The sequence below is a fragment of the Magallana gigas genome, chromosome 1, assembly GCF_963853765.1.
Source record: "Magallana gigas chromosome 1, xbMagGiga1.1, whole genome shotgun sequence".
Classification (NCBI taxonomy): domain Eukaryota; kingdom Metazoa; phylum Mollusca; class Bivalvia; order Ostreida; family Ostreidae; genus Magallana; species Magallana gigas.
The window spans coordinates 24,135,564-24,207,652 of NC_088853.1; the positions used below are offsets into that span (position 1 = coordinate 24,135,564).

The following is a 72,089-nucleotide window of genomic DNA, read 5'->3' on the forward strand; positions in this document are numbered from 1 at the left end:
TCATTTTTCTTTGACTTTTATGAAATATAAGTTAAATTTGCCAATATATGTCGACAAAAATATTGAAAATTGTAGAAATACGTTTTTCGTAACAAAAAGAAGATATCCTACTGCCTAAACTATCTTGAAAATTTTGTTTGCACTGAAAAAAGGAAACTTAAGTGACGGTACTCTAAAACAACTTATGAAAAATGTTCATTTTCCTCTTAAAAACCGTCCACCACAAAATATAGTCCCATACTAAAATCTGTAAATATATAATTTTTCCATTACTATTTTATTTAAGATAGTTTAATTGGCATTGTAAAATTTGAATTTATGGGTAGAATCAATATATGATGCATAATTTTTAGAATAGAGGTGACCCAAAATGGCTACCCCAAAACAGAGGAACGAACCTCTTTAAGCTATTGTTGCATGATTTTTGCAAATCACGATAATCTTAAATTTAGATTTCCTGGTGCCAAAAAATCTGTTCTCCTCAGGAAAACAAGAAAAAAAATACATCTGATTCATTTATTTGTAATACAAAGAAGATTGCACAAATCTGAATCTAATTGATTGTAGATTATCGGTAGCCGACAGAAAACTATTTAATATCTGTTTTTATTTGATTGGTCTGGCAATCGGGAAAAAATATTGAGCAGCTTCAAAATGTGAAAATTGAAGAATGCCAACTGAAACATTACTAAAATAGTATAAACATATAAATATATCGTTATAATGTTACAAGAACTTATTTGTAGATATGCACATGTATTATGACGTGCTATCATTCAAACTTTATAATGTATAACACAAGCTTAGAATATCTATAGCTTATCTTATTTCCAAATTTCTTCTTCTTCTTTTTTTCAACTAAAAGATGATCTGGGTAAGAAAAAAGAGATAATTTGTAAAAAGTGTTAATACTACCCATCTCCCTCGTACAGGTAAAATGAACTATAGTGTCCCCTGCTAGCAAGTTGTTCTGCAATGTATATGAACAATTTAGAAAAGTTCTAGTTGAATTACTTTATTCATATTAAAAACTTATGAATCCAGTGTAGATACACATCTATGTAAAAAATAAGCATCATTACTCTATAATTCAACAATTAAAATTAGATAGTTTAAATTTGCTTCGTTTCATTCATCTAGTGATATAAGACTATTTCATACGTATATATATATTTCATCTTTTTTAAAATTTCTTTAAAACCGAATGGTTTACAATGATTTGTGATCATGGTAAATGTATTGAGAAGTTCATTGATTTCATATAATTACTATGTATTTGCTTTGTTTTAATACCAAAAGAAAATGAATATATAGATTCATGTCTATAGTGAGATACATGTAGATAAAATAAATAGAAAGATATACAGATAGATAGATAGATAGATAGATAGATAGATAGATAGATAGATGTATATATATTTATACTTTGATCAAAGAGGAACCCTCTAGTCCATTCACAGATATAGATGTATGTAGATAAATAAATAGAAAGAAATACCGATAGATAGATAGATAGATAGATAGATAGATAGATAGATAGATAGATAGATAGATAGATAGATAGATAGATAGTTAGATGTAGATATATTTATACTTTGATCAAAGAGGAACCCTCTTGTATATTCACAGATGTAGATGTAAACGATTCTTGTTTGTATACACAGAAGATGAAAGTTTAAATTGATTATTTTAGCTTTCTTTTTATTAATCTATTGTGAATGCTTCTTTAATGAATACTAATTTCTTATCATTGTATGCACCGGATATGTAACAGCCGAAAATCATGCTGATAAACCCATTGCATTGTTAAATAAAAAAGAATAAATCAGTTTGAGGGTAAATTCATTATTTGTAGAAAATAAGCTTATTCTAATGGCTTTGTCTGCAGATTTTAGGTATCCACATATGCTTAATCTGAAAAAATGACATTTAAGATAAACACTTTTCCTTTAAACATTAGCCAAACAACGTTTCAATTAAAGTATTTTAAACGAACGTATCTGTTGACTATAACGTATCGCCCAGTTTGTGATAAATTGAGATTTAAGCAAAGTAAGTTGTGATTTCGAAAATACAGCTTGTAGTTCTAACATATACGAGTGTAAGAATCTGAATCGTACATGTAAAATGCTCTATTGATTAACAAGAAAACTTCCATCAAATTGATATGTTTGAATTTGCGTTTTCTCTATATCCGTCATTCATAACTAAAGCAAACATTATCATTATTCCGATCTGCATACGCTGATAGTAAAGAAATCTTTTATTTTATTTTCACAATACTAGTACTATGTCTTAAATCTTAATCAGCGTCGCTAAAAAGAACAGAAACAATTATCAGGTTTTCAAAATATTTATTAGGGATTTGATACAATGTCCAATGTCTTATGTGGAGTGTGTACTAAACTTTTTGAAAATATCCGTGTTTTGAAGAATAGTGTTAAAATTATGTTTAAGTGGATTTTTTTTTTCTTGTTTTGATATAACATTTAAAAATTTTACACAATATTGTCTTCTTGCTTTTTTTTAAAAAAAAAATTCTCGGTTGTGAAAAGTCATTACGCATCGTCAATCCAATTTATTTTTCCATTCAGGACAGCTCCAACTTTTGTAAAACACCGAACAGGTATTTCACGTGATGGTGCAAGTAATACTTCATCATAATCAAGAGAATATCTTTTGGCAGAGTCAGATCTAAGATACCTGGTACTGACCAAATACTCTGTAAGATCATATATTTCACAATCGTCATCCAGCTTGGTTTTGTCAATTCTGACAATGTGTCGTAACTGAGAGCGTAAAGCCGGTTTTATATAAGACGCGAGTCTTCTAATTGCATCGCGTGTTTTTGAGCAGGATATGTATTTTGATTTCACGCCATCAGACGATCCACAGGCAACGTGCTCATTTATAGATGTGTTCGAATAGACGTCTTTTGGTTCAATTCCTTTATTATAAGACTCGCTTGGTCTAAGTAACCTATATAGAAATCTCTCTTCATCTTTTTCATTAGCTGATGCCTCACTTGTAGTATTTCGATTATCTGATTCCGTGGTGGAAACTAAATCTTTACATTCATTTTCCACCAAATTTGCATCTGATACATCCCTTTGTTCAATTTGAACATTTAATTCTTCAAGTGAAATAAGCCCTTCATTAGTGTTTCCTGTTTCGAGCCGATTAATTTCGATCTGTTTTTCAACGCAGATATCAAGCCTGGCTTCTTCCTCTTGAAAAGTATAGATGGTATCAAACTTGATGTCACCACCTTTTACCGTATCTAATGCCATTTTTAGATCGTCTTTCTCTGCTTTCGTATCCCCGCCTTTCGATTCATCATCGTTCTTAGATTCAGATACGATTGTAGATGATATACTTGCATCATAATTAGGAATTTCCTTGTCATTCAGATACTCTTTAGAATATAAAGATCGTGCGCTAGCAGTCATCTCAATCGCACCGTCTTCCTTTTCAATATCGATAACAGGCAAGCAACATGTATCAGACTTTGCCGGCATTTTAATGAAAACCGCATTTTCTTTCCCATTCTTGCTTTCAGATACAGATATACAACGATCTGATTCATCTTCTTCAGTTTTATTGGATTCTGTATCATTTATATTGTCTAATATAGGTGTTGGAGCCTTAGATACAGCTGTTGTATTATTGTTTCTCAAAATTTCCTCATGTTTTTCAAAGGTGTCGTCCAGCCGAGGTCTCTTTTCTTGCTTTGATTCGTCAGATTCTTCATCTAATCCTTTTTATCAAAAAATATTAAAACTGTACATTACTAATAGAGCATAACATTTCTTGTATTCATATTCTTATAAAGAAGACGGGTGGATAAGGCGTGTATAATGCCAATACATGTCGGACAAGCTACTGAAAAATTAAAGTATCAATAAATCTGTAATTTTTTAAAAAATCATTTAAAACAACATATATTTAACAAATCATTTATTTTCAACTTATGGATATGTTCAATGCTTGGAATTTGTAAACTCAAACAAGCTTATACGTATCAAAACCTGCAAATACTCTCATGTTTTAGAAATTCGAGGCATTTTCTTTTATAGGGTGGGTCAGTACTCCATATTTTTCTCATAGTCTAAATAAGGGCTATTGGAAAATAAACCGATTTCAATCAATAAAAACGTGGAGAGATGACCCACTGTACATTACAAATATCATTTTGTATCCCAACAATTGAACGTCTTGAAAAAATAATACAAGTCCGTTAATTCGTGGCCAAAGTCACACCTGATATTTAAACAACACACTTTGTTATATTTGAAATGGCTCAGTGGTTAGAGTACCTGACATAAGCTAACCTTATATATCTAGGGTTTTAATGTTATGGGTTTAATACCTCCAAAATTACATTTTATGATATTTTTTTTCTTATCTTTTGTTAGATGTATTAAAAACTGAAAATTGTGCTTTTTCAAACTTGTATTATGATATATTTGAATGGATTTAATTGGGAAAAAATAATCCAAAATTGTACTTCACGACTAAACCGAATGGGCATTTGCGTCATCTTATTCACCCATCTTCTTAACTTATTTATTCATTTTAAATCTAGTTTTCTTTTCCGAACAAGAACTTAATGATGTACTTACTTTTGCGTTTGTTGGACTTGGTCTCAGATTCCATTTCCTCGTTGAGTTTGATTTTGCAATCACCTTTTAAGAAAAGGCACAGTACTTTAAATATATTTTTTTGAAAACACTTTATAATTTATATATCATCATTTTCACATCTGCCATACAAATAATGCTAAAAATTTTCATTTCTCTCTCTCTCTCTCTCTCTCTCTCTCTCCAAAGATGAATAAAATAATTTTGTAATAGTCTACGTCTTAACCCGTTACTATGATACTTAGTACATGTAGTAATATTCAGATGCTGCGTGTTAGTTTGGCTATTACAGGTATTTGAACATTTCAATCCGAGCATAACAAGAAAAAAACAAATTGCCAAGAACGGATAACATTTTCGAATGGTGCCCTTGTAATCATAATTGTTTTTTGTAATACTAAATATTTTAAACAGAAAACATTAGATTTCTGAACGCTGTTAAGAAACCCGAGTACTTCCTGCCATGCAGTCGTTTTCTTGTTTTTTTAGAAGAGAGGGAGAGGGGTACGTAGGTAAACAAAACAAGATGCTAGTAATCTTACCAATATTTGTCAGGGATGGAATATTTGCTTTTTCGCGGTTTAGGAAAATTCATCAAAATTAAAAAAAGCAAATAATTTAAGTACCTGCTTTGCGTGAATAAACCAAAAAAATAATCTGTGTTGAAATATGCATGGTCAATCGATAAAGTTTTCCCTCTTTTTCAATTGATGTTACAGTTTTTAGTTTGTTTGATGACCAGATATCATAGAATTTATAGACTCGACTAGATACTAGTATGCATCCCGTTTTTGTAATCAGAAATGAAATTATATGCCCCCCCCCTTCCAAAAAAATAAATAAATTAATAAAAACATAACAAATAAAGTACACTTTCTCCTAAAAGATGGTGCAAGTCACATTGAAAAAAAGCAAATAAAGCATAATTAAAGTTAATCAATTGCAAATATTTTTTTAATGCAATCACAAGCATTTATATGTAAACAGAAAGTACATCTCCTCTTAATTTTTACATAAGTAAATAAAATTTTGCGTTATAATATAAGTGCATATATGTATCATGTACCGTTAGCCTCTAAATAAACTTGTAACCAGTGGATAGTGCATTACTATGATACAAATTTGGTCAGGATTTTTTTTTTAACCTGAATGCCGTCATTTTATTGAACATTTAAATAAATAAGAGCCGAATAAAATTTTATTTCTGATTCCTTTTCTTTCTATACATATATCTATTGGGAATTTTAAAAAAAAGAATTGATTTTCTACGCTAGATTTCAGAAAATACCAGATCGATCGGTATTATGAAATCTTCATTAAGTTTTCAGAAAGTGGTGGGCGTCTTAAATAAACCTGGGAAAACGGCAGTGTTCCAAGTTTAAATATAAACATGAAAACCCGTATCTATTTATATTTTGCTTTTTAAAATCCTATAATCAGCATTGACGGCACAAACCGGCCAAGACAAAGGAACAATACAACTGTTCAGCACCTACTTAGGTTACCCGCAGTGTCAATAGCACATGAACACTGAGATTTAAACCCCCAATTTTAAGTTTCATCGTCGCACGATCTGTTCTGGGGAAATTGCCACGAATTATGATAGGTTATTTTAATGAACAATACACTTTAACATTTTTTGAACTTTGAATTAAATGTAAACTTAAAAGAATAAAGGGTGCGTTCAATTCTTTGTTTTATAAACAAGGTTAATGTCTTTGTTTACGTTTGAAAATAGGTTTCTTGATAAAATATTTCGCATTTAAAACAAAAAAAGGATGCAAAAGACATTAAAACTATATAGTTATATGTAAAGTTAACAAGCAGATATAAAAAGGCGACTTCAGTGAAGGTTAAATTACTATACAATGCCTGTTAACAAACTATAGAGCGAGCTTTTTTTGAAAAATTACAGGCCATGTATCTTGATTGTTTTCACACGACAACCGAGATTAAAATCGATAATACATTAAAAATACTGTTCTAAAGCATTGTAAAAACAACAAAAATTGGGAAAAATAAATTCTAGCTCCAATTTTAACCTTTTTAAGCCACAAAGTCTGATTTAAAATTTATTTTTTTTAACTGTGGAAAGGTTTTACATTTATTTAACATTTTCAGAACTAAGTTATTTATCAATATCTTTTTCAATGAAATTGGATTAAAAAGTCAATAAATTCGTCATGTCGGGTTTTTTCTTACTTTATTTAAAAATAATATTCATGTTTTCAGTGTTCATGAATTAACATCCATAAGCTTCATATTGGCATACTCCTGTTTTAAACTTATAATATTTTTTAACCATCTCAATAGGTTGTACAATACAGTTTGAAATATTATAATTTGAGATGATCAGCGATATAATTTATGATCAACTTTGATAGTTTATAAATAAGAGAAAATATATCTAGAGGTTAAACAGTGATCCTACCTTCTTGCTCTTTATTCCCTAATATGAATGATAATTTCTTACATATTATCAATGACACTGTTCCAACTGTGTACTTGGAATTTAAAATGAAACTGTTTAAATGTATTTTCAAAGTGCTGTATAACACGTTTTCGAAAACTTAGGTGTGCGTTTAAATATAAATATGATTCAACTCTTAATATACATGCATTGGTAATTTTCATAACAGATACATTTTGACCTCGAAACATGTGTAAATGTAAAAATAAAGATATAAGGACTGTGACAATTTAAGGCAGATAATATGGGATGAATTGTAGTCTATACGATTCAAATGTTTCTTTATCAATAATTGATATTCTTAATAGAATTACATAAGTAATATCTTATGATTTTTTAATGATTGAATTATGGTTCAACAGAGGTTCTACATAGCTTTTAGACGTTTCTTGGACAAAAATGTTTAGTGAAATGATACTTATCAATTAAAAATCTACCTATTCTGAACTTCGAACTCTACACGGCTAGGGAACATTTTCATATCATGACATCGATCGTCCCTGCACAAAAAATACCCAGAGCTGTGTTCCGTCTTCCCCAGCTACATGTAAAACTGTTTCAAACAAAACAATCATTTCTCCCTCTTATTTAAAATGAGACAAAGTGTCTGCAAAATGGCCACAAATATATACTTGATACATAAATCAGAGTAATCTGAAGCTTTTCAAATACTGACTGGTTTATTCAGTTCTGAAACACATTTTAAAAAAAAAATTGATCAATGAGCTTCCGACTGCGAAACGTATTGATCATTGTTAGTTGTTTTATTTTTACCCGTCGGACAACCAAAATCGTCAAAAATTAACATCTGGTATAACTTAATTTAACTTTTGAAATGTTAAAAATGTATGCATGCATAAAGTTGTATAAGAATGGATTAAAATATGTGCCACTTATAAAGCGTGGTGGACAGGTCCATCACCTTACATTGGATTAGATAAATGATTTTTGTTTCGTTGTTAAAGATACTGATGCAGTGCTCATATAATAAAAGTTGTTTTTTTTTTAAATTTGCTCCAATTTCAAAGCAGCATGTTTCTTAAAGAACATGTTTGATAATCCGAAATTAAAACAAATGTATATGAATTGATTTAAGTATATTTAAAAGACCTATGCAGGTAAATGCTTAACCATCTATGCTTTTGTGAAAATGTACATGGACGAGTTTGTCATATTTTTTTCCTATTTTACACTTATAAATTTAAAAATATTTAAAATGAACCAAAATACAGTACAGGTCACGAGTATCCCGACACTCACCGTGTAAAAAACACGGTGGAAAACGGTCTGTGTCTCACCGTGTACACAGTATGACACCGTGTATGTGTATTGGAAAATTCAAGAAAAAGCACCGTGTCGCACCGTGGCCGCCCGTGTAACTCCGTGGCCACTGTGTTACTCCGTGGATATTGTTACCTGAGACGTTGATAGAAATAGCGTATGTTTAGAAATAAATAAATTATGGCTAAACAAAGGTATAAATATATATCATTTTCATATTAAAAAAAAAAGAATGTCGACTTAGTTGCACGGACCAAGAAAATTGTCGGGGCTGTCAACGTGAAGTTGATTTTTTTGTGATCTGAAAACTCGACGTAATGGGTACCTTTTAATTCATTTGTTCTTAAATAGATTGAAATAAATTCACCAAATATATTTAATAATCAATTGATATATAATCAAAATTCAAATCAATTTAATTCATCGTGGTTTTTTTTTCTAAACACACGTGATGTTGTAACTGACGATCCGATTAAAATCTCGGGAGCTTAAACGTCTTATTTTCTGTTATCTGAAAACACTTTCTGATTTATTAATTAATTCACAGTCTTACTTTAAACCAATTAAAAATGAGAAATGAAAACATTTCAGATCATGTTTTTTTTTTAAACAGGTTGATGTACTGTAGTAAATAACAAACCCATATTACCGGTGACTCGAATAATTTGGACTTCAGCTATTTATGTAGCAATAAAAAAACAAAAAATCACTTTTATATTATAGATTATAGATAAATATATGTACAAACTCTTGTTGAATTCTATTCAAGCATTATACATGTACTAAAAATATACCGGTACCCGCATTTCATAAAATAACTTTCAACTTTATTTCCGTATAGCTGGTAATGGCCTTGTAACAACCGTTAATGATACAACGCCGCTTAATGATATAAATAGCATTAAGCGTTGCAATTGCAACGCTTAATGCCATAAATTCTTGCATTAACAGTTGACATCTTCAACTGTTAATGATAAATCGCCGCTTAATGATATAATTGTATCATTAAGCGTCACAAATGCACAGCAGCCCTAACGCTTAATGAAACAAGCAAATATCGACATCCTCAACCGCTAATGATACAAACTTTATATCATTAAGCGTTGCAGTCGCACCCTTTAATGATACAAAATTGTAAAAATGATTGAAATATTATTGTGTTCATAAAGCAATGGGATCAATATTTGCTTAAACAAGGCGGATCTAATATTTCAAGGTGAATTATTAATTTTTTTATCACCCCCCCCCACACTTTTAAAAACGGTGCTACATGCCTGTAACATCAGTTTTAGCTGAAATACACTTTGCTCACAATTCATAGCGTGAAATTAATCTTTTAACAGCTTTTTTTTTTTACAATATTTTTACAAATTGTTAGATCATATTCATACGATGTACATTGAAAAAAATCAGATGCTTTATTGTGTCAAATATAAAAAGCGAGAATATATTTACAATTTCACATGATTGCCTATATACACAGGTAAATTAGCGAATACAAAAAACATTGATAATGAACTTATTTAAAACAACTGCGTGATTTTTGCGTGATTGCCCATGGGAGGCCCGCTGCTTAAAGGGAGCCGAATGGAAAGCTTTTCTTGTAATATAACTTATGGACTTATCTATTATCTCTAATCTTACGAACTAATTTATAGATCATGTGTTATAAAGAAGGGGTATTGAATGGTATCTCTTAGTCTTATTTATTTATCTATTTATTTTTGTGAGAGGGGAGGGGGGGGGGGCTACATCAACGCAGGCTAACTATTTTTTTTCATTATAAAAATGTGATTTATCCTTCAAACTTTAAAAACGAAATAAAATAAAAAGAATTTTTTTTATGATATCCATGCATTTTATGAAGTTATTAAAATTTTTGCTACAATGGATATAATGGAACAAATATACAAGTTGAGACAAATAAGAAAAAAACCCGGTTTTACAGGTGCATCGGTTGCTCGGACCCCTTTACCATTATGTACTAGGTTTCCGTGGAGTCACCAAGCCAAGCAGATCGTTCAATAGATGTGGTTAATATTAAATCTGCAAGTCTAATTAAATTTGTACATATAAATGGCAGATTTATGGTACGAATAAAAAAGAAATCTGGACAATTTAGAGTTATAGAAAATTGCTGAGGATCGGAGTTCGTTAAGGTGGTTTTGATGGAGGGAGGGTGGGCGTCTATCTCTTTTGCTACATGGAATCATTATGAATTTCTTCACTATTAAAATAACCTTATATTTTTGTTTCAGTTTGTTTATTTCGAAATTACTATTGGTGAGTTAAACTTCAAAACTTACAATATGACAACTGGATACAAATTGAATTCAATCAATGAGTAAGATATGTGTGTGCTTGGGAGGGGGGGGGGTAGGAACGCGGCTTCAGTGAGGATTCAAACGGATAGTGACTTTCTTTGAAGTATGGAATGTCCGTTTCACTATTTGTTTTTAGTAAAACACAAATAGAAACAAAAAGAAATGATGCTGGAAACAGGAAAAAACATAGAATATTTCGAGTTAATTTATCTACAAGTGAAACAAGCAATTTTTATGGAGCGTTCGATTGTACCTTCTGGTCAGACTGTGAATGCGGTAAATCACTCTCGGGTAAACCCAGGACTACGACTTTTTAAGGACGTCGTTATAACTCAACATGCAGACTGTATAGGCAATGTATATAAAATGATAACTCCAATACAAAAATGTACATTGCTCTGATTTTCATACATATACATTAATATACTCTTTATCATAATAGTATAATGCTTTCCTGATAATAGTGCCGTTATTTTGAATAAAATTACATCTGTCCTCGATTTTGTTTGGACAATGCTCGTATATGTAAATGTAAGCAGTGTAGATTATGTTTTGAAATTTTCGTAAGAATTGTTCTTCACACATGCCGTCAAAAGATTAAAAACAAAATTCACCCCCTCCCCGTAATATTTAATTCGGATTTCTGTCATGCATATTAGACATTATACGTTACAACGATAAAAAAAGCAACTTTAATTTAATTAGGTAATTTTAGTTTAGTACAATGTTTATACTATACAAAGCAAAACATATCAAATCTTCTTTTTTAATTTTAGAAATATTGAAACAATCAAATCATTGAGCATGTGTCACCCCCCTCCCTCCCGCACGCACACACGCACACACACCGCAATGATGAATCGATCGTATTACGCTGTTCAAAATCGCAAAACAAAATCGAACTAATTTTTCTTTTTACAACTAAAAATGTATTACTTATATATAGAACTGTGTTCTAAACAATGACCCCCTTTTTTTGACATCGAATAATGACCGGAACAAATTGACTATGCAGTGCGCAACACCAACACTTCCAAACGCCAGAGAACGCCATTTACACTTTCAAAGATACCTTCTAGTACAAGATTTGGACATCGTATAAAACCTGCAGGTAACAATATATTTATTTATTTATTGTTCTTTAAAGACAAGTATAAATAAACAAATGTATAGAAACAGATAAACCGCATATATATTCATGAAAGCGGGATGGTATTCGCAAGGCATATTCCATCGTAAAACTTGTTTTCTTCACTATTAGTAATTTCATTAGATTATGTAGAGAACCGTAAACGTGTTAACAGTAATGAGCTTTTATTATATTGATTGATGAATCAATTTGATTCTCTCTCTCTCTCTCTCTCTCTCTCTCTCTCTCTCTCTCTCTCTCTCTCTCTCTCTCCACACACACAAACACACAGAACTCGCTTAAAAAACCCACTGGAATCAAGATTGATATTTTATGAAGAAATAAATGCTCTTACGATTGTATTTTTAAGCATTGAATGCTTATTTTTGGATGTCGTCGGTCCTATGACACACCAATGCAGTGCAGACAAATTGAATACCGCGCGCTAGCGCGGTATGATAATTTGTCTGCACCGCATTGGTGTGTCATAGGACCGACGACATCCAAAAATAAGCATCCAATGCTTATATTTATATTCATACTGGTTTTTTTTTGTATGAAATATATGTTTATCGTCGCTGTAAAGCCATTATATACGCTCTCAGTCAGGGATACGAAACATACATGAAATAGCCATATTAGCATGTTATTAAGTACGCTTCCGCGGCTATAATATAGTGCCAGAAATTTTGTAGAGAAAACTCTTTTTAATTTAGGAGTAGATATAATTCGATGTTGATAATTTTTCAAAAGTACATATCCAATTGGTTATATAAGGTTGAACTTTTCATTAAATGTTATTCCTATGTGAACTTTCTATCAAAACCGCAGGTAGATAGGAAGCTGGATAATAACATTGATATATATGTTTCGTATTTTATACTTGCTTTAGAATAATTGATCATTGCAACAAGTATTCCAATAAATAATCCACTAATGCGGGTCGTTACCATCCATTTATTTAAGGTAGTCCTATCCTTGGCACTTAATGGGATCAATCATTCAAAGATTAGTTTTAAATGATAGACATACATTCTAGCAATACATATACATAGGACAATATGTATGTTTACATGCTAGTTTGTTTTCTATCACCTCTCCCCTTGCAACAATTATTGACAATAATGAAATTTGCCAGACGTCCGTTTTTAAATAATTACAAATTTTAGGAAAATTAGAACTGGACATACAAAATAGAGTATAAACATTTATGTAATCCATATCTCATCAATAATTTTGCGCAAATTGTTGTAAGTAAATTTAAGTATGCCTTATGGACCTGATGTATCCAAAAAAAAAAATTAAAAAATGAGATGCATGCATCGTGTTTGGTCATTTTTTTTACTATTTTATGGACTTAAACTTAAATTTTTGTCTATAGATTGACATCTTAGAAACAAGATTTGCTAGAATAAATCATATGTTGACAGATTACTTTTCACGCTATACATGTAAGCTCTAAACCAAGTAGACCCTGACGAAAAAAAAATCCGTAAAAATCACATTTTTATACAGTTTTCTGCTTAGATCTGTCAACAATGTTAGATTTCATTTAAACATTAATTAATTGACGATGGATTAAATTCGAAATAGCTTCTGTCTCTAAATTTAAACCGGTTTTAGTAAAAGAAAAAAAAATTCGGGGGGGGGGGGCATCATAACAAAGTTCTAAGATATAAGCATAACTGAGACCCTGGTTAATCAGAAACTTCGTTTTTCATTTTACTTTAACAGAATCGAGTTTCTCAACATGAATCATTTCTATCTCTCATAGAATATATATATTACCGTTCTAATTGCTTATTATTGCCTTTGTTTACAAGAGCGATGTAAAGCAAAATCAATACCGGGAATCTAAAACGCTATGTAAATGTCGAAACAATATTATGACGTAGTGCGATACTCGGGCTACTTTAAGGTTTCTAACATAGATGATACATTCCATGCCTTAGTAACCACAAATGTTAGTTGGAACAAAGCGTCTAGCGTATTCGCTAACGGCTTAAAAAGCGAAAGATTTATATTTCCGGTTTTGCATATGCTGTTAACCAACATTTATTTGCGTGCGAGAAATTTTCGCGAAGTAATAAGAGCCTCGTCGTCGCGAATATTTCTCGCTAAAAACCAGTTGTTGTTGTATGGTTGTTACATGTATAACAACGGGTTCTTGATAAGGCTTGGTAGCGAACATTAGTCGTCGCAAACCAGTTTATCTAAAGTTAATCGCGAAATAAAGCAGACACGAATAAAATTTGGTTTACAGTATATATGATCATAACTTGATCTAATGGTTCGGATCATGTGGAATAGCAAGGGGTGAATCAGCAGATCAAACAAGAAGCGAAGCGAAGTTACATGTATTACATTATACCACCGCTCTGAAGCTAATGACGTGGTACCCAATAAATCAATTTTGCTTGTTAGACCGTTTTCAATATATACTTTGAATTAAATTGTTTTCAATAAGTATGATGGTTTGTTTTGTTTTGTATTTTACCTTGCGGAAAGGTATCTAATGAATTTATTATCATAGGGGATCATGTTCCAAAGAATCAGATCACGTCTCGTTGCAAGGCGCGAATCATTAAATCAAACTCAACGCTACGGGTTACTTCTTATCTGATGATCCGCGTCTGGCAACTCCATGTAATCTGACCCTTTGATCAAGTTACTGTAGTAAAAATATAGCTAACACTCACATTCATGTACGTTATTTCATTTGATATGTCAATCACAAAGTAATTTATTTCTTCATGTTAAAAAAAAAATTGCATATAGACAATAAGTCCTTTTGTTAGACATAAAATACACATAACTGTTACTAGAAATAAAAAAAAATTGGTCATTAAAATGTGTTTGGCAGGAAAAAACAAGGAATTGCCTTTGTCATAATATTAGTTCTTTAATGTTTTTGTCTATAACATTACTATCAAGCATTAGTGGTTGTGTAATAATCTTTGAATTTTTTTTATTTGACAGAACTCTTACAGAGTATGCCATGGACAAGAAAACTCGATCTATACGTCCGTTTTCAAGAGAAAGATATAATACCATTCTATCACTTATAAACAAATCATTTAATGTGGCAGTCAAAGAACGATCCTTAGAACAGAAAAGAGCTGTCCTTCAGTTCTATCGTGCTAAATCTGACTTTTCTGTTAGGAGGGACGTTTTACATTTCCGAGGCAAGAGAGTCTTATTAAAAGATGATTTGCAAAATATTGTTAAAAACAAATTCAATGATGCTCAAGGCAGTGGCGCTAGAGCGCTCAACCATCGGATTCAAAAAGAGTTCACTGGAATAAGTGAACATCGTATCCAAAGTGAATTAGCGAAAAGCAAAATATATGCACGACAGTATGCTAAGTTCACCAACAAGCCCCCACTTAAATCATAATTTCAAAAAATATCGGTGACTGATGGCAAATCGATCTCATAAATATGAGATCAGAACCAGTCCAATGCCATGGGCAGACATACCAGTACATTCTATCTGTCATTGATGTATTTTCCCGGTTTTTGATTTGTCGACCTTTGCAAAACAAATCAAGCAAACTCGTATGCAAAACAATGAATGATGTCTTTTTAGAATATGGAACTCCAAAAGTTCTTCAATGTGACAATGGGACTGAATTTAAAGGATCCTTTGACTCACTGTTATTAAAAAAGGGAGTTAAGAAAATTACTAGTCGCCCTTATCACCCAGAATCACAAGGAAAGTGCGAAAGGTCTCATAGAACGTTAAGAAGAAAACTAGGATTTCTCAAAATCTCGACAAAAGGTTCAAATTGGGTAACAGATCTGCCAACAGTCGTGCATTCTATGAACACAACAGCAATGGAAGTTCTCAATTATCAGACGCCGTTTGAAATATACTTTGGCCGACAGCACAAAAAACACAAAGCTACTCCAAACATTTCATTATTGAAACAACGGGTGAGAAACTCGACGGCAAGATGCGCAAACAGAATGCAACGATAAAGAATGAAAGCGTCACTACCATCAATGTATGAGATTGGAGAAAAGGTTCTGATTCGCTTCCCCACAGGCAAATCAAGGATTCCAAGACGCAGATATATTTCGTCCGGAAGGATAGTAGAAAGGAGGCTAAGATCTCATAAATACCTTGTTAAGTTTCAAGATCCAAGGTCGAGTTCTTCTAGAACAGAATGGGTAGGGGTTGAAAATATCACAAGTAAGACAATACAGAAAGAGAAGTTCAGAAAAATGCATACGATGAACAATGAACACAGAAAGAAATATCTTATTCCTTTCTCTCATACAGACAGATTGGAAGGCCTAGATTTAATAGAAAACGATTCAGTCACACTTTTGTTTGATCCTAAGGGAGATGGTAACTGCCAATTTGAGGCAGTAGTTCATCAACTATCAATGATTGGCATTTTTAGAACAGCTTCTAGTCTCCGCACAAGTGCTGTGGATCATTTAAAGAAGCATGGCGAGTTCTATAGATCGTTCGTCTGTGAAGATTTTGCAGAATATATTCAAAAAATGTCACAAAACGGAGAGTATGGTGATAATCTTACTTTGCAGGCATTAGCTCGAGAGCTAAATCTGCAATTTTTGATTATATCTGCAAATGGCTTAATGTATTGCAAAATTATTTCTAATGATGGAAAATTTGATGAAGGGTTAAACGTGCTTTGTCTTGGATATTTCCCAGAGGGTCAGGGTGAACACTATGTCAGCATTGACATACATCCTCAAACAAAAGAGTACATCATAGAAAATATTGAAACACACAATGAAAACGAACTACAGAATGGTCGTGTAGACGAGTTGATGAGCGAAAACAGTTTTCAGCAGAAGGAAAATGACACGTTTTCAGCCTGTAACATTTCTGTTAACGAGGATAGGTCTTCTCCTATAGAGTTAGATGAGAGCTGTGACAATGATGTTGGTCACATAGAAGAAGAAACACCTTTAACCAGTAATTGTATCCCCTCTTCCGTTGACGAATGCAGTAAAGAATTTCTACTTGACCCCAACAGTCCACCGCCTGTTTTGGATGAATACAAAAGTCCTTTTCCAAGAGAGTCAGATGAGAGTTGTGACAATGATGTTGGTGACATAGAAGAAGAAACACCTTTAACCAGTAATTGTATCCCCTCTTCCGTTGACGAATGCAGTAAAGAATTTCTACTTGACCCCAACAGTCCACCGCCTGTTTTGGATGAATACAAAAGTCCTTTTCCAAGAGAGTCAGATGAGAGCTGTGACAATGATGTTGGTGATATAGAAGAAGAAAAAAATTTAACCAGTAATTGTATCCCCTCTACTGTTGACGAATGCAGTAAAGATTTTCTACTTGACCCCAACAGTCCACCAAATGTTTCGGATGAATACAATTGTCCCCATCCTAGAGAGTCAGATGAAAGCTGTGACAATGCTGTTGACGGACTGGAAAAAGAAACACCCTCAACATGTAAAAGGCCACCCACTACTGTTGTCAAATGCAACGAGAACATGCTCCCTGGTGTAAACAATCAGCGCCATGTCTCAGACAATGAAACGTGTCCAAGTACTTCTTCCAAGAAATCAAACAAGGAAACCAATAACAGCTATATCCACGGCGCGTCTATCGAATTGCCGAAAGAAATATGGTGGAAAATACTTCACATTGTTTTGGATAGGGAACCTAGTTATAGGTTTCGTCTTAGGAATGTTAACACATTATTCCGTACCATCATTGACGACACACCATGTCCAATGGTGTACATTTCTCCAAATGTTTTGCATTCTGTCCCTTCACCTGTAAGTGTGCGTCGAATAATAAGACTTGTAGGTTCTGGAAGCGGACTTGTTTTAGAGTTAAAAAGAGTTATTGCTTCCCCATTTTGGCACCATGCGTGGCTTAACCTTCGAGAGGTTGACAATCGATGGTTTGAGGTTCAAGACATTAAATACAGAAACAGAGCATGTTGACACTACCGGTAGTAAAGTAAAAACCAAAATATGAAAAAAAGAAATAAGTTTACATGTACCCAGCTTCCAGACAGTAGCTGTAGACATTTCCAATTTTGTAACGAATATTTTAAACAAGATATTCAAAGAACAAACTTGGGGGTCATATATAAAAAAACTTTTCATCAATATCATGCTAGTTCATGAGTCTTAATAAACACTGATGCTCATTAATGCCCTGCGTGTGCTATTTTTTTAGGCCATATCAAAGCAATGATAAGATGTTTAAACATTATTTAAAAGCCAGTTTATCAAATAACTTAAACAACATTTAATCTTTTAAGTTTTTGTTTCAGAATATATTTCACATTTTGTCTGTTTTTAATTTCTCTTGATTAAAATGAGTTTGATTCAGTTTTTTTTCTGTTGTTTTATACTTATTGATGTTTTTTTATCTATCTAAATATCTATCTATCTATCTATCTATCTATCTATCTATCTATCTATCTATCTATCTATCTATCTATCTATCTATCTGTACACCCGTCCATTCATCATTTTATCTATCCGTTCATCAATCCATCTACCATTGCATCGATCCATTTATCTATCTATTTGTGTCTGATATATCGATTCTCTCTCTCCATCTCACCTCTCTCTCTATATATATACAGTATATATATATATATATATATATATATATATATATATATATATATATATATATATATATATATATATATATATATTCTATCTACCACTTAATGTACTTAATGTACAATTGTTGAGCCAATTGAGGAAAAGATAAAGATGTTTTTACATTCTTTATTACAATTTTGTATCATTAAAGGGTGCGACTGCAACGCTTAATGATATAAAGTTTGTATCATTAGCGGTTGAGGATGTCGATATTCGCTTGTTTCATTAAGCGTTAGGGCTGCTGTGCAATTGTGACGCTTAATGATACAATTATATCATTAAGCGGCGATTTATCATTAACAGTTGAAGATGTCAACTGTTAATGCAAGAATTTATGGCATTAAGCGTTGCAATTGCAACGCTTAATGCTATTTATAGCATTAAGCGGCGTTGTATCATTAACGGTTGTTACATGGCCTCGTGATTTGACATGAAAAAATCACTCGCGCGATGTACGGAAGCTGATCAGATACACAAAATTGTCTTTCATCTTGTGTTCTATACACAGCAGGTGTTATTTTCTGTCTTGTTAGGTGTCACTGTAATTTACAACTAACTGTGTGTATATTTGGACGTCTGAAGAGATGTACTCGAGATGCCGTTATTCACACCTTTCCACGGACACCTGTTCGAAGAGGAATGAAAAATACCGGTAACTTTTTGCAAGCATTTAGAACAAACACAACTTTATTTACTTTATAACCAATCTAATATGTGTGATGTGAAATAGCGTTGAAATTTTAACAAAAAATCGTGTACTTTACAAACTGTAAGTCACGGTGTTGAAATCGTTATTAAAGCCATGGATCTAAAATAATTGAATTAAATTCATACAAATAGAACTCTTATAATTCGAAAATGATTGCACAAAAGTACACAGAGAGAGAGCGAGAGAGAGAGAGAGAGAGAGAGAGAGAGAGAGAGAGAGAGAGAGAGAGAGAGAGAGAGAGAGAGAGAGATTTTACAACGCAATATTCCAACCCTCATACATGCAGTATAAGAATGAAGAAACTAAACATTTTAAACACTAAATACTTCATTGTTAAACATTTTTTCTATTTTGCGGACATAAAAAAACAATAGAACGACATTTTTTTCCTTATCATGGAAGCAGCACGTGGTCTATCTCGCGGGCTGATTTGATTTACAGGGATAGCACGTGGACTCTGGCTGCATAGATTATATCGCAATTTTAGGGAAAATGGTTCAATATAATGGAAACTATAAATCTAACTTATTACACTGAATTACAACTAAAATGTACTTAAAATTAAACCCATACTCGTCTGGTATTCTCTCTCTCTCTCTCTTTCTCTCTCTCTCTCTCTTATATGACGATCATTAAACAATCAAACACATATAATTTCTAAACTCAAGTTGCTTATAAAGATAAAATAAAATATGATCAAGTACCGATCTACGGATTCTAAGCGCAATGAATATGTACCGTGCGATACTACATGGACAAGTACATCACACATATGTATAAAAGGAAGCAAATTTGAAAATATATTAAATATAAAGCTGTATAATTACATGTATATTATTTAGAGAAAGTATATTTGTTTTCAACAACCTGTTAGATTTGTTATCGTTCAATAGAGTATAAGTGAGAAAAGATCACAGTTATGATTCTATGCACTATTGAAACTGCCAAATCACAGTAACTACGATTAATACTACGTTTATAAACGGACCGAAACAAAAACTTATGGAACCGTGCATTTGAATTTTAAAAAGGAAAAGAAAGTGTTAGTGTGTTAATAAATCAAACCTTTATGTGGGCGATATCGATTTTTTTTGGTTCTTAATATCAACAGAAATCAACCGTGAAAATCGCATACGTCTGAGAATTGTTTATCTTGTTCTTTAGTTCTCTTACCTACATCAATAAATAATTTATTCTTTATAAATTTTATTCCTAAATCTTCCTTTTCTCACAAGGAAATACTGCGTGTTACACCGTGTAACTGTCCGTGTTGCACCGTGTCACACCGTGTTTTTTCTCGTTTCGAGGCCGTAACAGAGAACAATAGATCAAAGGTACCGACACTTCCACGCTCAGTGTGGACTTTCAAACACGGTGGTCGGTGTTTTTGTTGGGATACTCGTGAGCTGTACTGTACCACCATTGCTATCATTGTGTTGTAAAAGGCTAATTTTGTTTTCTTGGTATTAAAAGTGAAACAAGAAACAGGGTCACCGAATTTTAACCAATCAAGTTGTTCCACGCATTCATACTCATGATATAAAACCGCCAATGACCATCTTTCCTTAAGATAAGAGCATTAACTAGCACGCAAGGTAAACTATATTTCATTAAAGGCAAATTAGTTTTCAAAACCAAAATCTATATTATTATTTTGCATTTTTTCTTCAGATCAAAGATTGTTGAATATTATATAGATCAAGATATGGCTATTAACAACAGCATATGTGTCATAATCATACTTGGCCTGTTACTTTTAACGAACGCAGCAGAAGGTAAGTTTTAAAAATGATTCGTTTTCTTTGTATTTTATTTTTCTAAATGATAAACACTGCTTACGTTTTTTCTCCGTCGTATGAGTAAAACCAATAAGCTGCTTGCAGGAAATAAATTTGTTATTTACAATTTTAATCATTTTTTTTTCAAATTTGTGTAGTAACGACAAAATATCAAAACACAGTTGAAATCAGTCGAATGTTAAGTTGAAAAGCTTATATCTAAAGCAAATAAAGGACATTTTGTGTATATTTAACTGTCGGTCACAGTAGTCTTTTTGAAAGTTTGGATATTCTTTTTTTGTTTATGACATTTGTAATAGTATTTCTTCCTTTAAATTTGAGATTTAATGCTAGTAATTTTTGAGGTTGTACAATAAAATTTTGAGAAATAAACATTCTTATTTCTAAATATTTAAATGATATTAATGAGAGAGTTTAAAATACCTCTTTGACTACAATCAATGCTCTTCATGAAAGAAGTGTATTAAAAAAAGCAACCCGTTATGAGTATTAGTTCTCAGATGTCCGATAATACATAAGACAAACTAAATGCTGGGAGTATTAGAGTATTAGTTATTTATACGCAAGTTTATAAGAACATATGTGGTATCACTGACGACATTGTCGATCAATATTGTTAGCTATAAGAAACTCGTATAGACCCAAAAATAATTGACAGAAGAAAAAACCAGTAACATTTTAACATCATGTTTTGCAAAAATGTAATACCCCTAAAAACGAATGAACGCACAGAATCACAACTGAAATATGATCTTGAACAACAAACATTATGATACATAAAAATAATGATCAAATAGTGATAAAAACAAGTTAATGAAAGAGACAACTGTCTCAGATGGTGCTTGAAATTGGACACACATATCTGTTTAAAATTTCTGCAGATCAATGATTTTAATGCCCGGATGAAAAAAAACCCCGTTTTGTATACTAACAATAGATACTTAATCGCCTTTAAGCAATTCATAATGTGGATATAAAATAGTTTTGAAATTAAATGTTCATGTGAATATGGGCATTTTTAAGTACGATGCCAGAGTATGATATGATTCCAGACAATATTACACAGTGTTTTACGCATTTTATTATTTAGAGCTTTATATATTTTAGTATGAGGATTGCTAAATGGTGGATGAATCCTTAACATATAAAGGTCGATTGTTGTTCGCTCACACAATCATAATTTCTTCAAACTTTCTTCAACCATTGATTACTATGCGTCCCGACAACGTACACAGAGTTAATGTCTACCATCCAGGAATACTGAAGATTCAACCCAATAACAGGGGCAGAAAGATACCACAACTCATGCATTAAATCCTATTAATTGTGAATTTTCTAGGTTTAACAACTTTTCATTATTGCTATTGCACTTCAAAAATACAATGGCGAACTTTGAAGGATTAGACTCGTAGAAACCAGCGTGATTATGCAATGGGGATTTTAAAATTTTACATTCTTTTATATTGACTTGTAATTTTTTGTTGGCTATTGAAAAAAAAATAAAGTTTGCTTTAAAATTGAAACTGGTTCACTTTAAAAAACATAGTCCGCCTGATGAAATCATGGTTTTATTTGTATACCAAATAATAATGTACTGCCTGACTATAGAAAAAAAAAGATATAAAGAACTCACTTTCCATTTATTGAGTTTTATCTGCAGCGCACTACAATTTTTTAAAAATCTATTTATATAAGTATCATGTATTTCATGGTATTCAAAGAAAAAAAACCCCACAACAACAACAACAAACAAACAAACAAACTGTACAGTAAATGTCTAATAAGTGCATTTCAAATTTAATACAATATTCCTACTGAATTATTTAAAGCATCTACCTGATCAAGGTAGTTAAGTTCTTTATGTGTGAGATATGTGCGAAAAGATACTGTTAACATACATATCGGTATAGGTGCAGAATGCTTTGCTAAATACACCATAAACGCTGTACAAAGAATTGCTACAGATATATTAATATGACCAACATACCATTTGCTTAACATCACTCTTCCATCATATAATTTATTATAAAATTATAAATACTACGTTTAAGCAATTATTTTACAACATATATCGTGATACGATTTACGAAAAAAAACCCTTTATATTAAAAAAATATATATATAGCGTAAAATTATCGCTCATATTGGGATATAAATGTGCACCTGCTTTCTAAAATGATTGATGGTTGATTATTTTTTTAACATTATCACATTGTCAAAACAAGTGTTCAACAACTATTCATAACTTACTTAAATTATTGTTTTTAATGGGGTCATTGTGAGCAAAACAAGTAATTTTTCGTGTGTTTTATGATCAGTAAATTTACTCCATTTATTACAGTTATCCAATACAAACTATATAAATCAAAACGAAGATATTTTTTTTTTACATGTTGAAATTCAAACTAGAAAAAGATATTACAGCATGATCAAATTTTAAGCTCTGTTTCCTCCTTGTATACCCAATCAGGCATATCATTGCATTTTTTTTAATAATATAATTTTAAAATCTTTTACAAAAAAAAATTGTCATGGATTAACAAGTTTTACATAAAATGAAGTTTTTTGATACAACTTTTATTTGAAAAGCAATCTAAAGTGGGGATTTTTTTTAAATTTCTACTTGATGAATAACTTGATGAATAACACAGTTGAATTATCCCCCTTTGAATATGACGTTTAATCAATATACATGTATTATAACACAATTTCTTGTGTGCGTCACAAAACAGTTAAAAAATCACCACACATTATCCACAACTCCGTCAGACATCTGTCTCAAGAATGTTACAAGAGAGTTTAAAAAACTGAAATTTGTACAATAGAGTACATATTGTCAAACGGCAAAACTTTTACAAAGATATCAATCGATGACACGTGATTTAAAAGTCATGTACATGTATATGTGACATCGAGCAGTTCATGAACAATCCTCTTGCAACTAAAAATTGTTGTTAACATCATCAAATATGAAGTGCATATATAAGGTTTTCATTTGACTTGTCCATAAATGTTATGTGTAAGTAAAACAATGAGGGTTATTAAATTTTTTTAGCGTAAACGATGAAATCAAATTAAGAATTCATCAAATTCTAGTACAAAATGCGATTAATCTGCAATATGAAAGTTGTTATAAAAGGTACACCGTTTTTAATGAATTGGAATGTCTAACCAACTTCTAGTTTCAGTCCTTCACGGTAATTTTTTTTTGAAATTATCTTCTTTATCCAAGGTGTAATGAAATGGCTCATCTGCAATAAACGTTATAAACAGATTAATATACATTTTAAATAAATACTACCGACATGATAGTACTTTAGTGATGGCCCATTTAGTAAAATGGTGATAAATTTTAAAATTATGAATATCATTTACAATTTTCAATTATAAGGGTATGTGGACTCCATGTTTATAAATGTATGTTTCATGTTAATATGCACTTAGCAGAGTAATGCGTATATGGCATTTTTTCCACACTGAGCGGCAGACAACAGTGTGTAAAATAAACAAAAGTAAGTTTATCTGCCCATGCCGATTGCTAGGTCACTTTCAGCTACATATACAACAACGTATCCTGAGTTTAAAGAAGGCTAGATTTGTACAGAAACATTTATTACCTGTCAACATGAAAGACCATGCGAATTCAGAGGCTTGAGTTGAACTAGATAAGGCATCCCTAAAAGGAGGTTGCGTGTTTTCATCTACAATATGGTATTGTCAGCTGTTAGTTAATCAATATCATACAAATTTTGTAACAAAAGACCCATACATATAAAACTTTAAACTAATTACATTGATACGTGCCGTGATATCTATCTAAGAATTGAAATTCAGTTGATTTGAACAAAAACTCAATAGTACTACAAATATATGCTATTCATAAACCAATCGTAATTACGAAGACTTACCTGTCAGATCACCCTGTCTGGTGATATACTTAAAGACACAAAGCTTGCTGTCCCATGATCCAACCCAGAGACGGTGAGTGTTGACATCATAACTCAGACTGAGGGGTTCACCCATCTTTTTCGAATTTATCAGTAGATTTGACAAAAACTGACCGTCCTTGTCTAATATCTGAAGTGTGTTGCTGAAACCATCACACACCAGAATGTGTGACAGCGTGTCAGTACAGATTCCACATGGCCATAGTCCTGATCCTGATGGATGCCCTGTGTATGAGAAGCGATGTCCTCCTCCACGCTCTGTCACAACTACAGCCCTATTATTGTCAGACACCACAACATCCAAATTTTTGTTCTCTGTTATGTAGATAGGATCACTATACAGTCCCCTTCCTGTGTTGTAGTGTTGTATGGTTTGTGTCTTTTGTCCGCTTTGGTTGTATCGGGTTACCTTGCCTGTCCGTGGTTTCTCTCTATACATTCCAACCAAAAGATCCCCAGTGAACGGGGACAAGTACACACACTGTGGTTTCCATCTAGAGTTTGTTCTTTTTATGAATTTGGTGATTGTTTTCATATCCGTTGACAGTTTATTGATGTTTCTATCTTTATCAATATAAATTAATTCACCCTCATTGTTCACGGTATGTAATCCATTAGATAAATCACTGCATAAATCTTTCACATAATGTAGAGGAAAACCTTTTGTGTTTGTCAAGATGAGGTTGTGTCCATCACTGACCCATACCTGGTCTGATGTCAAACAGGAAATGTGATAACAACCATCGACAGTTGTTAGTTTACGATAGTAAAGTAAATCAGGAGAAGACATCAGTTCCAGCACAGTATCGTTTGCTATGCATCGATTTCCTCTCTCTTTGTGTTGGATTATACTTGGTGATTCCTTCACTTTCTTCTTGTTGCGAGTCTCGATCATGGTGAGCTGGTTGTTGTGGAGATGTATCTTGGGTGGCCGGGCTGCCTTTATGGATAATAGGAATTGCAGCATTTTAATGGTCCCCAGAACAATACTCACACACAGGGACTTCACAAGGTTCACAATACTTTTTAAACACATGTCTCGGATTTCTCTCAATATATAAACAAATGAGAGTAGTGATTTTTATTCTAAATGTTTGCACTTGTACTACAGCAGGATTGAGTCCTCCCCAGAATTGGTTCTATGAAAGGGTCCATAAATCACTGATATCATGTTAATCAAAATTGATGAGGAGTATGGAAAGAAAGAATGTCAGGTTTTACTCTTTTCTGGAAAAGAGCACGCAGCTCTCTTTACATGTGGAATAGATTCAGCAGTCATCAAAATGTTTTTGGAACAAATCATAATCTACAAAATATCAAGACTGAGAAAACAGCCCTGGAGAGTATCACTACCACTTAAAAATTTGAGGCATTAAGGAGATAAATTAATCCATATGTGTATAATACTCAAAATCGCAAATATGTATTCTTAAATTAACCTACAGAATAGCGAAAACGATCAATTCTGTATAAACTTTTTAATGACGTCACAATGATCATAGCACACGCTTACAGCTTGTCCTTTGGATTATTGTTAACATAACATTTCGGTAATTTTAACAGTTCCGAACTATTTGTCTTTTTCAAACGTAAATATAGGTAAGAAAAAGCAATGTTAAAAAGTTCACCGGGATATGAAGTTGGTTGGTATGTGATCAAATCTACTAAGAAGCCCTTCGTGCTTCACAAGATTTTGATCAAGTGACCAACCAACTTCATATCCCGGTAAACCTTTTAAGTTGCTGATTATTTTTTAATTATTAATGTAGACAGAAAGAAGGATAAATACGGCTACAGTCAGGAATTTTTTTTTCCAAGACGGCAAGGGGTTGTGTGAACGTCATGGCAGTGGTTTTGATCGTGTATCACCAAACATATTTTGTAAACTGAACGACAGTCCGTCCGAACTCAAAGTAAAAAGAGGTAAAAAGCTATTGAAGGCAAATATAGCATTGTCCGTAGAAATACTTCTCCAGATGAATATGGAAACAAGCTTCCAAAACTTAGAGCAACTCAGGAAATTACCAAAGGCATAACACATGCTTCAGGAAAAGTACATTTATACGAAAACAATAATAGCTTACATGTTAGATCCAGAAGAACAATGGAGAAAAGCAGATATTGTCAGAACAGCAAGAGAAGCAACACGCAACAATAGGAATTTGTACTACAAATAAGATGACAACACTGAAAAAAAAAGTGCTGACCTACATAATGTAAGTAGCGATAGACTTCCTTGCACAAATGCTGATAACGCATGTTACAACAGACAACAGATAAACAAGAGATCAATCTTACCACAGTAAGGGGAGATGAAACAAAAAAACAAAACAAAAACACAAAAAAAACATCAATGCAGCTTAAGAAGAGGGGTAACAGACACTTTAAGATGTTATTACTTATAAGGAAGTTCCTGACACAAGCCAAAATCTTTGTGAACAAGGTAATTATTACTGAGAAGAAAGCAAGTTAAAAACAGGCTAGTCGCAAGAGGTTTCGAAAAAGAAGGCATGTTGCAACTTGATTACTTTACTGCAAACAAAGCATCAATACGCATCTACCTCATCATCGCAGCAGATTAACAATCGGTCTTCAAGTGATAAAGTATATTCTTCTACAAAGCAAAGAACTGAGCGTTGGTGTCTCTCTCACGCCTCCTATTAAAAGTGTAGTTTCCAAAGGTATTATATAAAAGCAACGACACTTTTTGAACGAATTGAATGATGGAGCTTGGAGTTTAACGGTGTGTAAATGGGAAACTTAAAAAAATTGGCTGCAAACATTCCAAGTATGTCTCTTCAGTTTTTGCTCAACAGACTCATAAACTTAAGGGCATTATTTGTTGTAATGTCGATGATTTTTGAAGGGTAGTAATGATATGCTCGAAAAAAAAACCAAAACATATACACAAAGATTCTTAGTAGAGGAAAAAAAAATCTTGGGTTTTGAATAAATCAAGAAAAACGACAATATTATCTTGGATCATCCAAACTATATCCACTATCTTAGATATATGATTATGTATACAGAAAGAGTAAACCAAAAACAGGACATACTGTCCATAGAAAAGAAAACCTTATCAAGAAAACATATTTGCCTATTGAAATGATTTGTGTAAAGTTCCATACCACACCGCTGCCTTTCTTTGAAATTGAGGGTGTAAGTACCAAGATAAAACAAGCCGATATCATAAATCTCCTTTATGCGAAAAGTTGTTATTCTGTTAAAATTTGAAACCTGTAGTGTGTTTCTCATGTTAGAGTATCCCTTCACAGATTAATTAATAGTAGTATTTGTAGAGGCTTTCTGGTAACCTTGATAAATGTGTAGGAAGCACCGAAACACATTTATTATAAATAAACTACAGAAAAATAAATTGCTCTAATTTAATTGAGAAAATAACAAATGGACATATAATAAGATAATCCACTAAAGTGGATACCTTACATTTACAAGAGGGGTTGAAATCTGCTGCATTCTACAAATCAACTTCTAGAAGAAATCATGGTCACTAATTAGTACTGGAAATTTTCATTGATAAACGGGTTATTTAGTTTGTTAAAAGACATTGCAACTATATGGGATACTATAAACAATAGGGAAACTAGAAATGTGAAATAACGCACTAGAAAGAACCAGTAAGCTAAGAAAAGTGGGAACATTCGGACTTGAATTTTTAGCAATTGTTCTCAAATGGAAAATGTGTTAATGAGATATCTTAAAAGGTAATTCTTTTGATCTAATTTATTTTGACATCACTTAACAATAACGCAGCTTTTTTAGCTTAACTTTCCCCAAAAATGAAAAGTATAATAAATCTAAATGTTTAAAAAATATCAATGAAATTAAGTTAACATATTCAAAAAAAAGATACGAAATTGAAATGCCTTCCTTTAAAAATGAAGTTTTATCAAATGTTTACGAAATGAGACCACACCTAATTATATATGTAGTCGCATGGCCTATGATTGGTTATCCCCCTTACCCTAGCAAATTCTTTGACCCAGGGGCAGATATTTTGACATGTTTTTGATTAACAATACAATTTACATGGGGATTAGGACAAACAATATTTTGATAATAAACATTTTTTTTTTAAATGACAGGGGTCATCAAACAGGTAAGTAACTTCTAACTGAGCTCTGGCGAATTTGCAAAAGTTTAACACTATTTCAATATTGTCCCTCTCCATTCAGTGGTGGTAATCCACACCCTGCATTTACATTTCACATCTTAAAACATAAGAAAAAATTAAAATCAAATTGGATAGATGTACATACCTGGATATGGAAGTTAAACATACAGTTTGTTCGTGATGTTAGGATATTTAAATGTCTGGCGTGCAATAATCTACATACCTGAAGACAAGTGTACCCAAACCTGTGCAGAACGTTTCGTTCTTATAATAGAAGTGTCACCTGATTGGTTAGACTGCTGTATAATTTTTGTCAAACCATGGAATGTTGTACTAGATTACATGGAGATTTGTGTTTGTCTTAAGCCTAGCAGTAATATGTACAACAAATAAGAGTACTGTAAAATATTTTGATAAGTTTACGTGATATTTTGTCATCCTTAGCATTTCTAAAGCTTAATTTTACAAGGAGCATACATGTACAACATTCTTGTTTTGAATATCACAATACGATTTTTTTTTAAATGTCAATACACAAGAGTGACTGTCCTACAAACATTAGATTGTAGCAGTTTAAAACGTCAATACTTCAGACAGACTGTCGTTCATGCAACAAAGTGTAATGATGTAATAGGGCACTTGTTTACCTCCGCTCATGCCAACGGCATTCAGCAAACTGTAAGCTAAACGGCGTGTGTAAGAATGAAAATATTTTCAGAATTTAAAGTTAAAGCAATTAAGCTGTCTTTAAAAAGTCTGTTAAATGTGATTGCCAGTCTTGGTTTCAATTACGAGCATTAATATGAATATTTAGAATGTCGATCGATGGATCAGATAAAAAATGCCTGATTGCATATATCTTAGATTTATCTTTTTATTTTCTTTTAATTGTTAATTGTTTTATCAAATATGTTGTTATAAAGGAATGTGTTTACTGGGTTATCAGAGCTTTTCTCACACATTAAGTTACGTTAAGTTACGTGAATTAAATTGAACATATGCATTTGGCCAGATATGTAGGAAGAATTAAAAACAGGACCGTACACACATTTGTATATTTTAGATTGTCCATCTTTAATACATATATAATATAGTACACTTGCTGCCAAACAAATAAACACTCAAACCAATTATAGTATAAGTGAAGCAGAAAAAAACACTTATTTCAAATGTTTGAAATATTGTTTGTTAAAGAGCTTAGAAGAAGAAATGCAACTGAAATCTATTCACATAGTTTCGATATATTGTGACTTATAATTTTTAGTTTTATTTTATCATTTGGCGATAGAATACGCTGTACTATAATGTTAAAATTATATCCCATTCGCCATGCAATACATAATTTTCAGCAATGCAATTATATCTATTGATACGTTATAATTTTAGTGTATGTAAATTATTTTTGTTTTTCGTCTTAAAAAAGGAGAGAGGTGCAAAAAAAAAAAAAAAAAAAAAACAACAAACAAAGCAAATATTGAAACACTTTAAGGAGGTTTCTGATTGAATATATAGATAACACAAGCACATATTGTTTAGGACAGGAACCCCCCACCCTCCCCCAACTGATCCAATATCGACCACATAATTTGTTTTGATTGAAAACTGTTCATGTCACAGAGTTTTATGAGTTAAAGTAGGTTTACTTAAAAGAGGCGCATATTCATTTAAACACCATTTTGACATACTACAGGACCAGCATTCATATGACTATGACTATGATTTCTATTTTGAGGAGGATTAAGTGGGCCAAAGGTCAAAATCGATGGTGAGTATGTCGTGTCCAACAACACATTTATATATATTTATCATTTCATTTTCATAAACTAAATTTAAAATCAACATATTGATAGCTTATCTTTTAAAAAATGTATGAAGATTTTTTTACACTTACATTCTTCACGATTGATACCTTCTAGCCGCTTCTCTTATCCTTTCTCTCTCTTTCTTTCTCTCTCTTCTCTTTCTCTCCTTTCTCTTTCTCTCTCTCTCTTTTCTTCTTCTTTTTCTTTTCATGTATTTTCTTATAATTGAATGTCATATTCAATTAAGCTATAGTTCAATAGTAAAATAATTCACCAAGGACAAGAGCCAAATTTCGTCTGAAATGACTAAATATTGAAAATGCTGTTTAAGGTAAGACTTTGCAATCTTAACATTTCCAGGTTTACATTTCAACAAAAAATCAATATTTTTGCTTCATGAACTTATACCTTGCTAAACAACAATTTTATTATGTATTTGGAAACACTTTCTTTGTAGTTTTTTTTTTTGAAAATTATGTGTCAAATCTATTTTTAATATTGTATACCAAAGTAAATTTCAATGAGATAGAGTATACCTGTTTTAAGAGTTGAAGAAGAAAAGAGGCCAGTGCAAGAAATTTAAATCAAAAACCTAAAAAAGAAGCCAGTTGACCATGAAATTGCAAAAATCGAGCTATGTAAAATTGTTATATATTCTATTCTTTTAAATTTCGTTATTTTCTATACAAAAGATATTTCTTAATGTTATCAATACAAATGAAATGTTTCTGTAGGTCTGTCTGTCTGCCAGTCTCTCTCTCTCTCTCTCTCTCTCTCTCTCTCTCTCTCTCTCTCTCTCTCTCTCTCTCTCTCTCTCTCTACTTCTGTGTGTGTTGGGTTTTTTTTTCTAACTTTTCTCTTGCGTTAAGGTTTATGTTAATGTATTACCAACAAAATTAAAGAAAACAATGAACATCACAGGTTTTTGTATCTTCAGATTTCTTGGTCGATTTTTTTTAAATCCTGGGATCACTTACAGGTATTACGAAACGTGTAGTCTAGGTGCATGTGTCCTTGTCTCACAATCTTATCTTGAAAAGGTGTTTTTTTTTACCAAGGTCTTATTTTAAGATTTTATTAAACATGTTTTATTTTGGTCGTAATTCAATATACCCTAATGCGTAATTGAAGAAAAATAGAAGGTTAACTGAGCAAAGGTTGTTTCATGTCGTCAAATACAAACGAAGTTTAACGTATTACTTACAGAATCTCGATGTTACAACAAAAAGACAATTAAAATCAACACGATCTTAAAACATAAATCCACTATCCATTTTGATTTCGTCTCTTGCAATTTGTGTCATCATCTAGACATTGAAATCAATCTATGCAAGGTATGAATATGTTTTAAAAAGTATAGAAAATAAAAATTAACATTTTGATGCATTTTAAATACAGACAAATCGAAAAGTGTCACAAAATATATTAAGGAAAAAGCCACCATGAAACTTTTTTTCATTATTTGAATTACTTATAAAAGTTTTTTTTAAACGTTTGATTCAAATACAGCTTCTGGGAGATTTCATTAAAGTCATCTCTTGTGCAACCACTTCAAATTGTGTTTCTATTAAAGACGGATTTTCATCATTAGTCAAGCAAAGAAAAGAAACCGAACTCATTGTTCAATGTATCCAAAGAACAGGGATATATTCTTTGGCTATAGTGACAGAAAACAGTTCTTAAACAATATAGATCGTTTAAAAATCAATACAGTGATAAATTGAATAAATTGGACACGTTTCTTATAAATTTGATTTCGAATAAATGAATTATGACTAGATCTAATTATTTTAAGAATATGTGGATGAATTTAATCAAATAACTGTACATGCATTGTATTGCTATTTTAGATTGTTCCAAATGATTGATACAGCTACAGTGCATTGCCTTATAAATTTTAACAAATTAATCGCAAATGTTATAAACTGATTTGTAAAGAAAGATATCTTTTACATCTAGAAAGCTCAATTTCGATTTTTTAGGTCACCTGATTAAACTCAGGTGACCTATTGCTATCCGTTTTTGTCCGTCGTCGTGCGTTAACATTTTTACATTTTTTTCTTCTTCTTAAAAACTACTAGGCTAATTGTTGGTGTGAGGCATCTCTATGGTAAGAGGAATTTAAATTATGAAATTTATGGCTCTACCACCCCTGGGGCACCACAAGTGGGGCCAAATATACAAAAAAGCGCCAAATTTTCGAAAATCTTCTCTCTACTCCCACACATGTGAGAAAAAACTGGTTGCATGATTATCATGTCCATGAAGCCCTCTACCAAAATTGTGAAATTTATGGCCCCTGGGTCAGGGGTTCAGGTTCTAAGGTCGGGCCAATATGGCCATATAGAAAAAATGTATTAAATCTTAGAAAATCTTCTTCAACTCCCATATGTATTTGTTAAAAACTAAAAGCATGATTATGGTGTCCATGAAACACTCTACCATAATTGTGAAATTCATGACCCCTGTGTCAGGGGTTCAGGCTCTAGGATGGGGCCAATATAGCCCTGTAGTAAAAATGTATTAAATCTTAAAAAATCTTCTTCTTTACTCCAAAACATGTGGGCAAAAGACTGACATGGTTATGATGTCCACTAACTCCTTTACCTAGATTGTGAAATTCATGGCCCTTGGATCAGGGGTTCAGGACAAGGGGGGGGGGATATAGCAAGATAGTGTTAATGCATATAATGTTTTTAAATCCACTTCTCTATTTTCACACATCAGTAGGAAAAACTGACTTCATAATTATGTTTACCAGGAAGTCTTCTACTAAAATGTTAATTTTCATGTCCCCTGGAGTATGGGTTTGGACTCCAGGGGACGGCCAACATGAATGTATAGGTGTATAGGTATCCCAAACACCTGAAAGAAAAACTAAATTCATGATTTTGTAGACCAGACCTTTAAGTTTTTCGCCAAAATATAGGTTTCATATTTCTTTTTGAAAGATTTCAGGCGGGGAGGTTGTCGTTATTACAAATTGATAATTTTTCTACTCCAGAATGAAACCCAGTAAAATGAATATGAAACTCCTCGACAAGTTTGTGTATGGATTATATGCTACTCTGGTGACCGTTAAGGCATATTGGCCTCCTGTTTTAATTTGTTGCAGTTGTTCACGGGATGTACGGTATTTTGGAGTAAAATTGTAAGAGAAAAAGGTTCAGGGGCGGCATCGCTGACCTGAGAAATAATACCCTTTATCAAGCCAACTTTAATTAAAGTTGGTGTGATACATGTAACAATTAGCATTGGTCAGATCAGCGATGTGACCCCTGTACATATTGCTATTATAATATTGCGTTTAATAATGCTTCATTACATACACAACTCTACGAGTTGGAAAATAACAAATTATAAGTTTTCAAATGCCATGTTTTAGCATATTTACAGGACAGGTCCACCATACAACAAGTCACAACATTTATCACTTCCTGGTTAAAAATTTAGAAATTTGAAGGTAGTTCATAGAACAATTAAGGAAGAATGGACCTTATATACGTTATTTATTACCTAGCAGGATTGTTATCAGCATATGCATTTGGTATGTAGACGTGTTAGTCTCTCTCTTTTAATTCAAGTAACGTTAGGCTTTGAAATTTTACAATTACAGTCCGCTAATGTTGCACAAAAGGTTTTACACAAACAAACAATAATATGACTTTTGAAAAATAAATATATTCATATTTACTTGTTGCTGTAATTAAAATTGAAAGTCTGTTGTTGTCATATTGCTAAATAGAACCGTTCAGAACTCAACTTTACAATGTTTTAGTAAATGTGATTTTGTTTTGGATAAATACAATACATGTTATTATTATTGTTATTAATAAATCACGCTTCATTTGTATTTTCAGATGATTTATCCTACAACAAATCCGCTATCCAGTCACATACATACAGAGACACAATATATGAAGCAGGTAACGCAGTCGATCGAAACATATTAACATGTATGAGGACACTAGAGATAGGACCAAGCTCTCGTCACAAAACAGTATGGTGGAAAGTTGATCTTGGTGGAGTGTACAACATTTACAGCATTAACATAGTGTTTAGGAACTAAAAAATTTGGGACGGTTGGGGTGTACTTTTTTAATATTAAGTATGGTTGAGCGATACTGGCCTAACATAAAATAATGATATACGAATACGATTTCATTTTGCTAGGTACTTAGAAGTATATAAGATATTGTATACAAAGTCATGCATTTGCAAATAAATAGAAATAATATGGAAATCTTTTTCCTTAATAAGAGAATTTAAGACTTTATGATTTCTGTTTATTTTTTAATATTTAAAATTTGGAACAATAAAACATTAAAGAAATATTGCGATTACTCTGCGGGTTTTCTAGGTCACTCTTTTTGCTAACAAGGAAATATCTAATAATTTCACTGACTTGCATATCACAATTGTAAAAAGTATTAGTAAAAATTTGTAATAATTGTTCATTAGATAATTTTTGAGGAAAAAGAGTCTATAACGCAATATTTTTAAGGCAATATAGACATTTTGTATAAATTAAGACAAGCATTTACATACTTCATTATCGTGTAGAATGATATAATTTGAGTTCATTTCAATAACTGAACTTTTGCTGAATATAAAATGTTTCCATCTAAATTATATCGACAGGTATTTTCAATACTAACTATAGGGAAACAATATGCATTTGTAAAAAGACCGTGATGTTTATAAACAAGAAATTTAAGTGGAATATGTTTTGTAGTAAACAGACAACGAGGTCGTTTTGCCGGATTCTCTTTGTATGTATCATTCACTGGTGATATTCAGGGCTCCATTTTGTGTTACAAGGACGGACCACAGTTACCGCCCCTGAACTTTACAACCACGTGTACAGAACATGGACGTTACGTAATTTTTTACAAAGAGCGACTTGATGGAGCAAAATACCCTGCCGAATACGAAACAGGCAATGTTTACACTGAACTGTGTGAAGTTATTGTACAAGGTATAGAGTTACCTTAAAGAAAAGCCAATTTGTTTATGTTTATCTTGTTAGAGTTACAGGAAAGTAGTCATAATGTAGATAAGTTGAAAAAAGGGTTCTAAAAATATTTTCTTATTTCATAATTTTTAGTTATATGAAGCAATGTGATGGTCATATAACATTTTAACGTTATAATAACTTGTCAATGATTTTTAAAAGTATATAATAATTTTTATACCACACTTTCTAAAGGACTAAATACTGCGGAATCATTAAAATTCGTGGGGCCAATTTTCGTGGTTTGCTTAAATTAAACATGTTTGCGGGGGCGTAATTTAGTTTATTATATCATACCTACAAAAGAAAATAGATTTTTTAACCCTATTTCATTAATTGGTGGAGGATGTTAATTCGTAGATGAGAAATGCCCACGAATTCCACGAAAATTGAGCCACCACGAAATCTAATGATTCCACAATAACCTGACATATTTCTGGAGCGATCGGTAACAAATCTAAAAAGCTATGCTGTGTTCACCCTTTTACCCATGCGTTTTAGAAGTTATTTTTTTAAATAGATAATAATGTTTCTACTCAAAATAATGAAAAAAATAGCAAAATCATCGCATCGGCTGTATTCTTAGTACCAACTCATTATTTTATAAAAACCATAATTACAAAATTACTTTTAAAAACTTAAAAAGAAGGTTTATGAGATGTATTGGGATTTGTACACGATCTCAGAAGATGATATTATTTTTACCCGATAAACTGTTTCATCAACGTGAATAATATAATTTATAAAATCATAGCCAATGATAAAAGCACAACAATCTCAAAAAAAAAATGTACCATGATTTTTAGTGTTTTTTCTATTTAAACACAGGATGTAAAGTGTCTGGTGTATTTGGCATCAACTGTGATAAACCATGCCCTGCCAACTGTAAAGACAACCTGTGTCACATAGAGAATGGATCTTGTTATTGGTGCAAAACTGGTTGGACTGGAAAATTTTGCGACACAGGTATTTAAACATTTCTAATTTAATAATTATGCAAAGCTTGACATAACCCATTTTATTTACTGTGATACAATATGCTATAGAGTATTTTTTTTTAACTTGACAAAATATTATGTAATAGATAAAATTGACCTGTATTTACCACCGGTATTCTTTCATCTACTATTATAATAATTTTGATTTCTACAGCTTGCCAACCTGGGTATTTTGGTGAAAACTGTTCCATGCCTTGTTCTCCAAACTGTAAAACTTGTCGAAACACAGATGGCCTTGTTCCTGTAAGGCTGGTTGGGTGGGTCATAATTGTTCTACAGGTAACATAGATGAAAATATTATCTTTATCAGTGGAAAAAATATCCAAAATTTGTGCTTTGATGTATGAAGCACAACCTTAAGTATATTCGTTATGATGCTATAACAAGTACAATTAACATTCAGCTGTAATTAATGTATTATACCTTTAAGAATGTACTCAGTCCTATGGAGAAAATTGCCAGTATTCGTGCAGTTTACATTGTATCAACCAGACATGTGACAGATTTAACGGAAACTGTTGGTGTGATGTCAAACTTGGTAAGTTGTGACATTTATTAAGAAATGGTTTTAATCGATATAACGATTTTTTTATTAAGTTGTTGCATTATATAACTATGCAGAAAGAATGCAGGATGTTGAGACGAATGATTGTTGCTTTCTGCATATCACTGGCCATCCACATTATATGCATTTCTGCTACATTTATAAGTCGACGGTATGATAAGAAAGAAGTTTTCTGCAATTTTTAAAGACACACAATAGTTGTTTATATTTTAATTTTTGATTTTGCAAGTAGATTTTTTCTTTGAGATACTTATCTTTTACTTAAAGGAAAACATTTTTGAAACAGAAATCCACAACAGGAAAAGTTAATTTTTCTTGGAGGTCCGGATTTAATAAAGAGCAGACTGGTACAAGTGAGAACCCAAGTCACTATCAAGAAGTCGGTGTATCACACAACGAAAACACCTATCAAACTCTTAATCAATCAGTGACTCTCACAGTTTAAAGTTTGTGTCTTTCAAAAAATTGAATGTAGACCAAAGGGTCGTTGAATGATGCAATTGCAGACCTGTGTCATTCAGTTACCGTTTAGTTATCTTACATTGACTTTTATGTTGATTGTTAGAAATAATTTATGTGTATGTCTTTCTATTCAATCTGTGCAAATAATGTGTATATTCTAACCTCAAGCCTTGGGGTATTTATTATGAGAAACAAGTAATAGTTGTAAAAAAATGATGTAACGGAAATATTTTACAATGGTTTACCAATTATCAACGCATCAAAAAATAAGCTATATTTAATGAGTTTTAGACCACCAGGATATAAGTTGGGCTTATATCACAATCGCATCTGTAATGATGTCATTTTAACACCATGAACATTTGTATCTTTTGCGTATCTAGATAAACTCATTTGTCGCAATGTATCTAATGAAAAAAAGCTATTTACTATTTTACATAATGAAGCGATAAAAACTTCCTCCGTCCTTGAAGGTTTCGTTGTTTTCAAATGTATTAACTTTACCATCAAATCGGCACACATTTTCTTTAGCATTATATTCAATATTTCAATCTTAATATTTCCGCTACATTTACCTTTGTTTAGTTTGATGTACATTTTATTTCCTTGTGAAAGATATTCATTCAAGAAAACATCATTCGTCAGACCAATGATTTAGGTTTGGAACGCGTATTGCGCGTAAATAGTTGTAACACAAACTGAACTACTGAAGTTAAAACCACATAATTTTAAAATGAAAACACATTGGCATAAATGCTAATCTCCGTTAAAAACATTTTTTGTGATATGTTTATTCATTACTATTTTCAGTAAAACCGGTGTATCATAAATAGCACGGATAATGATAATGGCTTAGGATTCATATTGACCGACATTGTAAAAACGAGTAACTTCTACATTTGCAATTTTTCAAAATAGCAACATTTCATTCAAAAAAAATCCCTCTTAAAATCACAAACGAAACTTGCTCTCGACCTTTAGAGATAGAGTATTCCATCGGTAAAACCACAGATGACTTAAACACCAGGATGTACGATAAAATTCATTCCCTATTAACATGTAATGAATGTGTTGTATCTTGCCTAACTCTGTACATAACTGATCTCAAATATCTACATCGTTGGGGTTTTTTTCTCGGCTCTATTTTACCACATTTATCGAATACGCAATAAAATCACTACCACGTAAAGCATGTTTGATTGTTCTTTGATTACAGTCATCAGGGAAACAATCCGACTAAAACGCAGAATGTAAAAGACAATGCACACAAAACTTGATATAAAGTTATTTAGGTAATGAAGGTGTAGATCTAGTCATAAATGATACGCTTTAAGGTATGTGTCTAAACATGCATTATCTTTGGAAAATTATTACTGTAGAATCATAAGAATTCGTGGTGGCTCAAATTTCGCGGTATTCGTGAGTAGCCCTCCCCACAAATCCTCGACAATTTTTTAGAAAGAGTTTTTTTTTTATCTTACTGAAACCGAAAATCAGCGCATCCACGAATTTACACCTAACAGGTTGGTAAATAACCCGAATAAATCCACAGTAATATTAATTAAATTTCCTCACACTTAGCTTTCATTCAATGACCACTAAAACCACACTGTGCTTACCGACAAGCTATTTTATAATCGCAGAGAAAGAATAAATACACATTTCTGATTTATATTATCACTATGTTGTTTTAAAACAAACTAGGATCGGTAATTTACACAACAATGCAACAATTGCCAATAGCAAGGGAAAGAAAAAGGATTCTGATGAACGGTTCTGGAAACCTATAATTTTGTTGATCTTATCAATCGATGCTGTTCTGATGAAATAAAATCTAAGTAGAAAAAAAAACAAGACGAACAATTAAGATTTCACATGTACTGTAAAATTCTTAAGAATTATGGTTTCTGTTGTTGTGTGTCGATTGATTTGATAAATTGTTTTAAAAAATATAATAATAAAAATAATTCGAACTTGAAATATTGTGTTTTAGAAACACCTGGGAATAACCCATTTCTGGATTTGTTGTGGACTTAACGACATAAACAACACTCAAAAATGTTACTATGCATACTAATGCGTCATTACAGTGCCGTTTATTTAAAGTCTTTAAATCGACGCGAAGCAGATCCGTTTAGCGGCTGCTACATTGCGAGCAAATGGGATGCATTTTTATTGTGGCCTGGGCGTGCCTCTTTTTCTGTTTTGTTCCGTAAACAAATCAAGAAGCTTGTCTCTAAAATGTTTCAGGAAAGACATTATAACCTGAGTCAATTTTTTGTCTTTTTGATACGATTTCGTCTAAAAATTCCCCTGTAACACTGTTATCAACAACATCTGTTTTCAAGTTTCCAACAGCTCTGTTTCTGTACCTCGCACTGAAGAAGTAATATTCATCCGAGATTCAGGCTTCTTTTTAAGTACGAGCCGATTCTTTCTAGTATTGTATTTGTTATAATAGACAAGTTTATTTATTAAACATAACGTTATACTTATTTATGAATATGTTAATCAAATACTTACAACATTGTTGAACTTTTTTTGAAACGTCGTATATTATACATGTATGTGTGACGGCTTTCCGTGTCATCGGAAAAAAAAGTATGGAGCAATTTTGTTGCCACAATTTGAAACAAATGTATATGTAAAAATAAATAAGGTATCAATTTTGATATAGTGGTACATATATACAGTATGTAATTTTGGGCTTCTAGGATGGGGTCACGTTTTTATATACCAACATTTATCTAAAGATGATGTCTTCTTTATGTAATATTAAGGTAAATGCTTGTTATCTATATTGACGTGTTTAAAAAAAGGCATGCATTTTGGACACATACAATGCCCATGAATTGCTATGAACTACTTTGCTGTGCGTTGATGAAATGGGGATTGAATATATAACGCTTGTTGCAAAATTCAAGGCAGCAACTGTTAATTTTTTTCTACTAGACAGACATATTTCGTTTATAGCCTCTTACAAAATGTGTTCGCTCTCTGACGTTTTGCCGACATTAAAAGCATGAGAGAGAGAGAGAGAGAGAGAGAGAGAGAGAGAGAGAGAGAGAGAGAGATTTTCAGTCTTGATTACACAATATGCATAAAGACACACCAAAAAGAGCTAGGCTTTCAGTACTTTGATTAAACTGTTGTCTGGCAGGCTTAATTTGTAAAACCCCCCCCCCCCCCCCGAGAAACAAGGGTCAGAAATACCCGAAATTTGCAGAAATCACCGGACCCTTCTTCAAATCTATTAAATACGAGCATTCAAATGAATTCAAGTTACAACAGTTTCATATTTCTGAAGACATGCCCTTATTCCATAGCTTTTGACAAAATTTTGCACAGGATGAAACTCTGCAATTGAGTCAACTGAATGTTAACTGAAAGGTCTGGAAAAGCGACTTAATGACATAACTTTGCCATTCAGTCACATTTTAATTGACTGAATGGCAGAGTTTCATTCTTAAGCATTCATATTTATAATGCCTATGGTCCAGCTTCTCTGAGGTGAGCCTTCTCTTTTTCATTATTATTGTGTTTTTAATGTTATTGTTTCATAAATGCAGTAAATGTCTTAAAACATCCATTTAAGAGGTTTCCCGGTAATTTCAACTTAAAGCTATTCACGTTTATCATTAAAAATCTTAACAAGCTGTTTACCTATATTTAGCATTCTTGGTATGGTGGTCCGTTTATGTCTTTATGTATATGAATGAGATATGTTCCGTTGGTCTCATTTTAGTTAGTGTAAAGTGTGAGTAAGTTTAAGTGTATCAATGTGTAAGGTAACGCATGTATTCCATGTATGTTATGCGTAACAAAAGTTACGAGTAAGTAAAATGTCTATCATTGAGACATGCAGTATTTATGCATATGCCAGGTGTTGGTATGTTGTCCACCTAATTGTGACATAAGTATGTATTTGTATTTGAACAATTAACAGGTCTAAGTATTTCAGGTAGTTTCCTTCTGTGGTTCCACGGATATACATCGTAGACATCTTTAACATTGAATGGAGCATCAGCCTCCTACAGGACCAGCACCAGCAGAACCATATCTGATGGACAGTCTCACCATAACCACTATACTTCACGGATCATCAATTTAATAATCAGTGCCCTCCTCCAATTTCAGATTCATGGACGAATCATTGTGTCAGTATATTTTATAATTCAGTGTAAAAGGAAATATAAATCATTTATGTAAATTCAGTATTTTTTATCGTTTGAGGGTCGGGATCTTCTATTTTCCCTAGGTCACTTGGTCATTATGTGACAAATACAATATTCCGGAAAAAAATATAAATAAACATACATATTTTTAATCAACATAGCTAATTTTTAATGGGTAAGAAATGCTAAATGACCATTAACATGTATACATGAATATTTTGTTAAAACACCATAAACCCTATACAAAGAATTGTTATATACATATTAACAACATGACTTACATAACATTTGCCGTAGGAATCAAATATACGTTTACAACATATCTTGTAATATAAATTACAAAAACTTAATTTATATTACCAAAACATATTGTAAAATTGTTGTTCACGTTGGTGTAAGAATGTGTGCCTGCTTTATAGAATGATAAATTATTTTTAAGATTATCGCAATCTCAAAACAGGTTTCCATAACTTTACTTCAAATTATTATAACTTTAATGGGGTCATTGTGAGCAGAACAAGACATATTAAAAAAAGTAAAAATGTACACCATTTATGACAGTTGTCCAATATAAACTATATGAATAAATACAAAGACGAATCTCTTACATGTTGAAATACAAACTACAAAAAAAAAAAAAAAAAAAAAAGCATAATCCTGTTTTAAGCTTTCCTTTCCCTCCGTTTATACCTTAATGATGCTATTCATGACATTTTGTATACACAACTTTTTTACAAATAAAAAAACAACATTGGCTACCAGGTTGAACATAAAATGTAGTTCTTTCGTTAAACTTTGCATTATCTGAAAAGGAAGATAAAAAGTAGGGGATATTGTTTTTTAATTTCTAATTAAGAATGCAAATTTGAGTTATTCCTCTTCCAATAAGACGCCTAAGCCATATAGTTTTACACAATTTCTTGTGTGCTACACAAAACAGTAAAACAAATCATCACACATTTGCAACAACTCTAGGGGAAATCTTTGTCAAACCGTCCAGTGTCTCATGAATGTTACAAGATACATTAAAGCTGACAACAATTCATAGATACGCATTATTTCCCTTTATCTCCGACTACCGCTATAATAATTGTCGATTTCTATTGTTCTGCTCATCGCTAAACACCCCCTATATAAGGCCGAAAGCACAATTCATGCTTCAGCGCATTCGGGTATTTCATACACCCTAACACGTTACCTTGGAGGAAAAGACGCGTATCAACGCGTGTTGAACAAAAATAATATGACAACCACTGCACTGAGAGGGAATATATCCAATGAACGACGAAACAAGACAGACTGAAATCCAGGCACATAAACTTAAAAAATCCTCGATAATCGTAGATCCTTTTCTTATTTATGTTATAACATTGCACATGTACAACCACACACTGTGGGTGATCGACCAATGCTAATGATAGCATGGATTTTAGAAGCGGGGCGTTTTTATAGAACCGATGGAAAAGAGTCGCTGTTACGTTGTTACTTTCTTGGATTTACTATCATTTACCTACTGGGTTGGATGTAGTTCCGCCGGGGTTTTCAAAAAGATGCAGACATTGTGCACTCTGTATCAACGACACACGTGTTCGATGTGCATGTGAAGTAAGGTAGCACTGTGCCAAAAATATGGATATTAGTACCTAGGAAATTCTTTAAAAGAATAAAAATGTTTTGTATTTTATTGATTGTTGTTTCCTTTATTCTTTATTACAAACTTTTTACTGCAATTTGTAGTTTATGCATTTAGAAGTCCTTGCAACCTGAATGCCTCGATCGGAAAGCAACCGACCGTAACTTTCTCGACCGGTATATATACCCCAGTGGTAGTAGAGAAGCGATCGAAACTAATATGGCGACTTTTTATGAATTCATGTCAGCTTTATATACTGAAGTTTGTACAATAAAGAACATATTTTCATATGGCAAAACTTGTCCTAAGATATCCATTGATGACACATCATTTATAATATATGTATACGTGACATTACTCACTTCATGAATTATCCCGTTACACTTTAGTATTTAATTTCACACTACAAAAACATGAAGTTTATATATTAGAATTTCATTTATGGAAAAAAAATGTTAGAGATATATTTTAAATAGAAATAAAATGAAATTTTCAAGAAATATAGACTGGTTTATAAATAGTATGTGTTTGTAAACGATAAGAGTTCTTCAGTTCTTTAATTTCTTGAAGCTTATATATTGACATCAATTAAAAAAAAACCAAAAACATTCTGTCTCGGATCTTCTTATTTTTTTCACATATTGTTTTCGTTTAGATGAAAACAACATTAATTTTTGGTACAAAATGCAATTTGTCTGCCGTTTCATTGCTATCACAAAATATACACCATTTTTCATGAATTGAAATGTCTATCCATTTTCTAATTTCACTTTTTCTCTAAACGGTTTTAGGAATAATGGATACAACAACAATTTCAAAGAATGTCTCCAATCTTCTCTCTTTAAAGCTGACATGAGTTCATAAATACGCATTATTTCCCGTTTATCTCCAACTACCGCCATATTAGTTGTCGATTTCTATTGTTCTGCTCATCGCTACACACCCCCTATATAAGGCCGAAAGCAGAATCAGATAACATCAAAGCTAATATGGTGGGTGTAATGGGGTCGGTTGATTTGTTTTTTTTAATTTTACATTTTTTCTATATTTACTCTTTCTCTCTCTCTCTCTCTCTCTCTCTCTCTCTCTCTCTCTCGTAACTTTACTGCAATAAATGTGTGCTAAATCCACTAACATTGTGTTTTACCTATTGCTCAAAACAGAAGCTAGCATCGATTTTGAAATTATTTTACGAACTTGAAATAAATGGATGGAAATCGCATTTGCATCTTTTTGTTGGCAATTGATTGTATTTTTTTTTTAATTAAACAATGGTTCATTTCGGAAGATAAAGTCCGCCTGAGTTAATCATGTTCCATTATGTATACTAAAAACTACAGTATTGTCTGACTATAAAAATGAGATGAAAAATAAATAAGAATCACTTTCTGTTTATTGAGTTTCAACTACAGCGCACTACAACTTTTTAAAGATCTGTTATAAATAAGTTGTATGTATTTCGTGGTATGCATATATAAAAAAAATTAATTGAAATTTCCATACATATTCACCTTTAATCTTTAATACAATATTCACACTAATTAGAACTATTAAGATAGACATTCATATATCATATACAGATTTCGATAGGAGATATAATGAGTTACATATGTACCAACTTTCAATGAGTTCGAACCATTATTTCAAAAGTTGTAGACGTTTTATGTTGCTAAACTGTACTTATTCATGTTTGAAAAATTATATTAAAATGCATTTTAAATGTGATAGCTTTCTAACTGGCAAGTTGAAATGGCCTTAAAATTTTAAAATAGATAAAATAAAGGATTGAGATTCTTTAAAACTTTGCTTTATTATATAGAAATCAGTAAAAAAAGTGACGTTAGATTGGAGAGCACTCATCGCTATAATTGCCCTGATAGGGTACCTGTTTTAGCTCCTACAGCATGAACAAATATTTGCAACATACCAATATTTAAGTTCAATTGAATGTTTACATATTAATCGTCAAATTTAAACAAATATTACAAAGATTTAACAACAAAATATATATAACATAAGCCTTACACCACTACCCCATAATATAAGTTGCCATAAATTCATATTAAAGGGGCATGGTCACGATTTTGGTCAAATTTATTTTTTTGTTTTTATTATTTACAATGCTTTAGGAATGTAATTTTAATGATAAAATAAAATTTGAGAGTCAGTCGTAGAGTAATGAGTAAGATACAGCGCTCACAATTCTTTGTCATGTAAACAAGGCTCGTGTCCTGTTATTTTTTTACATAGGTTCAATATACCTATAAAAATCTTTTTCAAGCTGATATGTCTATCTTTTAATTCATTTTAAGCAAAAATAAACAGTTCCTAACGTTTAACACATTATTTTTAAGTCTAAAACTAGAATTTTCACTTCAACATTAAAAATGTAAACAAAAGCTTTGTTTACATAGCAAAGCATTGTAAGCTCTGCAACTCGCTTATATTGCAACGAATGACACTCAAATTTTGGTTGCCTATTAAAAATGCCTTACTGAAGCATTGTAATCATTTCAATCTGAAAAATAATTTTCGACCAAAATCGTGACCATGCCCCTTTAAGTATTTAGGTCTAAGCCATAATTTTACAACATTCATGTTTAATGTAATACAAATTACAAACAAACACTATCTATGTTACAATATATATTTTAAAATTAAAATTATCGTTCACATCAGTGTTGAAATGTCTGCCTGCTTTCTAGAATGATTGATGGTTGATTATTTTTAAGATTATTGCAATGTCAAAACAAGTGTCCAGCATCTACCCATAGCTTTATTTCAAACTATAATAAAATCAATTGGGTCATTGTGAGCACAACACGGAATATGTCTTGTATCTTATGATAAGTATATATTATACTTTATTTGTTAAAATTGTCTAGTATAAATTAGATATTTGAATCTTAGATCTATTTTTACCTGTTGAAATTCATCTACCAAACATTAAACAAATTTTGATCCTATTTGAACCCCCTTTTCTTCTTTATACCTCAACCATGCGAATCATGGCATTTTGTAATCATATATAAAACTTTTCTACAAATAAAAAATTGTCATGGATTAACAACATACAATATGCAGTTCTGAAGTCAAACTTTCCTTTTATCTAAAAGGCAAGAAAAAGTGGAGAATATTTTTTTTTTCTAATTTCCACTTGAGGAAAATAATTAAGAGTTATTCCCCTTCCAATAAGACCTTTCATTAATATTTATGATTTCTTGTGTTCAAAACAAAACATTGAAAAAAAAAATGACACATTAGCCACAACTTAAGTACATCTTATGAAATCTCTGAGTATCACATAAATGCTACAGGACAGTTAAAATAATTTAAAAATTGTACAACATAATATATCTTGTCGAATTGCAAAATAATTGAAAAAAAAATACAATAACGGATCTTATAAGTATTCAGAAACATAGTTACTGATAAATGTGGGGTGAAACAGATCCATTAATGACACATTATTTATAAAACATGTATACGTGTAATCCCTCACTTCATGAATAATCCCCTTGGAATACACAATTTTAGTTCACGCCATTAAAACACGAGGTGCTTATATTAGGTTTACGTTTAATTTGTTGATAAAAATATCAGTGATGCACCATCAATCATAGATAAAAAAGTACAAATGTTCGAGGAGGCCAGAATTTTTTGTAAATTTTACGTGTAAATGTACATTGAGTGTACCTTTATGTCATTAATAAATGTCTGATCTAAATAATTTTTGTACCTATTAAAACTTTAGATTCAAGTTAGAAAAATGCATTTTATCTGCTATAAAACTGCTATTACAAAACATTAATTTATTCTCTGTATAGTCTTAGGGATTAGGGATACAACAATTATTTCAAGGAATGTGTCCTATTTTCATTTTTCTAGGTATAATGGTAAAATTGGTCCAAAACAAACAAATTAATGGTTTTTTAAAATAAAATAATTGAGAGATTGAGATTTCAAACGTGTACGGGTACGTGTATGTGTACTAGGGAAATCACCTAAATTCTTCGCGTATAACGTCATCAGTTTTTGTGACGACAAAGTTTCTACACGTTTTGTAAATTTGTAGACTGTCGTCTACACGTAAGTACAAACTTATAATTTTACAACAAATATAATTTAATTGATGGGTAAATATATTCTTCTGATAGATTTCATAGATTTTTTAACCCTTGCTTGCAAATTGATAAGAATTTCACCATTAATTTTGAGTTAATAAAGTAAATTTATGTCAAAAACTGCGTCTCAGTTTACGTTTACGTTCACATCCTACAAGTTATGAAATCTCAACTGATTAATTACAAAAACGTGTTCTTGTACGTGTAGTTATAACACACGTACGCATACCTGTACGCGTTTTAAATCTCAACCTCTTTAATACTGTCATCATACATTTATATAGGTTTTGCCTGTTACCTAATCCATTTGATTACTCAATAAAATATGTTAAAATTAAATTATATCGTCATCATAACACTTTGATGACGACACCCCTTGCAAAAAGACGATGAATTTTCAAATATATAAATATCATTCACAGATTTCAGTTATTAAGAAATATGGATTCTATATAAATGTATGCATTTAGCAGCGTAAATAGCATTTTTGTTTACACATAGCAACATATAGCAAGTTTGGATGGTTAGAAAGTGTAAAGTAAATAGGAGTAAGTTTTGCAGTCCATATGAATTACATGTATTATGCACATATCATTTTCAGCTACAGATGTTCAGGAAAGTTACAAACAACATGTGTGATATTAAAAACAGGCTAAATTTAAACACAAACATTTACAACATGTCAATTTGCAAGTTAGATCCATTCACAGACTTCATTTAAGATGGACAAGGTATCCCTATTAGGAGGTTCTGTCTACAACATCTACAACATGACATTGCCAGCTGTTCGTTAATCAGTATCATACAAATTATAAAACGATAGGTCTTGATCTTCATATAAAAAGTTTGAAACAATTACAATGATTCTGTTTTAAAATTTATCTATTTGGTTAAATTCATTTGACTTAAATCAAAAAATTACAATTTATCAATATATATTTTATATGATGAAATAACTACAATGGCCTGTTATTTCAAGCAATTTAATTAAATGGCATGTGACTGTAGATCATGTTAATGAAATGTTTTTTTATCTTATATGTTTTTTTTTAGATGATCAGATTTATCAGAAAGATTGTTTGATAGAGCAAATTCTGTAACAACGAACTGTTTAAAAAAATAAGACAAACATTCCTTAAATGTATCTTATTGATTGAAAAAATTAACACGGACCATGTGTCTTAGTCTAATCAACATCAATGATAATGGCTCAGACTTATCTTTAGGACTAATAATTTATATGGATGGTGTGTCCTATTTACCTATTTCTAATAGACATCGATGATTATGATTTAGCCTTACCTGTCAGAGCACCCTGTCTGGTCATATACTTATAGACACACAGCTTGCTGTCCCAAGATCCAACCCAGAGACGGTGAGTGTAAGCATCATAACTCAGGCTGAGTGGTGCATCCATCTTTTTCGAATCTGTCACTATATGTGAGAGGAACTGACCGTCCTTGTCTATCATTTGAATGGTGTTGCTTAAATCATCACACACCAGAATGTGTGACAGTGTGTCAGTACAGATTCCACAGGGCCATATTCCTGAATTTGATGGATGTCCTGTATAGGAGAAACGATGTCTTCCCCCACGCTCTGTCACCACTACAGCATTATTACTGTCAGACACCACAACATCGCCGTTGTTGTTTTCTGTTACATAGATAGGATCATTATACAGTCCCTGTCCTGTGTTGTCGTGTGGTATTGTTTGAGTCAGTTCTCTGAACTGGTTGTAACGGGTTACTTTGCCTGTCAACGGTTCCTCTTTACACATCCCGACCAATAGATCCCCAGTGAACGGGGACCAATACACACACTGTGGTCGCCATCTAAAATCTATTCTTTTTATAAATGTGGTCGTTGTTTTCATATCTTTTGAGAGCTTGTTAATGTTGTAATCCTTATTTATGTATATCAATTCACTATCACTGTTCACTGTGTGAAATCCATTATATAAATCACTACATAAATCCTTCACACGATGTAGAGTTGAACCTGTTGTGTGTGTCAAGATGAGATTGTATCCATCACTGACCCAGACCCGGTGTGATGTCACACAGGAAATGTGATAACAACCATCAACAGTTGTTAGTGTAAGAGAGTAACGTATCTTAGGAACGGGCATTAGTTTCAAAAGAAAATCGTTCTCGATGCATCGGTTATCTCTCTTTGTGATTTGGATTTCACTAAGTAACTCCATCACTTTCTCCTTATTGAGTGACTCAGTCATGGAGAGCTGGCTGCTGTGTTGAGGTATCTGGGAGATGCAGGATAGGTGGATTGTCTTAATGTATAAAAGGAACTGGTGCGGACTTTTTTCTGACTGTTCATATATGCGTATATATCTCTGAAGACGGAGAATAAGTCTGAGCAACCTTCTCTTTTGTTCTAACCATCTGTGTTTGATATCACTGGTACAAAACACATTGTACATAAAATCGATTTGCATAGAGTCAATTATATTCTTCATTTTCTGGGACTTTTTTAACATATGTGGTTGATAGTGGGATATTTCTGTACGACATGTTTTGATATCAGCTTTGATTCCTGGCATGAGAACATATCCCGAAAAAAAAGCCTCACTTTTGATGCTGTTGATTGTTAATTTGCTTTGTTGTCGCTTTGTTTCATACACTCCTTGTATATCCAGAATTGTGTGCTGTCCTTTTTCAAAGAAACAACTTTTAAATGTGTGTGAATTGTCCTCGGAACAAGAATCACACAGAGGAACCTGACAATGTTCACAATACTTTCTATAAACTTGCCTCGGATGTCTCACACAAAACTCTTGTGTTAGGATGCTGTTCATTGTCTTTACGGTGCGGCACAATATAATGGTCTGTTGTTTCGGAAGTTTTTATATGGTTCACTTTTACACCTGAGACTGAGATTTCATGGGCAGGATTCGCAATAGTATTCTTCGTCCCCCGGACACTTTGAACACTGCTGGACTTTGTATGGTGTGCTTCTTTTGTCCATGATATAGTGAGTTTAAATCACAATATCGCTGATAATATTAATGCAATGTAAGATAAGTTTTTTAAAGCAAAGAAAAAAATCACTGTAGGAAACACAAGACGTTAAAAATACTTTCTCAGGTAAAACTTCTCTAGTGACCTGGAAAGGTAGGATAACAAACGAATTATACATATCATTGACATACATGTATGGTATCAATATTCTGTATTTATTTTCATTAGTAAAAAAACAAATTTTGCAATATAAGTTTTGATGAGAGAGTGCAATATTTACAGATATTGAAGAATGATTCAACTCAGACGAAATGAAGGTAGTGATGTTTATTCTAAATATCCATAACTCCAAGAAACATTTCTATGAAATTGGGCAATTGAATGTTATAAGACAGTTTAATTAAATTGTAAAAACAGAGTACATAATATCAAATGTATAAACTTGTCCTAAAATATGATTGATAAAAAAGAAGAATACCTGGTCTCGGTAGTTTTCAGATACACAGTAACTGGTCAATGTAGAGTTACACAGAGTTTAATGATATATGGATACGTAATATCGCCCACTTCACGTTTTATCCCCTTGTAAATCAGCATTTTAGTTCACACTATCAAATACATGAAGTACAAATATAAGGTTTACATTTGTTGATGAAAATGCATTATATGCACGATAAATTTTTCAGACAAAAGTACATTTGTTCTAGAAAGCCGTCCTGGCTCATAAATAGTATGTGTAATTTAACAGTGAGAGTTCTTTAAGTTTGTTAAACTTCAAATTTGGCATCAATTCACAAAAAATAAAAGCATTTTGTCTATTGTCGGATGTCAGATCTAAGTATTTTTGTATATATGAAACCTTATATTCTAGTACGCAATGCGCTGTGTCCAGGATTCAGTTTGCGCACTCGATTCCATACTTTATTAGCAAACATCTACAAAAGACAAATGAATGTTGTTGCAATACACATATATTTATAGACATGATAACAATCACAATAATCCGACTCCATATATTTCCGTATATAAATGTATTAATAACTCAAACTGTTTTCCAAAAAATTTAGTTTCATAAGCAACTATGCGTTCAACAAACTCAAACAGAAAATCACTACATTGATATTTACTTACATATCGTAAATATGCCATGAACTTATACTGTATGAGAAAAACAGCCTTATGTTGTATGCTTAAACGATTAAATAATACTATCGACATATATTCAGAAAAGTACAAAGATGTTTCCGTTCCCGACCAAGACAAAATTTTGTAAAACTCCGCGCACGTTTTCGCAACTTAATTGGAACTTAACTTATGCTAGGAAAAATCAGTAATAGTATCATAACTACCAGGAAGTACCAAATTTTTCCATTTATTTATACATCAAAGAGAATCGATAAAAAATCGTGTTTACCATACTTCCAACATAAAGTTCATTTTCATCAATATACTCTTATTTATCGAATTATTACTTATCTCAAGGATGGTAATAAGTAATGGAAGTGTACTGTTACTTACTCACTCATACAATTCTGTATGTCATCACAAAGAATAAGGTGTATTGAAGTTTTTACCATTGTCTACATAAAACTTTGAAAATGGACCACCTAATTCACTTTCAAATTGACATCTACCTTCCCATAGTGAGGGAATAAGATTTAAAGCACAGAAAAAAATCACTTAAAAAAAACAAGACGGTAGACATCCTTTCTCAGGTAAAACTTCTTAAAGTACACAGACAGAGTGCAAAACCATCGATTAAGAAGCTTGTATGTATCCTGAACGATGTCAAAAACTAGAAGGAAGAATACTATGGAACATCATCAGACATAGAGCAGACAAAGAGTTGAAATTTGCAAAATGTTCACCGAAATCACTCCCAACATCCCCGACTATTTGTAACTCTTCCTTAGCGAAAGGTTTCAATAAAAAAAATGGAATGGACCTGGAAACGTGGTAACACAAATGCATTTACACATCATTGACATATGGTCTCAATACACTGAATGTATATCCATAAGTAGAAAGAAATAATATATAGCAAAAGAATCTTTAATGACAAACTGAATAGGGTTAATTAGAGTAATGAGTGCAATGTTAACATATGGTTATGGGGATTCAACTCAGACGAAACAAGAGAAATAATGTCTATTCCAAATGTTCACAACTCTCAGGGACATCAGGGACAAATCGGCCAATTAAAACTTAAGACAAAGTACATATTACCAAATGCCAAAACTCGCGCTAAAATATGATTGATGAGAAAGTCCAATGCCTTGTCCCGGGTAGCATTCAGATACACAGTATCTGGTCCATGTAGAAGAGAACTCAGAAGAACTCCCCCCTCCCTTAAAAATAATATTCGTAAATTATCAAAAGAAAGATCAAGATCCATTTGGATATAAAAATTCAAGGATTCTGGGATAATACATTTTTCAAATTACGAATACAATGTAGAAAAACTATTGATTCAGCTTTAACAGATTATGAAAATTGATACTCTTTTTTAATGAATATTAGTCAAAAATTATAATTCTTGTATAATTAAAAGGGTGTGGCATTTTATTCAAACAGATGGTGAATGCAAAAATGTTACACAGCAACTCATACTATTGCATGAATTAAAGAGAAAATCTAACATTATCAAATAACAAATTAAAAATGAAATAACAAAAGATATTTGAGTTATTAAGAGATTAAGCTAGACCCCTGAATATGTGAACCTGAAGAAATTTACAAACATATTTGCTCAAATGTGCCAGTAATTCTGGGAATACATCTGAAATCCAATCCTTAATTATTAAGTCCAATAAACTTAATTAGAGTTAATTAAGGATCTGGTGACATACCTGTCTACGAAAATGTTAAGTCTTTATAAATTATTACTTACTATGTGTTGACAAAACAGAATCCTTGCCTAAGCAATGATTCCATATTTTTGATATTTTTACCTTTTGAAAATCCAACCTCTGACACATTGTTTACGACATAATGCACATAGGTCAATTATATCAAAAGTTAAATTAACACTTCACAATTTTTACTCCAATTTATTATTGCTGAGGAAACATTAATGGGTCTTAAAGTTTAAAACGATACATGTTTCTGCACAGGGTTCTCACACTTTTAATACCAATTTGCAGAATTTATTGACTTCAGATTTTAGATAAGAGCAAGCCAGAAATCTCTGTGGTTAAAAGATATATGGAATGGGTGTGACAATCACTGTTCATATCGAACACACCCGATTTTATTTTTCCCATAATTCTTTGCAACGTGCTTGGCCGACCCTAACAATAGGCGCTAAGTTATACCCGGCCGAGCTGTCCAGCGATTAAGACGTGCTTAGTGTGTGAAGGGGGTATCGTGTTAGAAGCCTGTGTGGCATGTTTTAGTTTCACAAGTTCAGCATTTGACGCGGACACGGATAGCTGACCGTGGTAAGTATTTATTTAGTTTGGTGTAGTTTATTTGTAAATTTTTGCCTTTTTATTAGTATTACGCAGTCGTCCTATAAAGTCACCTTGACCATTGTTCACTGTAGAGTTACCTGTGTGTTCACTGATGTGTGACTTTAGCGAGAGTGTTTAAATGGAATTCGTCTTTTTCTATAGTACAGTTTTTGCTATTGCTGTATAAAGAAACGGTGATTTAAAGGGCTATTTTCTATGCGTTATTTTATTTTACAATTTATTGTCACTTTTTCCACTTAACTACTTGGGCGGAAGTGCGTCACCGGAAGTCTCAGACGCCATATTGTTTACTGTAAACAAATAACTTAGTTACCATATACTTACAATATTTTGAGATGTTGCCTTTAATATAATACTATTTATACATTATCATAGTTTGATACTATCAGTGAGATACTTATATGATGTATTATACAATATTGTTTTTATTATGGTGTTATGGTGTCACTTGTACACTTATTGTAGTGTCATATTGTTGATGTTGATGACGACGATGATGTTATGGTGATGACGATGATGTCTTTTGTGATTATGGTGTTGTAGGCGATGATGTTGACGATAGTGTCGATGATTATGATGGCGATGGTGATGATGATGATTGTGGTGACGAAACTACTCTAGTTGTGGTTGTCCGTAGTTGGTCCAGGACTACAGCCCCGGAGATTCGGACACTCTTCTAATTTATTTTTGGTCATTTGTATAAACATCATATTTTTTCTTGTTGAGTGAAAGGTGTGTGAGTGTTTGTGTGGTTTAGTGTTTATATTTCTATCTTTTCTTTCTTTCTCTTACTTTTTTGTTATTAAATTTTGTTAAATTTAAGATGTCTTGTTGTTGTTTGGAGTAGCCTCCGCTCATCCCGTTACAATGGGTAGTGTGAGTCAGCTATTACGTCGCACCGAATGTTTTCGATCTCAGAGGCTTCAAATATGCATATTGAGGCCAGGCGTCTTATCAGCTCTATAATTCAACAATAGCTGTGAAACAGATGGAAAAAGCTTCGTGTTAAAGTCTTTTTTCTAGAAACTAGGTAATTGAAGTCAAATATAAAATCTAAACGTTTATTGATTTTAAACTAGTTCTTCATTGATTTGTAGTTTAAATGAGTTCTAGAAATAAATGTAACATTAAAAATAGATTGTTTCTGCTGTTGCAACAATTAACTTGTTTAATAGCAATCCCCCCAATGATTAATTTCCGATCCGCGTCTGACCTAGTAGTAGCAATAATAGTAAAATAGACTATAATGTTTTATGCAGAATGTTCCTTGAGAATGGCTCTATACACTATGTTTTTATCCAAAAAAGACACACATTTCTTTTTAAAAGCAAGGTATCGCAAACCAAAAGCATCAAACTTCAGGTCCCCTGAACTTTTATTAGAGCACCTCTGGATTTATTGCATGCTAAGCATCGATAAAGAAAATATTTTAAACACATTCACAGGGGTTACAGAGTACATTGATGAAACGCTTCTTATAAAGCATGTGCATGTATACGTGAGATCGACAACATCACGAATATTCCCGGTACAATTCAGTATCTTAGGTAACACTAACAAATCCAGGAGATATAAGGTGTTCATTTGCTAATAAAAATGTCAGAGATACACAATAAATATTTAAGAAAAAAGTACAAATGTTCCAGGAGGACAGACTGGCTCATAAATTGTATGTGCTTATCAACAACTAGAGTTCTTTATTTTTCTAACCTTCAAAGTTGACACCAATACACATAAATTAGAATTAGATAGATAACAAATCCAGGAGATATAAGGTGTTCATTTGCTAATAAAAATGTCAGAGATACACTATAAATATTTTAGAAAAAAGTACAAATGTTCCTGGAGGACAGACTGGCTCATAAATTGTATGTGCTTATCAACAACTAGAGTTCTTTATTTTTCTAACCTTCAAAGTTGACACCAATTCACATAAATTTAAAAGCATTTGGCCTTTAACAAATGTTGGATATAAGTTTTTTGTAAAGACAAAGCATTAAATTCTAGTACGGAATGCGTTTTATCTGTTGTCTGATTGCTTTTACAAAAGGTACACAATTTTTCAAGAAGTGGAATGTCTAAGTAACTTCTGGTTTCATTTTTTCTCTGAAAATTTTAGAAACTATGGATACAACACATATTTCTTGAAATGTGTCCTTTTTTCGATTTTAAGGTATAATGAAAATGCCCATCTGCAATAAATGGAATTGTCAAATTCATAGGTTATTTATCAAATATAACTGACATGATACATCTAGTAAAGCTTCGCGTCGGTTGACAATGGCTTTCTCGGGGTGTCAATTTCAACAGTTACCCTCCAAAACAGGCACTATTTATATAATCTATATCTTAATGACTGATAATTAAGACGACGGACCGTGTGTCTTAGTTATCTTTATCTAATTAACACCAATGGTAATGCTGAAAAATTACCTGTCAGAGCACTTTGTCTGTTCGTTTTTAAATTTATATTATTTTAAAAATGACCATGTGAATGACTTCGTTTTTACCAGGGCACATGCCAAGTGCAATGTTTCGTTATTTTACTTCAAATTTTCATGAGAAGTATTGCTCAATCATTTCGAGGTTGGTTTATGAAGAAAAGAAAACAATTATCAGAGTTTGTTAAAATAATTTATGATAAACTTTCTTCAAAAGATAAGCACAGTGGCTGTTTAAATCGATTTATGAAATGAGTACTGAACCAGATCAGAATGTAAAATATATATCCATGGGTCCCAACTCTGATAACTAATCTAGGTTTGTAGTTTAAATGACGTGAGCTAAATAAAATTTTCTACAGTACTGTGACATTGATGTTGAAAAGCATATTTTAGCACGTTAAACTATAGCACGGTCAGCCACTACTTGCACACCATAAAGTGTGTATTGATGACGTAAAACAGTTATATATTACTTCATAAGCGATTTTTTAATTTAGTGATTATGACGTAATATTCGATTGAAAACACAATGTTCGTAATAATCACTCCTAAAAGATGCGCGATATGTCTTCTCAAAGGGCACTGTGTCAGTCGTTCTTGAGCAAAAACTTGAAGTATAGGAAGAAAAGAAAGTAGAAGAAAAAACAAAAATGCATGTTTACTCATCGTAACTGCTTTTCTGGATCTTGCAATTTTAGATCTAGGAAATATCAATTTTGTCAATAAAATTGACTTTGTTAAAGAATAATGAAATTAAATTTATGTTTGAAATTAGCCTGTTTATACATGTAAGGACAGCAGTATCAACATCGGGGAACATTATAAATAAAGAAACAAAGAATTTACACAATGTGAGTATCAGTGATATGCAGTGAAAAATACATATAGACCAGATACAGGAACGTGATGCAGTGTGGGAATTAAGAGGTTTGGATCCCATAATATCAAGCGACTCCATTGCTCCCTTGAGTGCACCGCTATAAAGTAGAGGAAAACCAATCAACAGTTCACCTGATGTTATACACTTTCTGGATTCATTGTCCATTAAACAGTTGTAAACTTTCTGTACACCATGAAAGCATCAGCCTAACAAAACCACGATATCCATCTCGGGAACGTCGCAAGTCATAGCGACTGATCAAACAGTGTAAAATGCGTAAATGCACCTGTGATTTAAAGTTATACATCTTTTATTTGATTTACGGAGCTTAACTGTATCGGTTTAAAATTTTATTGGAAGGGGGACAAAAATGTAATTTTTATTTCCGGAACTTTTGATTCCAGTAATAATTCCTTATGTCAATTACATAGTAACAATTTGTTCCTGTACGATTTGGCGAGCAGCCATACTGTTTTAAGTTTTAAATAAAATTGATAACATACAGTGTATTTGTTATGAAACGTTGTGTTATTGAACATACGAACAAACACTACATGTTTTTTTTGCGTTCGAACACTTAAACGTTAAAAAATTAATATAATGATTATTAATTTATCAAATTCAAAACAAGTTATCAACTAAAACAATCTTAGTCCTTGATTGGTTTGATCGAGCTCTAGTCGAGTACTTGTTGGCATGCCTCATCGGAGCTCTTCAATTTATCAATACTTTGACTTATGATTGCATTCTGTGATAGATTAATAGAATCGGAGCTCTTCAATTTATCAATACTTTGACTTATGATTGCATTCTGTGATAGATTAATAGAATTTAATTTCTAATAATTTTAACATGAATTTTATTTGAGTTTAAATTCGTTAATATTTAATTTCTTGAAGATAATCTGCTTGCCGCACCAAGAACAATTTCAGAATCAGTTCCAAGTTTTCTCGTAAGTTGATTTACTCTTATTGCGAGTTACTATGTTCCAAAACTATAATATTTGTTTTTATCATATTTTATCATTTTCACCTTTGGTTCATAAGACATTTGTATCATAAAATGAATTAATCTTATAAAATAGGCTAATTTGAGTGGTTTTGCGTAAAGTATTCACAACTGCTAAATCTCACAAAATGACCTTTATTATCGAACATTTTTCTTTTAAGCATGAGACATGCAACGTTTGAATTAAAGGATTTTTAATGAACATATCCTTGGACTATAACATGTCGTATTGTGATTAATTGAAATTTTCCGCAAATGCAGTTGTGATTTCGAAAATAAAGCTTGCAGTTCTAAAATACACATTTGGAAGAATCTGCATCGTACATTTTAAATGCCCAAAAAACCGAAATACCGAAAAACTGACATCAAATTGATATATTTGAATTTGTATCTCTAATTCTTCATAAAGAAAGCAAACATTATCGTTATTCCGATCCGTATACGCTAATTGTAAAGAATACTTTTCTTTTGTGTTCGCAATACTATGCCAGGAATCCTAATTAACGTCTCTAAAGAGAACACTAAAGGGGGTTTCAAATCATTTATTACTGATCTAATACAAAGTTCAATGTCTTATGTTAAGTGTCTACTCATCTATCAATAAAATAGCCGTGTTTTTAAGAAAAGTGTTAAAAGTGTGTCTAAGAGATTTTTTTCTCATTTTGATATAACATTGAATTATTTTTTCACAATATTGTTTTCTTGCTAATTTAAAAAATAACAATGGGAAAAGTCATAACACACCGCCAATCCATTCAAATTTAAGATACCTGGTACTGACCGAATACTCTGTGAGATCATATATTTCACAATCGTTATCGGGCTTTGTTTTGTCAATTCTGACAATGTGTCGTAACTGAAAGCGTAAAGCCGGTTTTATATAAGGAACGCGAATCTATTAATTGCATCGCGTGTTTTTGAACAGGATATGTATTTTGGTGTCACTTCATGGAACGATCCGTAGGCAACGTGGTTATTTATAGATGTTATCGAATTGACATCCTTTGGTTCATTTTCTATATTATAAGACTATCAGTTCTTCTACAAAGCAAAGAACTGAGCGTGGCTGCAAACATTCCAAGTATGTCTCTTCAGTTTTTGCTCAACAGACTCATAAACTTAAGGGCATTATTTGTTGTAATGTTGTGCTGTAATGATTTGTGCAGGGTGGTAATGATATGCTCGAAAAAATCAAAACATTTACGACAAAGATTATTGGGATGGAGAGTAGAGGAAAAAAATAAATCTTGGGTTTTGAATAAATCAAGAAAAACGACAATATTATCTTGGATCATCCAAACTTCATCCACTATCTTAGATATATGATTATGTATACAGAAAGAGCAAACCAAAAACAGGATATACTTCCCATAGAAAAGCAAACCTTATTAAAGGGACTTGGACACGATTTGAGATCAATTTTTTTTATTTTTTATGTATAACATGTTCATTTTAAATGATTGATCAAAATATTGAATGTTAAAGTCAAGTTACAAGCGAGATACAGAGGTAAGAATTGGTTGTTATGTGAACAAAGCTCGAGTCTTATAGTTGTTAACACAAAAAAATGTAGAGAATTACCATTTCGTAGACAAAATGACATGTAAAAAACAATTTAAACAAATTCAATATCTTCATAAATACTATTATCAACAAAAGAAAGATACATTTGATTGAAGCTTGAGAATATTCGAGCTTTGTTTACAAAACAAAGAATTATGAACTCTTTATCTTGCTTATAACTCGATATTTGACTTTCAAATTTTGACATACCATTATAAACTTCTATATTTTTCAGTATTAACATTGAAAATGGAAAAATAAAATTTGAAAATTTTAAGTCAAATCGTGTCCAAGTCCCTTTAAGAAAACATATTTGCTTATTGAAATGATTTGTGTAAAGTTCCATATCGCACCGCTGCTTTTCTTTGAAATTGAGGGTGTAAGTACTAAGTTAAAACAAGCCAATATCATAAATCTCCTTCATGCGAAAAGTTGTTATTCTGTTACAATTTGAAATCTGTAGTGTGTTTCTCATGTAAGAGTATCCCTTCACAGATTAATTAATAGTAGTATTTGCAGAGGCTTTCTGGTAACCTTGATAAATATGTAGGAGCACCGAAACACATTTATTATAAATAAATTACAGAAAAATATATTGCTCTCATTTAATTGAGAAAAAAACAAAGGGACATGTAATACGATAATCAACTAAAGTGGATGCCTTACATTTACACGAGGGGTTGAAATCTGCAGCATTCTACAAATCAATTTCTAGAAGAAATCATGGGTCACTAATTAGTTCTGGAGGTTTTCATTGACAAACGTGTTATTTAGTTTCTTAACAGACATTGCAGCTATATGTGAAACTATAAGCAACAGGGGAACTAGAAATGTGAAATAACGCACTAGAAAGAACCAATAAGCTAAGAAAAGCGGGAGCATTCGGACTTAAATTTTTAGCAATTGTTCTCAAATGGAAAATGTGATAATGAAATATCTTAAAAATTAATTCTTTTGATCTAATTTATTTTGACCTCACTTATCAATAACGCGGCTTCTTTAAATTACCTTTCCCAAAAGACGAAAGGTATAATAAATCTAAATGTTAAAAAAACATCAATGAAATTAAGTTAACATATTCAAAAAAAAGATATGAAATTGAAAATGCCTTCCTTTAAAAAAGAAGAAATTTTTACGAAATGAGACCATACCTAATTGTATATGTGGTCGCATGGCCTATGATTGGCTGTTTACCTTACACTGGCAAATTCTCATACCCTGGGGCAGATATTTTACCATTTTTTTGTTTAACAATACAATCATTACATGGGGATTCGGACAAACAATATTTTGATAATAAACATTTTTTTGGCAATGACATTGGTCATTAAACTGGTAAGTCAGTTTTAACTGAGCTCTGACGAATTTGCAAAAGTTTAACACTATTTCAACATCGTTCCTCTCCATTCAGTGGTAATAATCCACACCCTGTATTTACATTTCACATCTTAAAACATAAAAAATAAATAAAATAAAATTAGATAGATAAACTTACCTGGATATGGAAGTTAAACATACAGTTTATTCGTGATGTTAGAATATTTAAATGTCTGGCGTGCAATAATCCACATATCTAAAGGCAAGTTTACCCGAACCTGTGCAGAACTTTTCGGTCTTATGATAGAAGTGTCACCTGATTGGTTAGACTGCTGTATAATTTTTGTCAAACCATGGAATGTTGTACTAGATTATATGGAGATTTGTGTTTGTCTTAAGCCTAGCAGTAATATGTACAACAAATAAGAGTACTGTAAAATATTTTGATAAGTTTTCGCGATATTTAGTCATCCTTAGCATTTTCCAAAGCTTTATTTTACAAGGAGCATACATGTAAAACATTCTTTTTTTGGATATCACATTACGATTTTTTTAAAATGTCAATACACAAGAGTGACTGTCCTACACACATTTGATTGTAGCAGTTTAAAACGTCAATACTTCAGAAAGACTGTCCTTCATGCAACAAAGTGTAATGATGTAATAGGACACTTGTTTACCTTCGCTCATGCCAATTCAGCAAACTGTAAGCTAAACGGCGTGTTTAAGAATGAAAATATTTTCAGAATTTAAAGTCAAAGCAATTAAGCTGTCTTTAAAAAGTCTGTTAAATGTGATTGCCAGTCTTGGTTTCAATTACGAGCATTAATATGAATATTTAGAATGTCGATCGATGGAGAAAAAATGCCTGATTGCATATATCTTAGATTTATTTCTTTATTTTCCTTTTAATTGTTAATTGTTTTATTAAATATGTTGTTATAAAGGAATGTGTTAACTGAATTATTAGAGCTTTTCTGACACATTAAGTTGCGTTCAGTTTCAAGTTAACGTCTTCAATATGCAAAATGTTTTGGAGATTTGAATTAAATTGAACATATGCATTTGGCCAGATATGTAGGAACAAATAAAAAAACAGGATCGTACACACATTTGTATATTTTAGATTGCCCATCTTTAATACATATATAATATAGTACACTTGCTGCCAAACAAATAAACACTCAAACCAATATTAGTGAAGCAGGAAAAAAATACTTATTTCAAATGTCTGAAATAGTGTTTGTTAAAGACGTGGAGAACGAGCTTATAAGAAGAAATGCAATTGAAATCTATTCACATAGTTGTGACTTTTAATTTTTAGTTTTACGTTATTATTTGGCGATAAAATACTTTGTACTTTTTTGTTAAAATTATATCTCGTTCGCCATGCTATACATAATTTTCTGCAATTATTTCTCCATTGATACGTTATAATTTTAGTGTATGTAATTTATTTAAAAAAGAAGAGATGTGCAAACAAACAAACCAAGCAAATTTTGAAACACTTGAAGGAGGTTTCTGATTAAATATATAGATAACGCAAGCACATATTGTTTAGAACAGGAACCCCCCACCCTCCCCCAACTGATCCAATATCGACCACATAATTTGTTTTGATTGAAAGCTGTTCAGGTCACAGAGTATGGCTTTTACGAGTTAACGTAGGTTTACATAAAAGAGACGCATATTCATTTATTAATAAACCATTTTGACATATATACCACAAAACCGACATGATGTGACTATGAATATGATTTCTATTCTGAGGAGGATTAAGTGGGCCAACGGTCAAAATCGATGGTGAGTATGTCGTGTCCAACAGCACATTTATATATATTTATCATTTCATTTCATAATGAAAAATTTCATAAACTAAATGTAACATCAACATATTGATAGCTTATCTTTTAAAAAATGTAAGAAAATTTTTTACTCTTACATTCTTCACGATTGATACCCTCTAGCCGGCTCTCTTATCGTTTCCATCTCTCTCTCTCTCTCTCTCTCTCTCTCTCTCTCTCTCTCTCTCTCTCTCTCTCGTCTTCTTTTCATGCATTTTCTTATAATTGTTTGTCATATTCAATTAAGCAATAGACCAAGCGAAATAATTCACCAAGGACAAAAGCCGAATTTCTTCTGAAATTACTAAATATTGATTTAAAAAAAAGTCTATGCACTGTGTATAATTTTTGCTTTATTTGAACTGATACCTTGCTAAGCAACAATTCTATTATGTATTTGGAAACACTTTATTTGTAGTTTTTTTTGTTTTTTTTTTGGAAATTATGTGCCAAATCTATTTTTAAAATTCTATACCAAAGTAAATTTCAATGAGATAGAGTATACCTGTTTTAAGAGTTGAAGAAGAAAAGAGGCCAGTGCAACAAATTTAAATCAGAAACCTAAAAAAGAAGCCAGTTGACCATGAAATTGCAAAAATCGAGCTATGTAAAATTGTGTTATATATTCTATTCTTTTTTTTCGTTAATTTCTATACAAAACATATTTCTTAATGTTATCAATACAAATGAAATGTTTCTGTAGGTCTGTCTGTCTGCCAGTCTCTCTCTCTCTCTCTCTCTCTCTCTCTCTCTCTCTCTCTCTCTCTCTCTCTCTCTCTCTCTCTCTCTGTATGTTGGGTTTTTTCTAACTTTTCTCTTGCGTCAAGTTTTATGTTAATGTATTACCAACAAAATTAAAGAAAAGAATGAACACCACAGGTTTTGTATCTTCAGAATTCTTGGTTGATTTTTTTAAATCCTTGGATCGTTTACATGTATTACGAAACGTGTAGTCTAGATCCATGTGTCCTTGTCTCTTTATTTTGGTCGTAATTCAATATATCCTAATGCGTAATTGAAGATAAATAGAAGGTTAACCGACCAAAGGTTGTTTAAAATATTACTTACATAATCTCGATTTTACAACTAAAAGCCAATTAAAATCAATACGATTGTCTTAGATATCATAAAACTGAAATCTACTACCCATTTTGATTTCGTCTCTTGCAATTTGTGTCATCATATTATCATCTAAACATTGAAATTAATCTATGGAAGGTATGAATGTATTTTATAAAGTATAGAGAATAAAAATAAACATTTTCATGCGTTTTAAATACAGACAAATCGAAAAGTGTCACAAAATATATTAAGGAAAAGCCACTATGAAACTTTTTTTCATTATTTGATTACTTATAAACAATTTTAAAAAAGTTTGATTCAAATACAGCTTCTGGGAGATTCCATTAAAGTCATCTCATGTGCAACCATTCTAAATTGTGTTTCTATAAAAGACAGCCGATGATTTTCATCATTAGTCAAGCAAGGAAAAGAAACAAAACTCATTGTTTAACGTATCCAAAGAGCATGGATATATTCTTTGGCTGTAGGGACAAAAAACAATTCTTCAACAATATCGATCGTTGAAAAATCAATAAATTGATATATTCAATAAATTTGATACGTTTCTTATGAATTTGATTTTAGAAAAAATGAATTATGACTAGATCTAATTATTTTAAGAATATGTTAATGAATTTAATAAAAAAAAATGTACATGCATTGCATTGCTTATTTTAGATTGTTCGAAATGATTGATACAGCTACAATACATTGCCTTATAAACTTTAACAAATTAATTGCAAATGTTATAAACTGACTTGTAAAGAAAGATATCTTTTTGTTCTAGAAAGTTCCAATTCGATTTTTTGGGTTACCTGAGTAAACTCAGATGACCGATTGCTATCGTTTTCGTCCGTCGTCGTGCGTAGTGCGTCGTACTTTAACATTTTTACATTTTTGTCTTCTTCTTAAAAACTACTGAGTATTTGTTTCCATTTTTGGTGTGAAGCATCTCTACGGTAAAGAAATTTAGATTGTGAAATGTGTGGCTCTACCATTCCCAGGGCACCACAAGTGGGGCCAACAAATATGTAAAAAAAAAAAAAAAAGCCAAATTTTCGAAAATCTACTTCTCTACTCCAAGACACGTGAGGCAAAACTGGTTGCATGGTTATGATGTCCATGAAGCCATCTACTAAAATTGTGAAATTCATGAACTTTGTGTCAGGGGTTCAGGCCATAGGGTGGGGCCAATATGGCCATATAGTAAAAATGTATTAAATCTTAGAAAATCTTCTTCTCTACTCCCATATATATTTGTTAAAAACTACATGCATGATTATGATGTCCATGAAGCCCTCTACCAAAATTGTGAAATTCATGACCCCTGTGTCAGGGGTTCAGGCTCTAGGGTGGGGCTAATATGGCCATGTAGTAAAAAACCTTAAAAAATCTTTACTCCCAAACATGTGGGCAAAAAACTGAATACATCGTTATGATGTCCTCTAACTCCTCTACCTAAATTGTGAAATGCATGGCCCCTGGGTCAGGGGTTCAGGGCATTTGGGTGGGGGGGGGGGGGCAATATGGCAAGATAGTGTTAATGCATATAATGTTTTAAAATCCTCTTCTCTATTCGCACACATCTGTAGGAAAAACTGACATCATAATTATTTTTACCAGAAAGTCCTCTACTAAAATTTTCAATCTCATATCCCCTTCAGTATGGGTTTTGACTCTAGGGCAGGTCGGTGTTAATGCATATAATGTTAATGTTAAAAAATTATCTTCTTTACTCCCACACACCTGAAAGGAAAACTAAATTCATGATTTTGAAGACCAGAACTTTAAGTTTTTCGCTAAAATATAGGTTTCAATTTTTTTTTAAAAGATTTCAGGCGGGGAGGTGATCGTCATTACAAATTTATAATTTTTCTACTCCAGATGGGTATAGTCCACTAATGCATTTTCCATAGGCGGTAATGTTAACGTTTTGGTTCATAGCACCGGCCCTAATTTTCGTTCAGCAACGAGGGACCTCTTGAATGAAAGCTCATCAAATTGTCTCTTTCCCGTTAAAATTTCGTGGTTTGAAGTCAGATTCGTTTTCCGGCAAAATGCGTCTGTATTGAAAAACTCTGAAAATGAAAGTAAAAGTAGGGAATTTCTCAGTTTTGGAAAGGGTGTACGTCAAACAATTTCAATTCTTTTCTTCAAATGATAATTCAATTTTGAGACTTGTTTTAAAAATTGCAAATCCTCTTTTCTGACATGTGTCAAGCATTCTGATTTAAAATGTCCTAATAAATGTATAAACACTCTGCAAGTATGGGGACTATCTTGCTTAAAGACACTTTTTTGTTGTCCAACCGATTCTAAAAATAGTTAGAGGGATATACCCAGATGAAACCCAATGAAATGCATATATGAGACTCCTCGACAAGTTTGTGTATGGGTTATATGCTACTCAGTTGACCGTTGAGGCCTATTGGCCTCTTGGTTTAACTGTAATGGGCAATCAAAGTACCACATCTAACAATTTTGAATCAAATGAATAAATGACTATTAAAAATGTTTTTAGTAATATATAATAGTAATTTTGAAAGGTGGTCGTCATTACAAATTTATAATTTTTCTACTCCAGAATGAAACCCAAATGAAATGCATATATGAGACTCTTCGACAAGTTTGTGTATGGGTTATAAACTACTCAGGTGACCGTTAAGGCCTATTGGCCTCTTGTTTTAATTTGTTGCAGTTGTTCACGGGATGTATGGTGTTTTGGAGTAAGATTAAAAAGATAAAGAGGTACAGGGGCCGCATCACTGACCTGACCAATAATACCTTTTATCAAGCCAACTTTAGTTAAAGGTGTGATACATGTAACAATTAGCGATGTGGCCCCTGTACATATTGCCATTATAATATTGCGTTTAATAATGATTCATTACATACACAACTCTGCAAGTTGGAAAATAACAAATTACGAGTCTTCAAATGCCATGTTTTAGCATATTTACAGGACAGGTCCACCATACAACAAGTCACAATTATCACTTCCTGGTTTAAAAATTTCGAAATTTGAAGATAGCTCATAGAACAATTAAGAAAGAATGGACTTAATATACGTTATTTATTACATATCAGGAGTGTTATCAGCATATGCATTTGGTATGTAGACGTCTAACATTTTTATTTGAATTCAAGAAATGTACTGCTCTTTTATTTTACAATGACATTCTGTTAATGTTGCACAATAGGTGTTACGGATACAAAAATATCAATTACATAACTACTAAAATATAGATATATATTCACTTGTTGTTATTAGAATTAAAATTTTCGTTGTGAAATAATCGTTGTATCTCCAAACGTTGTACGTATGTTCATATCACTCTGCTATCCAATGTCTTAAGATATCCTCGATTCACGTTTTGCTTAATTACTCGATATTTATAAAGAAAGCCTCAGGGTTGAAAACGTTAACGATGTTCATTCAAAGTATTAACAATTTTCAAGATCTCTCAGTTGAAACGTTCTCGTTAGCTATAAGGTTTCAATACAAGGCGAAAAAATGTGATGTCTACGGGGATTTTTTTTATCACAGTAAGCCTGGATGATAACGTTGAACAATTGCGCTCGGTATTCCAAGTGACATCCGAATGGAGAAAAGATATGTAAACATTCCCTATTATAAATCTCCGTAATAAATCTATTTTCGATCATGTGATTTTTTAAGTGAAAAATGAAGTTTCAATGAAGATATCTTGAAAATGTTTCCTTTCATCGATTGCATTTGCATTTCTTTCACTTATATGCATATTTTTATCAAAAATCGACCAAATGTGCTGCATGAATATCTTGGGACATACTATAAATATGGCCATTCAGAAATCCAAATTTAAAAAGTTTTAGTGCATTTGATCGTTTATAGATTGATACATGTTATTCATGCATCACGCTTTTTTGGTTGTTTTCCAGATGACCTATCCTACAAAAAATACGCCACCCAATCACATTCATACAGAGACACGATATATGAAGCAGGTAACGCAGTAGATGGAAACATATTAACGTGTATGAGGACACTAGAGATAGGATCCAACTCCCCTTACTCCCCTTACAAGACTGTATGGTGGAAGGTGGATCTTGGTGGAGTGTACAGTATATATAGCATTAACGTGCTGTTTAAGAACTACGACGATTGGGACGGTTTGGGTATATTTTTCAATAATGAGTAAGGTTCGCGCGATACTGGCCTGACTGGCCTGCTAGGTACTTTGACGTAAAATAGATATTGTAAACACAGCTTTGCATTAGCAAGTTAATAGAGAGAATAAGGAACTGTTTTTTTTCTCAATACGAGACATTAAGGGTTTTTTCTGTTCGCTTGTAAAAATTCAAAATTTAAAACAAAAACACATTAAAATGATATTGCGAATGATCTTCGGGTTCTCGAGGTCACTTTTGTAGCTAACAAGAAAAGATCTAATGATTTCGCTGATTCACATATCATAATTGTAAAATGTATTTGTAAAAAATGTGTTAAGAATTTTCATAAAATTAATTTTGAGAAGTAAGTTTGGGTTCATTCCAATAACAGAACATTTGTTGCATATAAAATATTTCTTTCTAAATTATATCTACAGGTATTTCAAATACTTGCTTTAGGAAAAAAATATGCATTTGTATAAAGACCGTGATGTTTTATAAACATAAAATTTAACTCAAATATATTTTGTAGTTAACAGACAACGAGAACGTTTTGCGGGATTCTCTTTGTACATGTATGTATCAAACACTGACGATATACAGGGTTCTACTCTGTGTTACAAGGACGGACCACAGTTACCACCCCTGAATTTTACAACCACGTGTACAGAACACGGACGGTACGTTATCTTTTACAACGAACGACTAAATAAAGAGAGCTACCCAGAAGGATACGAAGTATACAATGTTTTCACCGAACTGTGTGAAGTTATTGTACAAGGTAAAAAATTACTTTAAACAACATAAATGTTTTAATGTTTAAAGCGGTTGTAAAGAGAGGGGAACAGGCAAGTAGTGAAAAAGAAAATGAGATTTAAACAAGAGGCCCATGGGCAACATCACTCACTGAAATACAGTTCCTTGTTTTTTTAAATATTATTTTTTAGTCGCTTTACCATTATATTTCTGTGTTAACTTTTAAACACCTCTTAGGGCCCAGTATTAGTCCAGGGGGACCATTTTTACAATTTAAAATTTACATTATCTTAGGATGCTTGCATTGTATTTTCACAAATTATAGCATTGAAGTTCTCGGGAAGAGAGTTTTTAAAACATTTAACCTATATAGGTCTATGTTAAACTTTGAACACCTCTTAAGGCCTCAGTTATAGTCACAATTTTAACAATTTATAATCTACACTATTTGAGGATGCTTGCACAGTAATCTAAAAAAAAAAATAGCATTGTAGTTTTTGAAAAAAAGATTTTTAAATAGTTTTTCCTCAATTTTTCTATGTTTAACTTTAATTCCCACTTTGGGCCTCAGTATTGGTCCGGGGGTGAGGATTTTAACAATTAAGAATCTACATTATTTGAGAATGCTTGCATAGTAATCTCACAAATTGTACCATTGTAGTTCTTGAAAAATTTATAAATATAATCCCTATATATTTCTATGTTAACATTTAAACCCCTTTTTGGGCTCCAGTATTGTTTCGGGCGTAAGGAGGTCACAATTTAGTATCTACATAATTTAAGGATTCTTTCATAGTTATTACAATTTGGAGCATTGCAGTTCTTGAAAAGAAGTTTTTTAAACATTTTCCCAACGTATTTTTATGTTAAACTTTGAGCCCCTTTTAGGGCCCAGTTTTGGTCCGATGGTCACGGTTTTAATCAAGTTTAGAATAATCACTATATATACAAGCTTTTGGGTAAATATTAGTTTTTCTGGTGCAGTGGTTCTTAAGAAGAATTTTTTACAAGACATCACTTTTTTGCAATTATTTCCCTTTTATAAAGGGACTTGTCTTTTATTTTAACAATTTAGAATCCACATCATACATACGTATAAGAATGCTTTGTACCAAGTTCGGTTTAATTTTGCCCTGTGTTTCTAGAGAAGAAGTAAAAAATGTGAAAAGTTTACAGACAGACAACAGACAGACAGACGTACAACGAGTGATCAGAAAAGCGCACTTGAACTGTCGGATCAGGCGAGCTAAAAAAAATTATTATTTTATAATTTTCAGTTATTTAAAGGAATCTAAAGATCTTAACACATTATAAAATTATAACCACTTCTATAGGATTTCTAGGAGTATAAAGTGATTTTTATAACACACATTCTGTAACTTTAATAATCCGACATATTTCTGTAGACAGTCAGTAACAAATCTTATAAGTTATGCTGTGCTTCACTTTTTATACAATATATTTTAGAAGTTATTATTTTAAGATAATAATGTTCACGCTAAATAGAATTTTAAAAATAGCAAAACCATCTTATCGGCTGTATTCTTAGCACTAACTTTTATTTCATAATAACTATTATTACAATTGCAGTTTTAAAAATGAATAAGAAAGGTTTATGAGATATGTTCATTTGGATTTGAACACAGTCTTGGAAGATGGTATTTGTTCACCAGATAAAATGTTTCATCCACGTTAATGATGTCGTTAATAAAGTTTAACCCAATGATAAATGCACAGCAATCCTATAGCTGCTTGGTCCAATTCTATATCAAATTGTCTGCACGTTTTTAAACGTTGGTTATGCTAAGTATATGCATAATAATATATATTGCAGTAGTTTTTCTAGTCAATTAAGCCACATTTCAATGAAAAAAAAACAACAACAAACGACATAAATAGGGTATCGCGTTATTTCGCCTCATGATAAAATTGGCCCCTGACGTCAAGACGGGTATGATTGTATTACGACTTTGACATCGCTATAAATAAATGTCGTAATGTTCAGACAAATTTCAAATAAACCTTGTATGTTTTGTTCGCTAATATTTCTAAAGTTTGCTTTGTTTACAATCGATTCATAGCATGCGGGTTGAATAACCCTAATCATTCGGGGGACGAAACCAAACAGTTCCCTTTGCTAAATATCCCATTATGCATTTTGGTTTGTTTTTTTCATTTGCCTAAATACAAATTATTTTCATTTACTTTAAAAAATGTCTAACTTTGAAGGAAGACCGATTCTGCTGGTGTAAATAGGAGAAAGTTCATAACTTTTAAAGATAAAAGGTTTGTATGGAAAATTATTTGATACTATAATAACAAAATAATAGCACCAAGCAGCCTTCAAAATAATAAAAATGTATCAACATTTTTTTTATGTTTTTGTTATCATTTAAACAGAGGATGTAAAAGGTCTGATGTATTTGGCATTGACTGTGTCAATCCATGCCCAGCCAACTGTATATGCATGATAGAAAATTGGTCTTGTTTAAAGTGTAAAACTGGATGGTCTGGGACATTTTGCGACATAGGTATTTAAATATTTCTAATTTAACAATAATTTAAAGCTTGACATATCCCATTTTATTTAGTATGATGCAATGTGCTATAGAATAAGTTGTTAAACTTAGACAAAATATAATGAGCTATGCTTTTTCATATGTGAAAGATCCTTTAAGTTTTCAAATAAATAAGTCCTAATAATCTTGTAAATGCCTATTAACTTACATTTGTCGATAAGTACTCCTTTCGTGTTACCACAAGTTGAAACTGTGCCATTCG

At 31.9% G+C, this 72,089-nt stretch overlaps 4 protein-coding genes and 1 long non-coding RNA gene across 7 annotated transcripts; 2 read left to right on the top strand and 3 right to left on the bottom strand.

The window, feature by feature from the left end:
- Positions 1 to 2,344: 2,344 nt before the first annotated feature.
- LOC105337279 (uncharacterized) lies at positions 2,345 to 7,183 on the bottom strand. Its single transcript, XM_011441939.4, has 3 exons — positions 7,072 to 7,183; positions 4,623 to 4,685; positions 2,345 to 3,757 (listed from the first exon to the last, which is right to left on the bottom strand). The coding sequence occupies exons 2-3, from the start codon at positions 4,654 to 4,656 to the stop codon at positions 2,559 to 2,561; spliced, it is 1,233 nt and encodes a 410-aa protein (XP_011440241.3). The 5' UTR covers positions 4,657 to 4,685; positions 7,072 to 7,183; the 3' UTR covers positions 2,345 to 2,558.
- A 13,478-nt stretch (positions 7,184 to 20,661) lies between these two features.
- On the top strand, positions 20,662 to 22,456 carry LOC105317709 (uncharacterized). Its single transcript, XR_010715106.1, has 3 exons — positions 20,662 to 20,772; positions 20,849 to 20,952; positions 22,084 to 22,456. It is a non-coding gene; the product is annotated as an uncharacterized lncRNA (long non-coding RNA).
- Positions 22,457 to 24,012: 1,556 nt separating this feature from the next.
- LOC105321905 (uncharacterized) lies at positions 24,013 to 29,298 on the bottom strand. Of its 2 annotated transcripts, none has more exons than XM_066088966.1 (4): positions 29,204 to 29,298; positions 24,885 to 26,150; positions 24,594 to 24,677; positions 24,013 to 24,227 (listed from the first exon to the last, which is right to left on the bottom strand). In XM_066088966.1, exons 2-4 carry the CDS (start codon positions 25,957 to 25,959, stop codon positions 24,169 to 24,171), a joined length of 1,218 nt encoding a protein of 405 aa, XP_065945038.1. In that variant the 5' UTR covers positions 25,960 to 26,150; positions 29,204 to 29,298; the 3' UTR covers positions 24,013 to 24,168. The 2 variants fall into 2 exon arrangements, with proteins under 2 accessions (XP_065945038.1, XP_034321057.2); XM_034465166.2 differs by having other exon boundaries at positions 24,885 to 26,229; positions 29,204 to 29,292.
- Positions 29,299 to 33,615: 4,317 nt separating this feature from the next.
- Positions 33,616 to 40,272, top strand: LOC117687866 (uncharacterized). Its single transcript, XM_066078131.1, has 7 exons — positions 33,616 to 34,407; positions 34,721 to 34,786; positions 35,596 to 35,838; positions 36,703 to 36,840; positions 37,027 to 37,151; positions 37,303 to 37,410; positions 37,705 to 40,272. Exons 1-7 carry the CDS (start codon positions 34,350 to 34,352, stop codon positions 37,744 to 37,746), a joined length of 780 nt encoding a protein of 259 aa, XP_065934203.1. The 5' UTR covers positions 33,616 to 34,349; the 3' UTR covers positions 37,747 to 40,272.
- A 4,874-nt stretch (positions 40,273 to 45,146) lies between these two features.
- Positions 45,147 to 51,764, bottom strand: LOC117687863 (uncharacterized). Of its 2 annotated transcripts, XM_066088974.1 has the most exons (4): positions 51,669 to 51,747; positions 51,288 to 51,417; positions 49,134 to 50,954; positions 45,147 to 48,594 (listed from the first exon to the last, which is right to left on the bottom strand). In XM_066088974.1, exons 3-4 carry the CDS (start codon positions 50,644 to 50,646, stop codon positions 48,572 to 48,574), a joined length of 1,536 nt encoding a protein of 511 aa, XP_065945046.1. In that variant the 5' UTR covers positions 50,647 to 50,954; positions 51,288 to 51,417; positions 51,669 to 51,747; the 3' UTR covers positions 45,147 to 48,571. The 2 variants fall into 2 exon arrangements, with proteins under 2 accessions (XP_065945046.1, XP_065945044.1); XM_066088972.1 differs by having other exon boundaries at positions 51,288 to 51,764.
- Positions 51,765 to 72,089: the final 20,325 nt, after the last annotated feature.

What these genes read in the sequence shown, in the direction of transcription:
- LOC105337279 (XM_011441939.4), bottom strand. Translation starts at nt 4,656, where the DNA reads ATGGAATCTGAGACCAAGTCCAACAAACGCAAAA. An exon ending in CAAGTCCAACAAACGCAAAA is followed by an intron (nt 3,758 to 4,622) that starts GTAAGTACATCA and finishes TTTGATAAAAAG; the next exon opens with GATTAGATGAAGAATCTGAC.
- LOC117687866 (XM_066078131.1), top strand. Translation starts at nt 34,350, where the DNA reads ATGGACCTTATATACGTTATTTATTACCTAGCAGGATTGTTATCAGCA. An exon ending in GTGTGAAGTTATTGTACAAG is followed by an intron (nt 35,839 to 36,702) that starts GTATAGAGTTAC and finishes ATTTAAACACAG; the next exon opens with GATGTAAAGTGTCTGGTGTA. An exon ending in GGGTCATAATTGTTCTACAG is followed by an intron (nt 37,152 to 37,302) that starts GTAACATAGATG and finishes TATACCTTTAAG; the next exon opens with AATGTACTCAGTCCTATGGA.
- LOC105321905 (XM_066088966.1), bottom strand. Translation starts at nt 25,959, where the DNA reads ATGTGTTTAAAAAGTATTGTGAACCTTGTGAAGTCCCTGTGTGTGAGT. An exon ending in CAGACAGGGTGATCTGACAG is followed by an intron (nt 24,678 to 24,884) that starts GTAAGTCTTCGT and finishes ACCATATTGTAG; the next exon opens with ATGAAAACACGCAACCTCCT. An exon ending in ATGGTCTTTCATGTTGACAG is followed by an intron (nt 24,228 to 24,593) that starts GTAATAAATGTT and finishes CGTTTATTGCAG; the next exon opens with ATGAGCCATTTCATTACACC.
- LOC117687863 (XM_066088972.1), bottom strand. Translation starts at nt 50,646, where the DNA reads ATGAACAGCATCCTAACACAAGAGTTTTGTGTGAGACATCCGAGGCAA. An exon ending in CAGACAGGGTGCTCTGACAG is followed by an intron (nt 48,595 to 49,133) that starts GTAAGGCTAAAT and finishes GTCATGTTGTAG; the next exon opens with ATGTTGTAGACAGAACCTCC.